Raw genomic sequence first — 62,580 nt, 5'->3', positions numbered from 1 at the left:
CATGTTATTCGAGTGATCAAAACTATCAAAATAGTGCATGTTGTGAGATTTTTCTTTCCCTTTGTGTGAGGTCATGATTCAAATCTTTTCCATTGCGATCCTTCTCATGTGGTGGTACGCAAATGTATTTTATTTCATAACTTCTTATCGTTGTAAGAAAAATAATTATTTGTAGTACTCAATCCAATGGATGTCACCACAACTTAATAAATGAGTCAATAGTTACTCGAACTATGAACTTTGAATCCTTATAAGGTGAAGAAGAAACTTGGATTGTCAATTCTATAAATTAGTGAATCATGCTAATAAATCCAAATTTCATGTGTTCTATCGCATGTGAAATTGGTAACAAATTGATTTTAAAGATTACTAGTTTGTATCATTAAACATCGAGTAAGTATAGAGGGTGGCAATTAACTATTCATATCATTTGGTGATTTTGAATTTAAATAAGAAATATAGTAAACTTTTTAACCCTAAGTGTAAATCACCTCAGTAAATAGGAAAAATTTATCATCATATGTGAAACATAATCCCAAGTAAATGTTAGGTGTGTATGCTTATTTGATATTAATACCATTTACATAAATTTTACATAACTTATGCATAGCACATGGATAAATTGATAATTCTACATTAATATTTTATTTAACTTTCATTATAAAATTATAAATTTTAGTTTGCATCTAGTGTTATAATTTTTTTTATGATGTGATATAAAGAACTACTTTACTACAAATCATCGTCATTGACTATACCTTGTCCAATTATCGAGATTGGCATAAATCATATTTCATCATTTTACATTTTCAAACTATATATCAAGATGACCTGTTTTTTCTTATATTTTATTACTACATCTATCTATTCCATTTGCAATTCTCCTAATTCCCTTTTCAAATCTTTATATTACACCAAAGCATTTATTCTCAACAATGTTTTTATTAACATTCACCATGAATAGTAGTAGCACTATCAATATTTGAGATAATGACAATAATCATTTCATACATAAATTACACCTCACAAATAAATCGTCGAAGATGTCAGAAACTTAACATTTAATTGAAAAGTGATTATTAATAGTGTAAGTTGACAATCCAGTATATTATCTTTAGATTATGTATGAATTATAGTTGTGCGTCATTCTACATAGAAGCTTATAAACAAACGATAATATATTCATTTTAACGTGAAAATAGAGAAACTAACTATTCATTTTAAGTTTATGCATCCATTATCTTACGTTAATTTTAATATAAAGATATGATATCATTACAATGATTGGGTAGGGTATCAATTTCTTCTAGCATGAGTTAATCTAAGGATTCAAAGTATTGGTATTATAAATTATTAATGCTTTTACGAACAGACCAATATATTATTTAAAATATGTTATTTTTATGATCTAAGAGTTATTAAAAAATATGACCATGAATCTCAGAAAAACAACATGTCGTACTTTTTTTTAATCCAATATAGACATTTTATTTTGTATTTGACTTGTTAACTAATCATTTCTAATTTAATGTATCTCCAATGATAAGTAAGGTTTCTCTCGATATTGTTGTACTCTTTTTTAATCTAATATATACATTACATTTTGGACTTTATTTGTTAATTTATATTTTCAATTTGTTGCATCTCTAATGATAAGTAGAGTTTCTCACAATATTTGAAGTATTTTTATAAACAAATAATTCAATGTATCTAAAACTACATCATAAATATATTTTCTTATAATTCATGTCTTCTACTGTTTTTGTTTGTTATTCATGACACATGGTTAATCAGTTAAGATTTGCATTGGTTGAACAATTTAGACATGCAATGGTTGATTTGATAATGTTATGGTATGCTAAAAAAAATTATCATTTTTTTTTATTATTTCTATTTGTTGTTCATTGTATATGACTATTGTAAAATATTTTATTATATATCTCTTATTTTTTATTGATTTTATTTGTTATCTGTATACACCCCATTTTACACTCGTCTAATTTAACAACTTGTCATACGTTTGTAATTAATTCTCAATGAAGTAAAGTTCTATTACTCTTTTCCAATTTTCGTAGACCGTTAAACTCTCATTATATGCTTAAATAATATTTATAGATGTAAAAATTATGCATCTAGATCTAAAATATACAATTTCCTTAAAAATAAAAAATAAAAATTCAAATACCATAAAATGACTGCCTTTAGAGACCACGTTACATATAGGATTTTTTTTGTTTAAATATAGAAAGCATCAATCTATAAAAAAAATTAATCATTTTGCCAAAAATCTTAAATTTTCAAAAATGACCAAAATACCCCCATAGGGATCACATTTATTTTTAAACCAACACATCTAAAAATTCAAACTCCTTGTAAAAAAATCTAATTAATCACAAATCCCAATAACCATTTCCTAATAAGAAATCTTATCCAATGATAAAATAATCATTTCCCTCGAAATTGATAAATTCTTTCATTAAGGATGAACATACCCTTAACAAGATTGTCAATATTTATCAACACTTTGATATTCACAAAAATATAAAAAAATTTGTCCCAAATTAAGAATTTTTTATAACAAAAAACCTAAATTTTGACCAAGGCAAGTCAACTTTCAAACAACTATCAAATTGACTAAAGAAAAAACCACTAAATAACACAAATGTCCTAAGCTTCTAGAATCTTCAATATGTTAAGATAATTTTAAAAAATACAGATTCCTGCAAAATCTAAATAAAATATTTTCAATGAAATCAAAAAAATCAAACAAATAAGGAAAAAAATCTTTATCTTTAACTAACAAAAATAAATCAAATCAACAATCAAACAAATCTTTTTAAAATCAACCAAGCAAATCTAAAAATGAAATAAATAAAATCTAATTATGTTAAGAAAATATAATCACATTAAAAAAATTGGATAAGCTTTGGATAAAGTTTGAGCATTCATATAGAGGTGCTCATAAATGAACCTATTGTATGGTGGGTCAAATTTTAGATCTATCAAACAAATAAGGAAAGAAATCTTTATCTTTAACTAACAAAAATAAATCAAATCAACAATCAAACAAAGCTTTTTAAAATCAACCAAGCAAATCTAAAAAGGAAATAAATAAAATCTAACTATGCTAAGAAAATATAATCACATTAAAAAAAAATGGATAAGCTTTAGATAGAATTTGAACATTCATATAGAGGTGCACATAGATGAACCTATTGTATGGTGGGCCAAATTCTAAATCTATCATCTTCATTAAGTGAAATGCCCTTTTGAAAATTACTTAGAAATAACTTTATGTAGGGATAACTTGGTTATGACAAAAAATATCAATATAAAAAATATATATATATTCTGAATAACATAGATACAATTAGAAAATCATCATAAAAATTATCTTTTTGAACCATGGACAAGATTCATAGTTATGGTGAATAACATAAAAAATAAAATTGTCAATCAATTGTGTTATTAGTAAGTTGTCAGTCAATATTAGCATCTCTATTTGAATGATAGTTTAAATTAATCTAGATAAGCTTCAAAATAAGTTGATAAAAAAATGGCGAGAGTGACTATACCACATGGCCGGCCTACTTAAAAGACCCCTAGGAGAAAAAATATATAACAGCAATCTTGAAACGGGCCCCAAGAAGAAAGAGGGTAAAAATGAAGAAAGAAAAAGAATGAGATAGACTTTGGTATGGAAGCCTCGAGTTCGAAAACGAATACATAAGAAAAAGTCAAATCATTAAGTTCAGAGCTAGCGCCTGTGAGAGAGAAGACATTTTCTACCCATTACAAATTTAAGTCAACAACCCGGGGAACATATAAGATGGAGTGAAGACAATTAGAAGATAAAAAACTCGTATCTTGAAAAAAAAAGTTTTAATTTTGAAAACTTCGAGTTTTTACTGTGATTTGAAGTATAGACTTTGATTTACAAACTTTTGAGAAAAATCGACATCATAATTAGATTTAAAAAATTGAAACAAAAAATACTTTAGCTTGTAAGCACGCCTTAATTAAAAGTCGAATGAAAATATTACATAATCCTTGAATTTCGTATCAAAGTTGTACCCAAAGGAGGGATATTTCGATGGACCTAGAATTTTAGAAAGTCAATTACACCATTAGATCTGTATTGGAAAATCTTTCAAAATAGACTATAAGTTCATTTAAATCGAAATTCGGAACATAAATTTAAAAAAAAAATAAAATAAATTTAATAATAATCATTATATCCTTAGGACTCTATAAATACCAAACTTAAGAGAAAATTTATAGGTTTTTCCCAACTCTCACGTTCTTTTCTTCTAAAAAGAAATTTTAATCTACTTTTATTTTTCATCTAGGTTACCATATAAATAAAGTTTCCTTTATACTTCGATGTAAAAGAGAAAATTATTCGATTTGTCGTAAGCTTTGAGGGGAATCAAAGAAGTAACATTTTTTACCACGTTAAAAAGAGAACTTCAGACCTAACTCAAGATTTTTCATTCTTCGTGAATTTTCTTAGTATAGATCTGATGTAGAAAACTTTTAGATCTTCTTAATAATCATATATTTCTATGTATCTAGTTTTTGAATAAAAACCTAAATACTTTTATGTTAAATTAGGTAAAAATAATATATTTCTTCAAAATCCGTGTTTAACAAAATCATTTCAATATTTTTATTGTGTAACAGTTCAAGGTCTTCTCAATTTTTTCATTTTCTATCGATCAAAATTATTTTCACAAAAATAAAAATAAACCAACTCATTACAATCGAGGAATAATCAGAAACTCTCAGGTGTCAACTCTCAAGGTTGACCACGACCCTAATGAAATTTAGACTTTTATGATTTTAGTGAATTTTTGAATTGTCATGTAATCCAATAAATTGTAGAGTCACGGTCTGTTTTTTTTTTTTTTTTGAAAACATACCCTAGTTTGCCTAAGATATTTCGAAAAGTCCAATTTTTCATACTTTCTGTTAGCATGAAATTTTGTGTTGAAAACTCTAAATATTTTATCTCCATTGAAGATAATCTAAGACTTTCCAGAAAATCGCACCCCTTTTGGTGATAAATTCACCGCAACGTGGTATGGGCTTCATATTATACAATGAAAGTGTCACCTTGAATAGTGAGTTTTGATTTTTCACTTATTTTGATCTTATGTGTTTCAAAACAAACTAGAACGAGTATTTTTGTTGTATAATAAATGATTTTAATGAAAAATAAAAAAATATCCTTTTAATCTTGTGAAAAACCATTGAAGATATTGAAATTTTTGAAGAATTACATTACGATATCCTTAGTTTATAAACAAAAGTATAGACTCTTTTTGTTTGCATGTAGAAGTGAGTGGATTTTCGAAGGTTAATGTTTTCGTTATGTTATCACAGGACGATGTGTATGTTTATTTAATTTATATTATCACTGTAGACACCCCAATTTGAACGGGCCCCCACTCGAAATGTCCAAAAAACAATAATCTTTCAATAAAATTGGCCAACGGGCCTCAAAAGCCCAAATCACTCAAATATGACATTTTGATCGAACCAAAGCCCCTGAGATCTCCTAGTGGTCTAGTGGGCCCACCAAAAGGACTTGACCTACCCTACACCTCTCCAACCTCCACTGTTCCACTCCCAAAGTAAAAAATACTCAATTTTTTGATAAACTTACCAACGGGCCTAAAAAGCCCGATTTGCCAACACGTGGCGTTTTGATCAATCCAATGATCCCCAAAATCCCTAAAAGGATAAATTATACAAAATGAGACTTGAGATACTCACCACTTTCCACAACCTTCATCGCTCCGCTCTCAAACCAAAAATACCCCAAGTCCATCTATGGCCCACCAACCTTCAACTCTCTAAAATCAATCTCTCACCTCCCATCCCCTAACCTAAGTTCAACCCCATTTTACCTAAACCCTAAAACTTAACCACCATCAAAAATCCAATCTAAAATGACTCTCAACAAATTCCTATAATCCCAAAAATCCTCATAAAACCTAAGTCCAACACTATTTAAGCCCAAACCCATATCCAATGCATATCCAACCTATATCCATAACCCACAAACCACAAACCACAACCCACATCAAATCAATCATCACTTTTTCATCAAAAATGACACATGTCATCACCCATCTCACCTCCCTCATCCCCAACCTATCCCATCACCTTTTCTCTAAACATCATCTACCCACACCCCTGACCTACACCTCCCCCTAATCTACCCACATCAACCCATCACCTCTTTTGTTTTTAAAAATCTAATCTACCCACACCCCTAACCTATACCTCCCCCTAATCTACCCTCATCATTTCCTACCAAACCCACATCTACAATCTAAACCCACACCCCTCCTCTCAAATCAAACACTCACACTCTCCCATCAATTCATCTCAACCATTCATTTCCACCCATTTTAACACATGGCATCATCTCTCACACTTTCTCAAAATATCATCAACCACCCTCTTACACCCCTCATTCTCTCAAATCTAAACACCACTCCCAAACACTCAACCCATCCATCACTCTCTTACACCCCATCCTCGTAATTTATTATCCTTCACCTAACATTCAACCCAAATGGGTTGAAAGATCCAACCCATTTGGATTGTAAAACAACCCATTTAACATTCTTACACAAATACCTTCAAAACCCTTCTAGTATATTCCTACCTTTCTTTTAAATCCCACACCATTATATCATTCCTCCTCATTTCACCCAACTTTACCCTTAAAAACAACTCACAAACTCTATAAAACCCCTTTATCATCAACTCTAACTACCTAATTAAAATTTGAAAAAAATACTCTCTAAAAAAACTCTCTACTCACCTCACTACTCTCAACTCTCAAAATCTCAACTCTCAACTCACTTTCATTACCTTCAACTCTCAACTTCTTCTCAAGTAAATCCAAGAAGGTCAAAGGGATTCATCAAGAAAAGTCAAAGAAAGTCAACAAATGAGCAAGGTGGGTTTGGACAAAAGAACACCCCCTCCAACTCCCCTCTTCTACTCATCCCTTTCTACACACCTTCACACACACCACCATGGTTTGAACCATCAAAGGGCCCCTTTTTCAATAAGGGTGCCCTCAATGAGTTGAACCAAGATCAAAGTCCCTCATACTTGAGGGCACATATCGAATTTTTTGATTCTTTTTCTTATTTTATTCTTATTTTTAAAATGGACTGAATCCGAGGTTACCACCATGGTGGATGGAGTAGGGTGCCTAATACCTTTCCTACTCCATAAAATGAGCCCCCTTACCTAAAATCAAAAGTTAAATCAAATGAGTCATATCCGTACGAGAGTTACCACAATGCCAAAATTAACATATTTTTTAAAAAAATGTAATCCGGATGACCATTCACACCCATTTCAAATATGAATGGTGGCGACTCCAAAATCCTCCAAAATGGATGATATATTCAAAATTGGATAAATCACGTGTCCATAATCGCAAAGTGATGTGTATTTTTATTTATGTTTGTCGTGTTAGCAATTGCATGGTAGGAATTTAGATGTCCATTCCATAAACTTGTATGTTAATTCCTCCAGTTTCCTTTGAAAAAGAAAAATATACATATGTAATAATTTTGAGATCCGTTAAAGAGTATACGAATGCATATAAGGATAGTCTGTCATGTTATTCTCGGAGTGATATGTTATCCTAAAATTATAGTTAAGATGGTAAATTCGTATATAGTATGGGATTCATAGGAGAGTATCATCACAATTGAGATTCGAAAGATTTTGTCTTATATTTATTGGTGAAAATGGCTAATCAATAATTATTAATAATTTAGAGCAGTTGAACATATTGACGCTTTGTGAAAGAATCTAAACCTTATGGTCATAGTCAACTGCTTACCTAGACTAAATAAATGGTCACTCAATTATGGTAAGTGTAGTGACTAACCAAAAAATCAAGAAATAACAATGGCGTTCCACATTGATGAAGTATGAAATAATTCAGATCCTGACTAGGAGGTATCTAGTTATAATTCTCACACTATTATCAAGTACACTACCACTGTTTGTATTTAATACTATTAATAATATCATTTGAATTTGAAATTAAAATTTTATAAATTGATAAAATGATCTATTTATATTTTCAGTATTTGTTGCATTATGTCACAAAATATTTTATGATTTGTTAAGGATGATATTTTTTTTGATAGTAAAACTAGTAAATAGATAACTTTTGCAAATAATTATTATTTTTTGATTATTCTTTATTTTAAGAGTTATTTTATGACAAATCCTGTAATTATTTATATTTTCAGTATGGTTATCATTTTTCTATTATTTACGCTAAAAAACTTATATATGTTTTAAATGTTTTAAAATGATTTTACCCTCGTATTTATGAGATTATTAATTTAAGATAATTGTTTACCTGTTGAGTAACTCTTTTGTTACTTACCTTATCATTTACCATTTCAAATGCCAACTATTGAGGAGTCAAATTTTGATAATATACTTGAGGTTCTTTATAATGATTAGTTGTAGCCCCCGTTTGCTTTAGGAATAATCTTATGGTTTAGTTGTTTGTATTATTTTATGGAGATTGTGTATTTGAAGTATTGTAAGTAGATCATAGGTTATAATCGATGTTTAGTTTCCACACTATGATATTTTTTAGTTATTAGTTATATTTTTTCGTTGTAATATTATTACTTTATTACGTGTCAAATATATATGTTATTATTATATTTGTGTAATGTTATTTACTGTTTTGAATTCTAACATAAAATCATAGGGATTGGTATTAGAATTTGGGGGCGCTATAGTAACTTGGGGTGCAATTTGGTTTGGATCAAATTAAAAATCGAAGCAAACCGATAGTTTTTGGATGGTTTGGAACAAGTTGCGAATCATTTCCGGGTTATGAAAATGGTGAACCGATCAATTTGATTTGAATATCAGATCAAACTTGTATAGAACCAAACCCCTATGCAATAAATAAATATAATAATTATTATAAATTAATTTAGGAGTTAGGACATATATTAGTGATCTTTTATAAATAAACTAATAACTTTTTATGGATAGATTTGTAATTTATTGTATGAAATTTTATGTTTATTTGTGTTTATTTTTTCATTAGAAAATATTACTTACAATTTATAGAATATTGGTAATTCACAATGTAGACATGAGGTGTTCGTCACGGAACCTCAATGCTACGTTATTTGGAGTCACCACCATTAGGCACCTCATCCTCTCCACCATAGGTGGTTACCTTGCTTGGCCATTCTTTTTTGTAAAAAACTTAAGAACATGAATAAAAATGCATGTGAATACATGTTAGATGTTGTATGTGCATTGAGTGAAATATTCTCTTAGACAGGGAGTTTTGATTTCAATGTGACATTAGGTGTATCCTATGAAAAAGGATGACCCATATAGCCACATTATTTTTATGAACAGGAGTGTTGGTTTTGAGCTATTAGAGAGACTCCATGATGAAGTTCCCTTAAGACTACAACTTTGATGCATGTATGCATAGCTAGAAACTTAGTGTTTCACCCCATAAAAAGATGACACATTTATTTATCATTGTCCGGCATATGTGAGTGTGTGCATTGTGTACAACATAACGCATGAGACTAAGGAAAAGATGGCATCAACCCCCACCTTTTCGATCAAATCTTAGTCCAATTTACTGGAGGTAGGAGAGGATGTATATTACATCTTAAGTTTTATAAAAAGAATAGAACATAGAGGGATAGAAGAAGAAAATAAAAGTTTTAAAAATAAACTACATCCTAACCTACCTTGTCCCTTGATAGTCTTAAATGAACTTGATCTTTGAGAAGTGAACTTGAGAGTTGAGTAATATGATTGAGGGTTGAGTGAGTTGAATGTTAAAAAATATGAGAGGATAAGTAGGATTTTGATAGAGTTTTAAGTTGAAAGATGAGACTTGAGAGAATAAATTGTTTATAAAAAATGAGGGTATTTATAGAGTTTTTGAAGGACTTTTGAGGAGAAAGTGGTCCAACCTTAAAAATAAAGATAATGTACATGAAGCTTATGTAATTTCTTTTTGGATTTTTCATCTTTATAAGGGTAAATGTGAAATTTGTGAAGAAACTTAAAAAATATTATTTGATCTTTGATTTTTTAATAAATAGAGATGAAAAAATGAAAAACACTTTTGAAATAGTGAATAAGAGAGTGACATGTGTAAAAGTGAAGAAGAAGGTGAAAAGTAGATTTTGATTCATTTGTAAATAACTCATAAAATAAGGGTGTATGTATATTTTTAAAATAGACTAATGGGATAACAAAAGTACTTTTGGGAGGGTGAGTAGGGGAGCGACACGTGTAAAGGTGAAAAGTAGACCTTGATTCATTTGTGAATAACTTGTAAAATAAAAGTGGATGTATATTTTTGAAATTAACTAATATGAGAACTCCAAGTATGTACTTGAAGATTCCCATCTTTTAAGGATATGATTGGAAGTTCTCTCAACTTTATGAATTTTTACCAAAGATCAAATAATCTTTTTTGTTTGACTATATTTTTTGTGAATGGTACTCTTGAATTTTCACAATGAGAAGTTGACTCTCCAATTAGATTAAAGCATTAAGTGTTGAGGGCTTATGGGAGATCAACATATGTCACCCTTTGAGAGGGTGTGAGAATGGACTTATGATAGGCTTGGTATTGGGCTTAGAACATGGACTTTGGCTATGGACTTTGGATTAGGAGATGGACTTGGTTTTGAACTTTGAGTATGAATTTAGGTTATAGACTTTGTTTTGGACTTGGGTTAGGGTATGGGTGATGGATCGATTAATGGATAATAGAGATAGATTTGGATTGGATATGGGATAAGGTAAGGGCATGCAAAACAGTATGACATGATGCATGTATGCATGAAAATGATGTCAAATGGCAATATGGGCCCGTTGAAAGGCTTAAGCTCTTAATTGAACTCAATTAGAGAAAATTTGATTTTTCCTAACAGATTTGTACAAATTGGGATGTATACACATAGAACCGAACTGAACCGAACCAAACCGACTTTAATTCAATTTGAGTTGGTTTGGTTTGGTTCCAATGGAATTTGGTTCGGTTCTAGTTCTTATTTAGTGAAATCGACCTATGTCGGTTCGGTTTCAATTTGACCTCAAACCGAACCAAGTTGCACCTCTAATAGTGACACACTGTATTATTATTAGAGATACTTATATTACTAGTTTATTGTGGTAAAAGTGACACCTAATAAAGTATACTCGACTAAAAAAGTGAAATTAACCTTACTTATCTTGTCAAATGTTGAAGTTGTCCGTATGTGAATATAATATGACGTACTTTTTACAAAAGAAAATAGGTGTTATGTTATCAATGTGCAATTGGCTATGGAAGATAGTATTCAAAGATGTACTTCGTTAGGGCCACGGTCAATTTGTATTTCTAATAAGAATTGCAAACAAGTCGAATATTATTTAACTAATAGGGCTTTATTTTCTATTTCATTTGTGTTGTGGTTGGACAATGCACTATTGGACCCTATATGGAGCAATTCCTCTTCCAATACTTCTATTGAATCACTTTTTATAAGAATTGTGTTTGCAATATTGATCATTTGATACCAATATTCAAGAAGTGATTTAATCTTCAAAAATAAAATAAAACCAAGAAATGCTTTGGGGGATGTCTATAAATACTACTAAAAGTTGTGAGACAATTGATAAAATAAACTAAAAAATAACATCTAGATGTGTAGAAAAACGAGATGGAAGATATAATCATAAAAATAATACAAGACATTTTCATTGTTAACTTAAAAATTCGGAACATTTTTGTACTCAAATCTTATTTCGACTTGACTTCTTACAAATGCAATACTGCAAAAGTGGGTCTAAGCACCTTTGACTTTCAACTCCTTTCTAACCTTAGAAAGTGATTTTTATGTGAAGAAAGCTAAAAATCCCTAAATGTCCCATCAAATGCAACATTTGTGTTAGGATATAAATCAAACGTAATATTTATGTTATTATTTTTAAATTTGAAAAATTACGAGATCATTTCATAACAATAATTGATTATGAGCTCGACAATAAATAAATAAATAATTATTTGAAAACAAAAAACTTATTTACATAATGATCAAGTAAAAAATTCTTCATTTTTTTTTATCTTCTCCTTTTCACACCAACTTTCATCCTAATAGCTAGGATTGTCGATGGATTGTATTATACCATAATTCAATCTGACGTAATCTGATAATATAATATTTGCAGATATTGTTAAGAAACAAATTGAAGCAACGAAGAACAAGATCAATAAGGAATTACACAGAAACACAATAATTTATGTGGTTCCCTCAAAATTGAGTACATACATAATCCATATCGATTCCATTATGAAGATATATATATGGGTCCCGTTCAGCACCAAACATTTTGGCCAACATTTTAACCAACCATTGTTGTCCTACATGGGTTAGTTTTGGAATGGGCTGATTTTTGGTGAAGATGATCTCTACGGTGAGGAGATCATCCTCACCAAAAACCACCCCATTCCAAAACTTCTAGCCCCATGTTTACAAGTTGAAAAATCGTGGACCGTCCATTTTTTGTAAATCATTTTTTTATGGGGTTAGAGGTTTTGGAATGGGTTGATTTTTAGTGATGATGATCTCCTCACCGTAGAGATCATCCTCACCAAAAATCAGCCCATTCCAAAACTTCTAACCCATGTTTTGAAAAATGTTTTGCCAAAATGTTTGGTGCTGAACATTTCCCTATATATATATATATAAAAGATTTTATATAATACTAGTGAAATTATAAAAATAACCTTAAGAAATTCCTTTTGGGTGCTCCGCGCTTGAAACTCCTTCTAGGTAGGGGAGTCATTGACCCCTTATGATTCCCCAACAAACTTAATAGATAAAAAGTTGTGAAAAGACAAATAATACTTATTGCTGACTAGTACCATTAGACTCCACAGACAATAATAGATTTAAGATCTGTTAAGTTTCCAAACTTATATATCATCATATTTTTATGTACTAAAATGTATATCATCAAATTGAAATGTGATATGTTCCAAAGCCAATACAATTGTTTTCGTATTGGATTTGAATCGAGCATTGAAATTTGATGAGTAACCAAGTTAGTTTCGATAAATTTTTCTAGATTGTAATGTTATCACATCAATTTTGGATCAAAATATTGATATCCAATATAAACCCCAACCAATAAAGACCCAAACCAATAATGATACATCGATGGTATTATATGCATATGCAATATGACTTATGATAAATATTCAATCAGATTTGGGGCCATAATATTAATATACGATGAGGATTCAATTCGATAAAGACCTCACATTGGGTATGAATCCAACCAATAAGTATCATATGACCAAATGAATATATGTTCTCTCTGTTAATATGTTTAATATTGAATTGCTTATTAGACCATATTAATCAAGGATTTGATCCAATAAGGTATTGAATCCTAACGTCATTAGGTATTGGATTAGATATAGATACAATTTGTTTGAAAAAGAACATAATCTAATAAGTTATACAATCATAATTAACTTTATTCTTATTTGGTCAGTTCTAAAATGATACCAATCTTGGTCTCTTCAAGTAATTGTTATATTAATATTTTTGTACATAACACCATCTTCATCGTTATTATCATCCGATCCTGATAAAAGTCATATCCCACTATCATTAAGAATCATTGTCAAAATGTCATTGAAAATAGATCCTCTCTCTCATTGCATGTCCATGTCATCTCATTATTACTTATGACAATATTTGGCAGGTGGGGGTTGGTATTTTCACTATCTTACCTCTCTATCTTCTTTGCTAAAACATAATTTACTTTGATTAGTATTGTTTTTTTTAAAAATTGGTTATATGCAACATTGATAATGATTTTAAAACTCACCCAATATTGATATGACTTTCCCAAGTCACCATGACAATGATAGAGAATGTTAAAGGTGACGCCTGACTTCTTTACTCTAGATCATATTGAAAGAAAATATTGTCTTTTCCAAAAGAATGAGACAAGACAATAGTCAAATTTAAAATCATGATAAATATTTTTGTCAAAATCAAATATATAAAATAAAATCATTATGAAAGAATGGTATGCAAACTCTTGTACATTGTCAAAGAAAAAAAATGGTGACTCAAACATGCCTCTCCATGTTTAGGTGAATATTTGATATAAATCCGTGTTTTCAAATTGATGACATACTTCTTTTGATATCATTTTTTATCCTTATCTTCAACATCTAGTAATTTTTTTTAAACCAATCATCTTCATCATTTTCAGTATTATTTTTTCCCCTCATTTTTAACCTCAAGATTATATCTAGTTCAACTTTCAAACCTTAAGGCAATATTAAATTTATAAGAAACTAGAGTTAGTCATGCCTACCGGCACGAGCATCTTATCAAGGGTTAAGGGGGTAGGAGGGGAAATGCAATAAATTATGAAGGTATTATTATTGAAAAAGAGAGGAGAAGAGGAAAAATAATAAAGTTGTAGGGTAATTCTTGGGATAATAAAATCAAAAGTTATCTTGAAATTTGTAGCATAATAATCCTAACCCTCTTTATGCACTATAAAGAGAGTGTTGAGCACTTTTGTGTTTTGTTATATAAAATAAAAAAAATTAGAATTTTGATAAAAAAAATTTAAAATTTTCTACAAAAATTTAAGACTAGGTTGAAAACGAGATTGAATAGATTAAAACTAATATACACAGAGGCTAAAGCGCTTGTAGATGATAGATTGGTTATGGGGAAAAAAAATCAGGGCTTTAGAATAGAGGTTGAAGATGAGGGCATTTGAGTTTTATTAGTATATACGAGAGAGAAGACTGAGGTCAAGGGCTATATCATCAATATGTCCTGAAGTAAACTCCAAAAAAGAGCCGTAGCATAATTACCGAACTGTAGAGACTCTTGTTTTAATTTACGAATTTAATAAGGACTTACATGTAATAAAAAACTATAGAGGATCTTATTTTAATTCACGAGTTGAATAGGGACTTACATACAATAAACTCTTTAGGTCAACTATATAAATACGAAGATATGGCAAGATGTTACCTTACCCAAACCCTAGTTCTTCAGATAATCGGCTCCTGCAAATTAGGGTTTCTAGTTCTTCTTCAATCATGGTGAGTTCGAAGCCGTTTCAGCAAATCTGCACATAGAGCTTTGATTTTTCTTTCTGCCTTTGTCATCATCACCATTGAATTCTCTTGTTTCTTTGATTTCAGGCGGATCCCGAAATAGATGTCGCTGCAGGGCAGCCGAAGAGGAGAACTTTCAGGAAATTTAGCTTCAGAGGGGTTGATTTGGATGCTCTGCTCGACATGTCTACTGATGAACTTGTCAAGCTTTTCCCTGCTAGGGCTCGCAGAAGGTAAGACTCGCTAACATCACTATAATCTGTTTCACATGGAGGCGTGGGTGGGATTTTCTGATAGAGTTTGATTTTGATGGATTTGGCTAGGTTTCAACGAGGTCTGAAGCGGAAACCGATGGCTTTAATCAAGAAACTACGCAAGGCGGTAATGGATAATTTTTTTTTTATTTGAATCTGTTTTTGTTTATTTTATGTTGAAGTTTAGATCTCTTTCATTGTTATCAAAGAATATTAGAAGAGTAAATAACTGGATAAATTTTAGTTTTCATACCTAATAATAGTATAATATAGAACAAAATCCATTTTGCATCATATCTAAGGGATTCCTTGGTTCGGACCGAAGAAGCAATGTCACTCGATCATTATCAAACTGACTGCAATCTTTTTCTGTCCGTGAGGATCCCACCAGAACGCCTTCTACTTCTAATAGGCCATGAACTAGATCAGAATCATTCTCAACGAATCTGTAAGAATTTGCGTATTCTTGTGGTGAAGTCAGAGAGGCCAATTGGGAAATTAGTGGATCTAATTCGTGGACTGTGTAGACACCCAAAATCACACAACCTGCGGATTCCAAATTCCGAAGAGTTCAAGAAACAGCCAAGTGTTGATCAGATAAGAAGAGAGAAATTAAGGTGAAAACAGATTATTTTGAGACATGATAATTTGGAGTGAGAGAGTTGACCTAATGTCACCGAATTTTGACCAATCTTTAAAAGTCACTTTCGGGAAACCAACTTTAAATATGGACTCAGCTTACAAATGCTAGGAATTCTTGGAAGCATGCCTCTAAACTCCAAATAACTCAAATTTACCCAAATTGACCTTAATTTTGTAAATTACGATCCCGAATTTGACTTTCAAACATTTCACTCATATTCATAATAAATAATTTATCCCCTCTTTATGCATTCTCTCATTCTAACCAACATCCCTACATCCATAGCCATCATCTCTACATCTCATAGCCATCATTCCTACACCTCATAGTCATCATGCCTACACATATAGCCTTTTCTATACCTACAACTACCCTCACCCCCCTTTCTCTTTATAAAATGAAACTCATATTGGAAAGGGGAAGGATCAGGAGGAAAAGGAGGGGAGGAGGGGGGGGGGGTGTTGAAAACTTAGAGAGAACTTATAGCCTGGTTAGAGATTTCCAAAATTTGATAAACAAGAAAAATCCTACCTCTCTCTCTCTCTCACCTTTTTTTCTTTAAAAAGAAAATAGAGAAAAGAACAAAATGGATAAAAGGAAGGAGAAAGATCAAATTCATTGGATTTTGGATCTTAGGAGGGAATGCGTTTTTTTTTTCTACACATTTGTTCCCACAGGTAAGTCAAGAAATGTTAATTATTTGCAATGGCTTCGATTTGAGAGGAAGGGGGGCAACGAGATGTGGATTTGATGTGCAAGGTTTGATACAAAATGAGGGAGGGTATGGGATTAAGATTGGAGAGATAGAAAGTGAGATCATGACCTTATACCATTGTGAGGGTAAAATATTGTCTTGGGACATGTAAAAAAAAGTTTAAGGTTTGAGTTTGTAAATGGGAACAATTTTGGTGTTTTGTCTCCAAAGAAGAATATCCTTTTAGTGCATTAAGTTACAATTTTGAGAAGAAATGTATGGGTCACTAGCTTGGTGGTCGTGTATAGAGAATGCATATGATTAAGAGGGTGCACGAAGAGCATGTATTTGGAGAAAGCCGTGAAAGGGGGGACATTGATTTTTGAATTTGTTATGGCGTATGATATTACTATAGCAAACACATTTTGAATTTGTGGTTTTAGAAGGAACTTATTAGGTTTTATCATGGTATGGTGGTGAGTTGAACTTGTTTTTTATTCATAAAAAAAGTGGATGAGAGAGGGAATGAAAATAGTAGATAGCAATGTACTAATGGATTGGAATCCAAAAGGTGAAAAACCAATATATTTTGTAGATATATTGATTGACAAACTTTGTAGTAATATGTTTGGTATGGAGTAACCAAATGTATTAAATGACTAGCAAAAGAGGTTCTTGGAGAATCATAGGTGGAAATTTGAAGGGACCTTTGAACTCAATGAGAACTTATTACCTTTAGGTTCTTATTCATAAGATATTTATGAAAAGTGCATGCTTTGAGCATCTCTTGATACTCTCTAATGCAAGGAGTTGGTATAGTTTCTGATCCTTGTGCTGTCGGCTAGTGATTCTTTGTCAATATTATTTATGCTTTTATGAAAATATGTCCGAGCATTTAATGAGTGTTTTGGTGACTTGAAACAGAAACAGGAAGCTCCGGCTGGTGAAAAGCCAGAACCAGTTAGGACTCATCTTCGCAACATGATCATAGTACCTGAAATGATTGGAAGCATCATTGGTGTTTACAATGGTAAGACTTTCAACCAAGTTGAAATCAAGCCTGAAATGATTAGTCATTATCTGGCAGAGTTCTCCATCTCTTACAAGCCAGTCAAGCACGGAAGGCCTGGTATTGGTGCCACACATTCATCGAGGTTCATTCCTCTCAAGTGAGATGGACAATTTTATATTCTCAAGAGAGGATCTGATGGTTGCGTTGCATTTGTTTTCCATTTAGAATTTTTATCGATCTCTTTTTCGAACACTTGTACTTTTGTTCTTCTAGTTGTTGGATTCTTTCTGCAGAACTCTTATCACTTTAAAGTTTGAAAGCCTCCGCTTTGCTTTGCTTAATTAGAAAACTTGGTTTTGGGTATTATTTCTGATTGTTTCTGGTACCCCTTTTGCTAAAATGGTTTTTCATGGAAACCTTATGAATGAATGGCTATAAGGAGGTGATACGATTACAGAGACGAGATGTTTGAAATATCCTTTTGTCTGGAATGTCCTTTACTTGAAATTATTATAATATACAAAAGCTAGTCAGTAATATTAAAGTTACTTGTTTGGTTACCCAACATTGGATCAGATTGGGTGTTATGGTGAGCTAGATGGGTTTAGGGAACTCACATTCTCACCTTTCAATGTTTCCATGGAGAATGGAAATGTGAAGGGCATTATTATCATCGAAAAGAGAGTGAGATCAGTTCAGAGAGGAGGATATTGTGGTATTTCCTTGCAAGTTTCAGATGCTATCAAGTTTGCTAGTTGTATGGTATACAATTGCATATTGCTTTTTAATTTTTTTGCCATTACTTGATAAATCTCTCTACATACCAAAAATTAGCCATTTGTGTTTTTTGGTAGTGGTTTCTTGTTATTTCTTCCCACGATTAGTGGCAAGAAATTATAATCATCATCATCAAAACAGGATTCGTTCTAGGTGATGAGAACAGGCTTCTGATCGTCTGTGGATCTGTAGACACTTGACACTGTTTTTATGACAATAAACCTAGACAATCTCATCCACATATCAATCTGAGTTTGCTCTTGACGAATAAGAGTAAAGATGTGTTCTACAAACTTAATGGGACAACTTGAGGTTACTTCCACTCAATAAGTAGGTACAGTTGGTTTAGATGTGAAAGAACCATTCAACATAAATCTTTTAAGTAGAATTCAATTCTATCACGACACGAGTTTTTTGTATAAGGATTTCATGACCCAACAATGTAGCTTTTGAAGAAAATTGACTTGTAATAAATTTGATTGACCAAAAATAGCACTGCACCGCCAGAAATATATTCAGCCTTAAAACATGTTTTTTCGTTAGATTGAATATTTAATGGGGGCTAATATAGTGGCTGTGTTTTGTAACAAATGGTCCAAAAAAATAAATAAATTGTACGAGCTGATTATACAGTGGGCCATGTATTTTATTCACGAACAAACAATTTGGATTTAGCAGGCCATATAATAGGCTACCTTCAAGCCCCAATCATGCCATGAAGTAGGAAAAAAATGCTCAATTTTTCTAGGATTCTTAAAGCAAGAATGTCTGTTTTGGTTTCTTAATCTTTTAATCCCATGTTTCTGAAAAACTCAAATCTAACATTTAAAATGGCAGGAACAAAAGCAAAAACAATCTTAATAAACATTATTCAAAGAGATCAGATAAATTCAGAAGCACTGTTTTGAAAAACATAATTTCATGGACGACGCCATTCTTACATATTGTTTTTGTAGAGTTTGTATAGGTTTGGTGTTTATAATATATGCCTGCCTCAGGAAGCTCAAAGACCTGGAAAGCTTACTCTCCTTATTGTAGAATCCCTTAATGATTCATATTTCTAGTCATTCATGCCCAATCAGAAACTAGTAAGGGTATAAAGAGCACAAGACAACACAGCACAGCTACAAATAATAGTTGGATAATGAAGCTCTTCATGATATCTGAGTAATGGCAGATTGAGACGTCAACCTTGAGTGGTTATGTTCACCTTCATAGGTCACGATAAGCATTGAGGGTTCTTCCAAGCTCCTCTCGACTTGCTTCCTTGCTGGGCATCCTCTCATGCTGCTGCATTTATAGTAACCCCTGTATAAAAATTCATTCAACAACGCCTTCTTAATCATCAATTAGAAGAAAAAAAAAATATTGGGTGTCAATGAGATCTAAAATGCACCAACAACAAGCATCATTGTGATAATGTTCATCCATCAAGAAATTTGCAAATATATGTTGAATGTGTTCTTCATAAGATAAGGAGGAGAATAGAAATAAGTTCCCATCTTCCATCCCAATGAGGAGGCACTTCTCAGCATATAAAGGCCAACTACTAGGTAGGAAAATCATTAAATCAAGAAGGAAGGTGAGTGGTCGCAAGGCCAACTCCTTCAAGTTCACTCCCCACGTGTGGTATGAAATTCGGTATTATAATCTTAAATCCACTTCATACATGAACGCTAAGTTTTTACCCCATGTTTCTTAAGACTTCCATGGTCTATATAATTAGGCAACTTGGTCAACCAAATGAAACAGGATGTTATTGTTAACGAAAATTTGCCAGTAATTCGAAAATGTCCAATGGAATTGACATCGAGAAGCCCTAAAAATGTGAACAAGTTTGGCTTTCCCCAAATTTAGCAACCATTTACAGTTATTTAGGAACAAATTCTGACATTTTCTTTTAAAATGAAGATGAACAAACATTCCTAATGTTCTTCCAATAAGAGATATCTACAGTAGCAAATGAACAAATAACTTGATAATTCATTGAAGAAAATAATTTCTTAAAGGAAAAAAAAAAACTGAAAAAATATCCATCCATCAAACTTTAATCCATAGCTGATCTTTAGAACCATATCAAATAAAAAACGTACGTTAAATCTAGATTTATGGGTTTTTAAAAAAAAAAAAAAAAAAACGTAGTAATGAATGTCAAAATAAGGGTAGATATACCTAGGGTGTGGAGAACCCTTGATTGGCTTCTGCCCATACTTTCTCCATAAATACTCATCAGAAGGGATATCTGAAATCTTGTCACTAATTGCAGGTACTTTGATGGTTCTCTTCACCCTCAATTTCCTATAAAACAGAAACATTGTTAGTGAATGATCGAAAAAACCAATTGGGCATAACAAACTAAAACATAGAAGTACCGAAATCTAACCTCCTCCTTGAACAATGGCATTTACCACTACTACTCCCCCCTTTCACACTCTCATCACCTCCTCCCCTAGCAGAGCACCCACGCTGGTGAGTAGTAGGGTGTGAGTTCTGATCAAACGATTGCGAAGCATCGATCAAATGGACCGATTTCCCATCCAAGTTAGCCCCACCCACACTTCCATCCTTGCTCAGAGATGAGATGAGAGATCTAGTAGATGACATGGTAGGTGTACAACTGGTGAGGCTATCAAACTTGAGGTTTAAGTCATTGTCATTTCTCCTCTGATGCATCATATCAGCTTCGAATTTCAATTTCATCATCATCATCTGCTGACACTGAAATCTCTGTTGCTGCAGTAGATGATGATGAAGTTGTTGTTGGAAGAATTGATAATGTGAAGTTGATGGTGTTTGTTGGGAAAGTTGGAGAGGATGATTCTTCGAAACAGAACCCATTTCTAATGCTGAGTTTTCTAAGGATATTTTCTTCTTAGAAGTTGAATCCATTATCTCTACATTTGGGTTTCCAAGAGAATTAATTTGGAGAGGTTTGGCTGAAGAATCTGATAAGGAGGTGTATGGGTTGTCCAAGAAGATGTTTTTGTGAGAAGGAGATGGAAATTGAGGGTTCTCCATTTTTCTGACTCTCCCATGACCCAAACTAGAATTGAGAAGAGAAACAACTCTCTTGAATTTGAACAAAGTCACCCTAGTTTCCACCATTAAGTTTCTATACTGTTGTATATGACGTTGAGGCTTACATAAGAGATTTAGGACTCCATGACAGCTCTTCACAGCTGCTTTGTTAGCTTCTTCAATCTCCTCCATTATTCTCCCAAACCCTATTTCTCAAAAACCCTAGAAAAACCCAGATAGTAAGAAATCACACAAAAACTCCAAAAACTAGTTCAACTCACAGATCATCAAAAACCCATTTTAGAAAAACAAAAATATCATATTTTGAGTTGGACCCAGATTGAAATGTATCACCAAAACTCCAAATCTAGCTCTATAACACCAATCATCAACAACCCATTATAGAAAAAAAAAACACAGATGGTTTTGATCAAAATTTCATCTTTTGAGATTCATCTGTAGCTATGGGTTTCTCTCATTTCAAAGTGAAACAGACAGAGATAAAGAGAAAAGTTTACCATTTAAATAGCTAGTTGATTACAGAAACAAAAAAACAAAGAAAGAAAAAGAAAATCAAGTTGGATTTAGAGGCTGTGAAACCCTAGATTCTGCTTCCATGACTGAAAGAGATGACTTGATCTGTCAAGAATCTACAAACCCAAAATTAAAAAAAACAAATTGAAATAAAGTTAAAAACTTTAAAGAAGAGAAAGATAGATTTGAGACAAAAGGGCGAGCAGGACTGAGGCTCATTTAAATAGCTCAATAAACGTAACTGCCGTCTCTATCACAGATCAGATTGGGCCCACCAAATTCCTCGTTATTCCTTTTTTTTTTTAATTATTAGTGGAGTACAGTCATACCAAGGTGTACTTTACTTACATTATCGAGATTAGTATTGCAAATCTCTAAGAAATCTAACGATAGTCTATCACCATATCTTCTAATCTTCTTTTTTTCTCCTCAAAATGTCCGCCAAAGGTGGGCCCACAGATAAATATTTGGAGTACCCGAAGTAGTTGTCATTAATTAACAACTAATTGAAAATTGACACGTGGAACTTGACAGAGAGAATCTGACCTGTACACTGTGGGTTTTTGACAAGTGGAGCAACGTGAAAACTGTGTAAGAACAAAGTGGGCCCACATATGATTCTAAAGTGATTCCCCACTCACGCTGCTACGGTGTTGTACGAAAACTATTCGGCGTATTACAAATATTTGTGATAATTGGCTGTTTCGTTGCGTTTTGGCATACATCCGTAAACTTTTGTCGGATGTTTGGTTGTAAATAAATACAAAATTTTGCTTGCCCCTACGGTCTAATTTTTCTAAGAAATAAAGTAAACTTTTGGGGATGTTATATTCCCACGCCAATAAACTACAAATATACATCATCACTTTATAAAAGCTCCAATTAAATAAGATTTGTATGGTTGGATAACCCCGAAGGGTTGGCTCAATGGCAATTTCAGACCGATGAGCGGTTAATGTCCGTAGGCCGTGAGTTCAATTCCCAGCCCTGGGACTAATCCTTGGACAAGACCATGGTCTATGAATTGAGCAAAGCCCACCTACGAAGTCAACCCCATGTCTATAGGGATATCCGATTATATATAATAAAAAAAACGGGGTGAAAAAATGTTTTTCTTGAAATATGCACTTTGGTGTATGATTGTGCATTTTACATAAAATTCATTTTCCTATCCAAAGCGATTTTGACATTTTTGCCGAACCCACCACCCCTAGGAAAGGGTTTTTCAACTTCCAAATATCATTCTTACTTAATTATCACCCCAAAATTTAAAACAACTCTCTTTTTAACATTTTTCAAGGTGCAATCCAATGATAGAATTTATTTTATAATAAAATTTATTTTTCATGACTTTTTTTTTTTTTTAAAGGGATAGATATTCCCTTAAAGATCCTCTAAAGTTAAAGTCAGAATGACCTTAAATGATAATTTTTGGGTACCCTCTCTGTCTGTTTACCATTATAATGAGAGAAGGTGGAGCAGAAGTGGAATGCCCCCACATTTATATTTAAAATTAATGTAATTAGGGTCATTTTGATAAATAAAAAATTTAAGAAAATTACAACTCACAAGTCTAGAAAATAATCCTGATTAATTTTTAAAATTATAAAAATATCCTTTTAACCATGCCGTTAAGATAATCCTTTTAATACATGTGTGTTTGCACATGCCATCTTCTAGTTGGAGATAATTAGAGATACATTTTATGTTTTCATAACTTCAGTCTTACCTGAAAGACTAACATAAAATGACCGGTATTCCCATCTTCAACCACATGACAGTATGGTTATAAAACTCTCGTTTTGACGTCTCATCTCATCCATGAACGAGATTGAGTCATCTCGAATGAGTTTTTCGATAAATTTGAGTTGTCTCGTTTTGTCTCGTTCAACAATGAGAAAGATGAACCATGGTTTTAAATCTCGTCCAATGTGTTTGACTTGTTTATTTGTTTCGTTGGTGGACGATATTGAGACATATCGAACAAGTCATCTTGGACGAGATTTAAAACCATTCATGACAGAAACCCATTTTTTCAAGGTATAATATTTATTTATGTTATAAATTATAAATATACCAATGATCGAGACAAAAATATAGAAAAGTTACCAAGTTAACCTTCCAACTTAAAAAATATAACCCTCACAATGGTTATCATTAGATTGTGGACCTATTAATTCTTCGATTGTATCGAAAATTTGAATGTTTCTCTCCTTCCATATACCCTGACAAAATGCATAAGTGGATGCCAAAAGAATCTTCTCTCCCTAAGACCCCATAATGCCAACTCTCAAAAAGGACCAAAATTGAATGAGTAAAACAGGATAGATGGAATATGAACATAAGATGAGAGACCACACGACATATGGTACATCACATTGGTTAATCATATGATTTGTAAATTCCCTTGATGCCTTGCATATTGAACAAAAGTGAGCAGAAATAAAGCTACAACTCATATGGTCACACTTTATACCCCTATAAAAAAAGGACACATTCAAATAGATATTTTTTTTTACTGCAATTGACCATTAACGTGCATTTGTAATTTATAGAAGACTAGAGTTTGCTCGTGCAGCCAGGCACGACTCTTTGAGGTTAAAGGAGTAACAGAGGAAAGATAATACAATTGGAGGGATATTATTGACAGGGGGAGGGGAAAAAGAGGAAAAATAGTAATTTCGAAGGGATATTATTGAAGGGGAGGGGGAGGAGGGGGAGGACAATAAAATTAAAAAGGATAAAGAGAAAAGACAATAAAATAGGATAATGTGAACCCTACTCTAGTGTAAGGGGGGGAGATAAAGGACAATAAAGTCGATGGAGGTGAAGAAGAAAAGCAATAAAGTGGAGTAATGTGAATCCTACTCCATTATAATTCAGAAGCTGGTAAAAGAAGAAATATAATAAAATTGGAGGGATATTATTGAAGAGTGGGTGAGTAGGAGAGGAAAGACAATGAAGTTGAATGTGGTGAAGAGGGAAGGGAATAAAGTAGGGTAGTACTCCATTGTACTTGGAATGACACATACCCCCACAAAATTATAGATAAAGTGGGATCTACTGTTGTGTTTTATTATATAGACTAAAGAAGGGGAAAGACAATGAAATTGAATGGGGTGAAGAGGGAAGGAAATAAAGTGGGGTAGTATGAACCTCACTCCATTATAATTGGAATGACGCATACCCTCACAAAATTATAGACGGAGTGGGGCCAACTGTTGTGTTTTATTACATAGACTAGAGAAGAGGAAAGACAATGAAATTGAATGGGGATGAAAATGGAAGATAATAAAATGGGGTAATGTGGACCCCACTCCATTGTAGTTGTAATGACACATACCACACAAAATTATAGCTGGAGTAGGGCCCACCATTGTATTTTATTATATAGACTAGATGAGAGAAAAGACAATGAAGTTGAATGGGATGGAAAGAAGGGAATAAAGTGGGGTAATGTGGACTCCACCCCACTGGAGCTGGAATGACGCATACCCCATACAATTATAACTGGAGTGGGGTCCACCATTATGTTTTCTTATATAGACTAGAGTTTGCCCATGCCTATGACACAAACATCTTCTTTGGGGTTAAAAGGATAAAAGAGAAAAGATAATAAATTTAAAGAGGTATTATTTAAAAATGAGGTTTGGGGTTAAAAGGATAAAAGAGAAAAGATAATAAATTTAAAGAGGTATTATTTAAAAATGAGGTAAAAGAATAAATATAATAAAATTTGAGTGATATCATTAAAAGGGGGAAGGGAGAAGAAAGACAATAAAATTCAAGGGGATGAAAATGAACAATAAAGTGAGGTAGTGTGGAGCCTAATCCGTTGTAGTTAGAGTAGGACGTTTATACCCCACAATTGTCCCATCCCTATTGTTAGCCCATGACGCTAGATCCTCCTCACTTGGAGATATGTTTATCGGATAATTACTCCATGAAACTAGCAACATAAAGTGTTTCCTAGTCCTTAAAATTTCTAGTAAGTGTTTTCAACCTGTAAAGTAAATCATTTTAATATGTTGAACCTCTTCAAGCTTGTCTTCAACCCATCATTTCAATCTCTTGGCAAAACCCTTAATCTTTGCAAAATCCTATCATTTGCAACCTCCATGAAACCCTATCTTGTTCTTTGAGGTATGATGGTTCAAGGACTGTCAATGATAACAGATTGTGGTCCCACAAATATGTTTATATAGGACCTAAAATTCTGTAGTAAATTTATGGATGGATTAATTGTTCATATTTAAGAAGAGATTCCATTACGTAGATCATTAACATATGAGACAATGAACTTATTAAACTGAACTTACTTCGAAATTAAAATTATGGAACAATGACTTGTTAGTTAAGATTGATGGCCCAGAAATAACCCAAAATAACCATTATCCATAAAGATGAGAGGCAATAATGAGGATGTTACCCATAAAATAAGTGTTGGTTGGTTCAAAATGGGCACTTTTGGAGTCTTTACAATAGACAACAATGAAGCAGCTATACTTTCCAAAAACAACAATATTGTGGAAATGAGTATATACTCAAGTGAATCTAGTAATGAACCTAAATGAGATAATATGAAGAAAAAAAATCAATTGATATGATTTTGGAAAACATAATGAAGACCAAGTAGAGGATCTAAAAGGAAATGATGAACGCCAAAATGAAGTTTATATAACTAGAAAAAATTGGAAGACATGCCTCAATTGAAGATATAGGTTCTAGATAGATGGTTGACAGATTCATGATGAGTAATAAGTTTATCTGTTTCCATGGCTTCTGCATTTCTCTTAAGGTTTTGTGACACAGTTTTTGCTAGATTTTTTCCTCCTAGAAGTGTTTAATCGTCTATTTTACAAGCATAATTTTTTCCTCTGAAAACGTTAGTCTCAAAAAAAAGGCATAGATCCAAGTGTAATGCAAAATCAAGCATCGCGAATCATAGTACAATAAAGAGAGATGGATCATCTGTTTCTTTTACAATTCTCCATTGGAATGTTTCGTAAATAAAAAATCCCTGAAAATAATGGAGTTGTCACTTGTGAAAATTTCTTCAATCAAAAGAAATGGCTCAATAGAAAAAACTTCAGTCATCCCTCACTAACCTACTATTTTGTTCAAGCCTAGTTTCCTTCCTTGTATTAAAACTTATTATTGCTTCCTTCCCCTTCCTTTCTTTGATGGTTGTGCTTCTGCCTGTTCTTTTCCTGATACTTCTGTAATATCCGCTGCACAAAGATTTGATTTTAGAGCATATTCTGTAGACATCAAGATTTACAACTTGATATACACCATACACACACACACAAAAAAAGGAAGAAGAGAAGAAATGCTTAGTGGTGCCCACAACCATGGTTTAAAATATCGGAATGTACCGATCGATACGTATCATTATCGGCCAAGGTCAATATGAAACAATGAATGTTTCAGGAATGTATCGGGTGTGTACCAAAATGTATCAGTTTGTATTGACCGATACAATATCGATTTTTTCAGAAGCTGAAACATTCAATTGATACGATATTTTAAACCATGCCCACAACAACAATAACATTACTGCTATTGCATGTTATTTCACAGAAAATTAAAACTTTAGCAACAACAATTATTGTCATAGAGAAAAGGATAAGATACGTAAATAATGATCAATGGAAATCTCAAAGAAAGATGAATACCATCAGGACCCCGTGCCATTAGAGTAAAGAAGATGTTGTTAAGCTTCTCCATCTTCTTGGCATCTTGTGCCTGGTCTGTCTTAAACTTGAGACACTGGCAAGAAACATAGAACTAATCAACCATAACAGCACACTCTAAGCATGTTATGGGGAAAGTTTAATAAAATATGCTCATCGTAATGAGATTCTTCTAACACACATCAAAGCAATCAAAGCAACCAATTCAAAAAACATGAGAACTTCATTTCAGCAACTGTAAACATTAATGCAGGAAACGTAACAACAAACTGTCATTCCACCAAAATTGGATCAGTTATGTCCCCAGAGTTAAGAAGTGAAAGAAACTTGGGGTAGGCCAGCTGGTATTCCAATAAAAGTTGGACGTGCGTGAGAAAATTTGGTTTGTGCTAGTAAACTAAGTAATTCAACAGTTTTGGATACTAGAAAATCCTATATTGACCCGATAAAAATTGATCAGAAGTAAACTTTGGGCATTTATCTCCTTTTTCATAATATTCTTGATCATCAAATCATTCAACTTTCTAACATTCTTTTCGACCTTTCTCTTTTCTGTTATCCTTTTTTTTCTCTTAGCAAAGCAGGAGGCGACAAGTAGCCCGATCCATATCATATATGTACATAAATATACATTTGATAGGTGTATCATAATTTTCTGTAACCATATTCTTTAATACTACTCCACAAGTTAACGAGTGATGCAAGCTTGAAACCTACATTTCTATGTCATTATCACAATTTTCATTAGGCAATGATTTGTAAAAGAAAAATCTACAAGTTGCCCCTCTGTGAATCTTGCACTTGTTAGCCTCTTCCCAACAAAACTGAAGTTGACACAATGTGCTTAGGGAGGGAATCGAACATGGGTTTATAATTATGTGACTTGAGATGGAATTATCACAGTGGAGATAGGGAGGACCACAGGTAAAACATCAAGTTCAAAGCCAAATAAATATAGCTTTTGATCATATCCCCAACATGGCATTTCACAAGAAGTAACAATGCTATAGCTATAGCAATAGCGGGTCTGAACTTCTGTGGAATAAAAACTATTTGTGCAAGCTAACAAAAGCAGTGCAAAAAACTCAAACAGGTACCGAGAATGTAGTTTTAAAGAGTAAGCCATTCTCTCCTAATTGTTGGGTTCACAAACAGTTAAGCAAACTTGTCCATTTTCTGGTAATGAATTTTCTCAATGAGCCTATTGGATGATATAAATATGCTTAGAGAACCTGGAAAAAAAAAAGGTACGTAATTGTATTATTTGTATCCTACCTAAATAGAGGAAGACATTGCATCATAGCATTTCCCTGGAAGCAAGAACTTCAATCCTAGAATATAAAGGAATAATCTCACACAACAACATACACTCAATCCTAGAATATAAAGGAATAATCTCACACAACAACATACACTCAATCCTAGAAGCAAGAACTTCCACCCAGCACATTGTTCCCACTCACACTTATGTAGGGATGTACATTTGGGTAAACCCAAACCGGATCAAACCGAATTTTTGGGTTCGGTCCAGGTTCAAGTTCCAAAGGTCAAAACCAAACCCAGACTGAACCAAAAGTTTCAGATATTTTTCAGGTTCGGGTAGAATCAAAATTTAAATAGTTGAATTTGAAATATTTTCAAACAAAAGTGGGTTCTAGGGGAGTTGAACCAAGGTTGTGACAGAGCCACCACGTCTTACCAACTCGCCAAGATAGCATTTGTGCTTAAACCTATAAAAATAAACATATTATAATAATTCAGTTTTCGGTCCTTATACTGAGTTCGGTCTGGGTTCAATCAGGTTTCGGGAGGGGTCAACCCTAACTCGAACCGAATTTTCTCGTTTCGGTTCTGTCTAAACCGGATCAGGTTCTATCCAGGTTTGATCCACTTTACGATCCGATTTTCGGTACGAGTTTTGGGTAAAATGTACATCCCTATGCTTATGTTCCTAAAACAATTCAAGTTCTAATTTTTTTTTGTGAAACTCCCGCTCCCAACATTGGATGAATTCAATCCCACGCAAAATCAAACAAGACCTTTTTAACATATCCCACCGCTTACCATGGTTTTAAATCTCGTTTGAGCTTGAGATGACTCACCCGAGTCGTCTCGGTCTCATTCAGTTACAATACGGATTTACACAGTGTCTCAACATTCACATCATCTTGTGAGATAAAGGAGATGTCTCGATGATGTTTTGAAAATCTCGGCCAAGTTAGTAAAACTCGTCCGAGTCAACCAGAATTTTGTAGATTTTTATTATAATAATTAATTTTTTTAGAATTTAAATATTTTTTATATGAATAAAACATGATTTTATCACTAAACATTTTCTAATCTATCTTATTTTATTAAAACATTATAATTATTTTAATTTAAATATATATAAATCGATCAATGTAAACCGAGTTAAATGGATTGTCTCGTCCAAGACAACTCAATCTCTTCCATGGACAAGATGAGATATCAAACCGAGTTTTGAAAACATGGCTCTTACTACATAACCATCAAAAGTCTCAAAACCTTAAAAGCGTCTGACCTCTATCTGATGCAAAATCACAATTTTCATCAGTATGGAAGGTCATTGCACCTACAATCCTACTGATCATCACTTTTACGGGAATCGAACTTCTTTGTCTACTCTATCCAAGCAACCACATCCAACTGATCAATGGATCACCATCCATTATTATGCTTTGGTTGAAATTGCCAACTAGCTTTTGATCTCATTAAAAACAGGTTTACCAATCACCCAAAAAAAAAAATGTTTTGGTTGAAGCCAATTGGGTTTTTTAAGTAGTCAAGAATCAAACCAGAATTTCTACATCCATGGCATGAATCGTTGCCTTTGTATTAACCATCCAATAAATATAAGTCTACTAAAGTATGATTTGCTTGCACAATTGAACCTAATTCACGATCAAACCAATTATACAATAAATCTGACTCTTTTAAAGGATCCCAAATCTGTCAGATAAGGCTTTAATGGTGATGATGACATACCTCTCGATTATCAGTGACTTTGAGAACCAATTTCCCATCACAATGTCTGTATTTCATCACATACCGTGTCTGATTTTTCATGAAAACAACAATCATCAAATTTTAACGAGAATTCAATAATAAAGATTTTGAGAAATTGAAGATCAACAACAAGAAGAAAAGAATAAGAAAGAGATTCAAAAGAAAAAATACCGATTGGGGGTCCGCACGAAATAACTGTACGGATCTCTCCATGAATTCGTCCCACGAACTGATGTAAACCATTGATTTGAAGAACAAAAATCGCAACAAAGAGACGAACAGAGAAAAGTTTGACTTCGATCTGGAGAAGGAGCTCAACTACTCCTCTAGGGTTTTGTTTGGAAATTTACTAGTGTTAAAAAAAATATATGATATTAACACACCATTAAGTTATGACTACACCCTAAACTTATAAAACATAGAATTTTTTATTTATAAGTTTATAGATTATAGATTAATGCTGGTGTGACCTCAGTGGGGAATACACCGGGGAGGCATCTTTACGTGGTGGTGCATGCATGCCCGCAGATGCATTTTCTTCGAGATACAAGTAAAATGCATCTACGGATATGTGCCCACAACCACGTTAAAATGTTCCCTACTAAGTCATTCAAGAACAACTCAATTTTATATTACCACACCAATTAATTTAAGGATGGATAATTTTTTATTTTGGAAGAACTTCTCTAACACTATGTTTGGTTGAGAGAAATGGAAAGAAGAGAAGAGAAAATAAATGAATTTATCTTCATTTCTCTTGTTTGGATTGTTAAGTGGGAAGAGAAAAGAAATTGAAAAAGTGAGTTTTCTTTCTCTCCAAAAGTCGAGAGAAGGGGAGAGAAACCATTTAAAAATATTTTAGAATTCCAACTCTGCCCATAGATCTCTTTTAAGACATTTTAAAATTTCAAAGTTGTCTTAGTTTCTCTCATGTCAATCCAAACATGTTAGAGAGAAATTTAATTTCCCTTCTCATCTCTATAATGGATTTCTCTTCTCTCATTCCAAACAAAGTGTAAGTTTTAATAAAATTTTGATACACCCCCTTCATTTTCAAATTGAAGACACATCCTTTGGCTCTGGCATTCCATTGGAGACTAGCAAATTTTTTTTGAAATGCCCTCATCTTCAATCTTTACCAACACACACACACATCAAAAACCCTTTGGGCTTGTTTGATGACACGGCAAACTCTAAGGAAAATAGTTTACCGTGAAAAACTTAATTTTAACGATGTCTGATTGCAAAATAATTAGAAAAGACGGGAAAAATGATTTTTCACAGCCATGGAGCGGGAAATCTTTTCTCCCCCCCTCTCCTCTAAGAAAATGATTTGCCAGACGACAACCAAATTTGGATTTTTTTTAATTGCCATTTAAACTTAATATAAGCAAAAGAAAATCATAAATTGCAAACCAATAACCCTATAATCAAGTTGGTTAGTTTTAAAAACTAAAAGAAAATATCATTTTTTAATTATATAATCTTTAAAAATCTATTAATCAGTATTTTAAATTATAAACAAATCCATACATGTTCTTTCCTCATACCATCTCCTAATTTAAAATAGTTAGAATCCCTTGACTCCTAAAAATTACTCATGAGAAAAACACATACTCCCAACCCTTTAAAATGTAAAATCTAATGATTAAGATTTATCCTCAGGATAGGTATCTTCGAGATTTGTGTTATCAAGATATTCATAAATCTCAACCATTGAATTTGGTATTTAAAAGGTGAGATCATGTGTTTTTCTTTTCATGAGTCATTCTTAGGAGTCAACATATCCCTACCCTTAATTAAAAAAGAAACACTTCCCTTACAAATTTAGTAGGATTTCAAAATTTACCAAGGGTGTCGAGCTCAAATGGATTACCAAATTGGCAAATCCAACACCATAGCCATATGGATTTCATGGGAAAACTCTGATCCTAAAAAGAAAAAAAAAAAAAAAAAATTTGGATTTGATCCATGGTTTTGAAAATGGACGGCTATCGGACTTCTAAATTTAAAATTAAAATTTAATGATGAAAAATATTTTTTTAAGGTTTTTTTCTTTTTAAAGTTCATAGAATTTTGTCCTCTACATCCATGTGGCATCGATCATATTTTTTGGATGCCACGAGGTGAGATCAATGACCAAGGGTAGAGTCAAGATTTCCCCCTAGTGGGGCAAAGCATAGTTAATGATAACGTTCAAGAGTTTGAAGAACATCAGTTTTAGAAGGAAAATTGAAGAACTTGTAGTTAGAGGTTGAAGAAAAGGACATTTAGATCATTTCTAACTAATCTATGAGAGAAAACCCAAGTCAAGTGGGCAATGCCATCAACTTAAAAATTCGGGGCAGCTATTTGCACACACTAAAATGGCTCAATGCAGCCACTTAAGTGACATTTATAAAAATAAAAATTATCATTTCACCCTTTCGTTTTGGCTTATTGCACCCACCACCACCTATCGAACAAAAACCCAAAATCCACTTTCTTCTTCTTCCTTCCTCCTGTTCTCTTTTTCTTTCTTTTATTCTTCTTCTTTTTCATATCCATCTCCTTTTAAGTTTTGTGAGAGGTTGAATCAATGGAGATTAAGTTTTAATTTTTTTTTTCAAGATATCTTATTTATTTGAAATGTCTTTTATTTTTTAGCATTTAATCATCAAGGACAATGGAAAACCGCTATTAAAACCTTACAACGATGATTTTGAATTGAAGAACTCAAAGATTTTTTTGGAAGTTATGTTCGGTAGGTTTAGATCGAATTTGTTGTAGCAAATTTGGTAGGTACCTAATATTACTAAACAAATTCGGTAAGTACCTATCGAACAGAACTTTCTCATGTAAATGACTTCGACTCGATTGGAAGCATTTAAGGTAAGAAAAATAAGTAACATCAAAGCTTAAAACCCTCATTGAAACCTTTTTAGATTCAAAGAAGAAGTGATCAAAAAGAGAGAAGGAAGAAGAAGAAATGGTTAGATACCTTTAGGAGGGTGAAATTAGCAATTTAGGTTAAAATATATTTAATAGTTTTGTGTAGATAGTTATTTTAAAGTTAAGGTGGGTATCGCAAGATAGTGGGTGAAATGAGCCATTTTGATGTATACAAATAGTTGCCCCCTAAAAATATAGGGTGTCTCAAACATTCGCCTAAATGCTCTTGAATAGACAGATGCAAAATGACCACATGACCCTCGTCTTAAACCTGAAATAAAAAACCCTTTGAGTTCTTTTCCCAATATCAAGTGATAGAAATTTCTTAGGTATAATTCAAGGAATTAAGGTATTATTCAAAAAGATGGATTGAAGATGAAATTGATTAGATTAAAATTAATTTTTTATAGAGGTGCAAGTCCTTGAAGATGAATGATTTTATGAAGAAAAATTAAGGTTTTTTGTTACAGGTTGAGAATGAGGGTTTTTTTTTTTTGGTTAGTCTACAAAAAAAAAACAAAATTTCCAAAAGAGAATGTCATCGGCTTGAAAACACATTATACCCAAATTTGATAGAGTGGTGTCCAAATCATAAAAAAAAAAAAAAAAAATTTAGGGAGGCAATTAGGTCAAAGAGAATTGAACGACGAAGGGGAGGGAGAGAGAGAGAGAGAGAGGGAGGGGCAATCAACCCGAAAGAGGGGGCATGTAAACAGTTAAAAACACAGGGGGCTATTTCAACTTATAACCAAAATAGAAAGTGTATTAAATAAACTAAAGAGGCCCCCTTTGGATCTGCCCCTATCAACAACCCATATAACATTTGAAATATTACTAAGCTAGTAAGGCTAGACTTACTATAATTTTTAAATAAAAAAAAACCTATATAACCCAATTTAAATGAAAGAGCACATAGAACTTGTTTATCTTAGTTTTCATGATGTAGTCAAACAATGGAAAGGGGTGTGCCTAGATATCAATTGCCTGGTAAATGATTTGTCAGGTAAATGTTTTTTTTTTTTGTCAAATTTCGAAGGCAACATTTTTTATTCTCCATCAACTTAAAGATTTTATTTCCATGAAAAATAAAATCTCAAAAATAAAATAGGGGTTTAGGGAAGGAAGGAGTATAGGTTTCGAGAAGAAAAACTAAAGATTTTTTTCAAGATGTCTCTCAGACGAAGATTGGATGATGAGTCAAAGACAAGCTTGAATTGGTTAAAAAAAAAGTACCTAGTTGGTGAGATGTGAATTGTTAACCTCACTCTAGTTTGAAAGGGGCAAAGGAAGCTATGAGTAAGGTGAATCATTCAGTGGGAACATATCTCAACGATTCGAGCAAGTTAATTCATTTCTATGAACCTTTCTCTAAATTATTCGTTAAATTTCCAATGATTCACCTCACTTTTTTACTTTCAAAGGCCCTTTTAAAACATGTGTGAAGGAAGGGGTTCTCTCTTGGTATTTTTAAAGGATTAAGGCTCGTTGCTTCTACAGTTGAATCCTATTCTTGTGTCTAGATTAGTATGGATAAAGAGGTCTTTATGTCATCGCTTTTCTTAAAGATTGTAGAGAAGAAGAATTTATGTTCTCATTATGCTTTATTAATGCGAATGAGTGACCATGTATGTAAAGACATGGGCGAATTTAGAGTGGGGGCAATGGGGGCACTTGCCCCCATAAGTATTTTCAAACATACCAGGAAGTAATGGGCTATTGCGACTTATAATAGCGGTGGATAAAGAAATTTGTCGCTATTGCCCCCATAAAACAAAATTGCACTCTTAATTGCCCCCACAAAAACTTTTCCACTTTTACATTGCCCTCACAAAATTCTTTTACACTCTTAGTTGCCCCTAAAAAACATTGTCCACTCTTATGATGCCCCCACAAGGGTAAAATCCTGGCTCCGCCCTTGTGTAAAGAGTTTGGTAATACTAAGATGGCAAAGGAGGAACCTTGGGGGGTTGGCTGAATGGCAATTTCGGACCGATAAGCAATTAATGCTCATAGGTTATGAGTTCGATACCTAGTATGAGCATTAATTCCTTTGGGGACACACGCGATGGCGCACCCCCACTTACCTGGTGCGTGTGGTGTGCCTTGGGACTAATCCTTAGACAAAATCATGATCTATAGATTGGGAAAAACCTAGACATGAGCCCAATCCACTGTCTACGAAGATACCCAATTATCAAAAAAACATAGCAAAAGAAGACACTTCTATCTTTGATTTATGAATCATGATAAAAATACAAATACGCGATTGATGTGGTAATGGTAAGTGCACACAACCATAGATCTTTTACTTCATGATACATAAGGAAAAAGATCTTTGATCATGTGCACTTGCCACGTGAAACAAGTATAGACTGCATGTGTCAACACATCTTTTTATCATTAGTCTTGATTTATACCTTTCAATTTCATGTGTTAGGCATTGAAAGGAGCAAGACCACGAGGGTTTTTTTATAATTTAAAAAAAATAAAAAAAAAAATGGGTTGTAATGTGTTTGAAATGAGAGTGTTGTGGTCATTTTATATTAGTCTTTCATTCAAGACCAAAGTCAAGGCGTATGCCATGGTATCTCCAATTTTCACTTAAAAAAGTCGGCCTTTATGTAAAGTTTGAAAAAGTTGATGCTCGATGGATCATGGGTGCAACGAAACGGCCAAATTCCATGAATGCCTTTCCATTATTGGAAAGCAAACCGTTAGCCGTTAGGTTACTTCCGTAATTAATGATAGATTCAAGGGCATTTACATATAAAGCCTCTTCCTCGAAAAAGAGGGAAAATATCTCAACTGTCGCGCGTCTTCTCAGGCTCGCGCTTTCGTTAACAAAGCAAACCAGAAATCCTTCTCTCTCTCTCTCTCTCTCTCTAGGGTTTTTTCTTCATCTGTTCTCCGCTAAATTCAATCTTAAAGATTCGGATTTATAGGTAAGACCAGAGAGAGATTAGGGTTTGTTCTTCGATGTCGAAGACGACCTCTCAAAAGGGTTACGGAACTCTTCCTACCGAAGTTTCTTCGACTTCGACTTCTGGGATCGAATTCTTCTCTCAAGCGAAACAGAGAGGGAAATCGATCATTGCGACTCGTCGTCCATGGCGAGAACTTGCGGATCCATCAACTTTTATCCGACCGTACAGTTTTGGTGAAGCAATGGTTCGTATCAAGAAAAATCTCACTTTTTTCCGAGTTAATTACGCCATTATTGTCTTATTGATACTGTTTTTAAGTCTTTTATGGCATCCAATATCGATGATCGTGTTCTTGGTCGTGTTTGTTGGTTGGTTTTTTCTATACTTCTTCCGCGATGAACCTCTCATGGTGTTTAATCGAACATTAGATGATCGCGTGGTTCTGATTGTGCTGAGTGTGATTACGATTGTTGCCCTAGTTTTTACTCACGTGTGGTTGAATGTTCTGGTTTCGCTTATAATTGGGGCTGTAATTGTTGGCTTACACGCGGCATTTAGGATTACTGATGATCAGTTTCTCAATGAACAAGAAGGTATTGATGGAGGATTGCTTTCGGTTGTGGGGCCGAGTTATAGTCATGTGTGAATCTGATGATCTTAATTTTGGTTTTGGAGTGGTTTTGAGTAAGGATTTTGGTTATCTGGACTTTGATTTGAATCAAGTGCAGTTCAGCCTTGTTCGTTCAATCTGACATCGGGGTTCTTCAATTGTTCTGTAATGGATCTGGTTTGAAGAGGTGGAAATTTCTGCTTACATTTCTTTTATATTTGCTTTATGGAAAGTTTAACATTTCTAAAGTTTGATTTGATTGTCATTGTTTATAATAGCTTTTCAATAGAGGTGCTCAGATTACATCGAGTCTAGATTGTTTATGCTTATCTTTATTATATTTTTGTTGATTTGTTTACTTGAATCGATTTGTAATTGTTATTACTGCAAATTGACCCTATTTTTGCCCTTCTAGATTAAAATGGTTGTACATCTGGTTTTCAGCTTAATAGCAATGTAAATTTAGGAGGGACATTCATGTAACTTTTGTGTGGAAACTATGAATTAGGGAACATTCATTTGAAGACGTCTTAGTTTCTGCTATATGATATAGTATGATAAATATCATCTTTTTTTCTTTTGAGCATAATTGGTTTTAAGATATATTGCTATAAATCTTTTATTGGTGTGGTTGGATTCTGAAGCTTGTTTGAGAATGCATACCCAATTGCTCATGCGAAATTGCATTTACGGGGCCAACTATTTTGACTTAATGGTTGTCATTTGTTATTGAAATAGTTCACTTTATAAAAAGAATAATGAAAAAGATTGCAAAAACAAATCCAATTCTCTTATTTGAATTGAGGGAAGTATATGAATCGAGTTAAAAATCAAAATGGAAAAAATTCTATAACTATAATAAGTAATCAGATGGTGATACTTCATTTTTATTTGAAGTCTATGTAAGTGATTAGTTGTTCCTCAGAACTCTTTCATTGCCTTGAGTAGAAAAGGGTTAGGCTAGTTTATATAGGACATGCAGTTGATAGGTTCGTTTTGAGGTGAATGGGTCAAGGATGAAAGTTGGTTTCTTGTTCAATTTTATGAGACAGACACTTCTAGGAAAGGGGAATTGAAGAGCCAACCGGCGCTGGGGGAACTGTTAGTTACCGAACACTACCTTCTTCTTTGGAATGAACAAAGACCATACGCCTAGATTAGCGACTTCTGGTTTAGGGAGATGAGCCCTTCTCCGCATAGGGAAATTGGCCTAGATCCGGATACACCCATCCATCTCTTTGTCCCGCCACCCCACTCCCCGCCCCAGCTTCTTTTTCTCGCATGCCCCATAGAGAGTCACCCATTCCTTCTCTCTTTCCGCTAACACCAGATTCGTAGGTCTTATATCCGAGACAAGGCGACAGTATTCTCATTAAAAAGAATAGTCCGTATTGTCAGGAATCGGTTTTGACATAGCTACCCTAAAGATTGGTTAACAATGCTCTGCACCTAGGACAGCCACCAAGCTATTTCAGCTTCTTTGGATTTGAAGGTCTTCTTCTAGTGGCACATGCTCCTTTAAACTTGTCAGTCCATCCCCCCACCTTTTCGACTTTCCTTTTCTATTTTGTTTGTTTTTTGAACCAGTTCTTATTTACATTTTAAATGCTTCAAAATGATATTTTGTTGCTTTTCATAATTTATTTATTTTTTGCTCATTATACATCTGTCCCGGTAAAGGGTGCACTTTAAAACAAACATTAATAGAGAACCTCCAAAACACAATGAATGTCGAAACAAGCAATATATATATATAAGTTGAAACAAGTAATTTTTACAGAATCGGATCTCTCTCTTAACCCTCGAGAGGGGAGTGCTATGTTTTCATTTTTATTTTATTTTTTGCTTCTTATTTCCATGTCACATTTCACTTTTAGAACATTAAATAGCATGATATCTATCACCCACAAAAGCAGAATGCAATATTAGGGTAAGGATGAGGTAAATTATAGGAGCCTGGGCTGTACTGATGAATGTGACCGTCTCCTTTTTAAAGAAAATAGCTGATGATGCTTAGGCACTTGATTTCCCAATACATAGTGGATGATATAATGAGAAAGTAACTATTTGCCTTCTGGTTGCATTAGCTTTTACTGAATTATTAAGAGTAATGCATCTCAAGTTATTTAAACAATTATTAAGTTCTAGTATATTTAAACAATTATTTAAAAGATTCGGGAGGCTTGCCAATGGACGGGAATTCAGACATCCTTACTCGAGGCTGTAAGAATCGATGGATGTGTGGAGCATAAAGAGTTTTGGTGGTGTGGATCCCTTTCCCTGAGTAGCTGCACATGCATTAGTCGGCTATGCTTATGCGGAATGATCTGTCCACGAATCCTGCTATCTGGAAGGCGTTGGTGACTCGTGTGTAGCGGTTCTAGAAAAGTACGGGATGTGGGCTGCAGTTTTGATAATTTCTGGACTGTTTTGGTGATTTTAGTCCATCATATGGCCTGGAGAGATGCCGAGTCTAAATTGTGCTTTTAGTGGCATGGCTGAATTGGTTTTGGGGTCTCATGTTGAGCACAAGATTCGTATAGGGACTGGTAGATATGCTTCTTACCTTTTAGTACTGGTTGGACACTGGACAGATGCTATGCATCCAAATAAAAATATCTTTCTAACTGAAATTAGGACGCTAAGATGGGTGAATGAAAGAACTAAGAAATTTCTAATAAGAAATAATGCTTCGTGAAAATGTAAGATTAGCCCCATTGGTGATGAACTAGGTGAAGTCAATTGGGATGATTAAGTATCGTGTAATGAGGGCGAATTAGAGCATTGTTTAGGATTTTACAAGTTGAAGATTACAAAGAGCGAGAGGCAGGTAAAAAGAACACAGATTGAAGTAGCAAGAGCGGATGTGAACACACTTATATTAACAGGTAGAAATTTCATCAAGGAGGTCGAGGAGACCAACCAATGATACAAGAACAAAAGAACACAAGACATGCTAAAACTTCTCCATGGCATTATTACAAACCCAATCCCATGATTGTACTTCCTTTTCCAATCTTTGCAGTGATCCCTTTTTATGTTGAGTTGGTTGGACTCATAGTTTTTTGCCCTATTGTTTATGAGGATCCTAAAAATCATAGAGATGATCTCAAATGGAACAATTTGATCGGTGGTTCGTTTGGTGTTTCCTTGTTTGTTATCAAGCTTCAACTGTTGTAATTCGTGAAAAAATATCAGGGAAACAAACGCAATCTGAGTTAGAGTCGGTTATCAAAGATAGACACTGTGTCTGTATGTGTATGCTCTAGTTATGGAAGAAGTAATTGCTTGTATTCGAGAATAGATCCCTTGGTGTATGCTATATGTGAATGAATGAGACTAAAGAATTGCAAGCTATAACTCTGAAAGCTTCCTTTTGGAGTCCAAGACCATTAGAATAAGTAGAACCAAGGGATAAAGGGATTGGAGATGGTGCAAAACTAGAACCTTGGAGGGCTATACTGTATTGCAACCTTTTTTTTTTTTTATCAGTAAAGATGAATGTATTGCAACCTTTCTAAACAACACAAATGAAGAGGAAGGGCTAATAAAAATGATGACTTGGAAATAACCCGAAGCAATCATTTTTGTTATCTCGGTTCCATTAAGGATGGAGAGATTGAGAAGGATTTGATGATTAGGAAATAACCTGAAGAAATCATTTTCATTAACTTAGTTCTATTAAGGATGGAGATGTTGAGAAGGATGTTGTCCATTGAGTTAGAAATGGATAAGTAAAGATGCGGTGCGTTTATGGAATGTTATGTGACCAATGCATCCCAATCAAATTAGAAGGAAAATTTTATTAGACTGCAGTGAGACATGCTATCCTTTATGGAGCTGATGTTGGGCAATAAGAAACTATACATAGATGATGATGGTAAGACGGATAAGCAGTAACACTTAAAGAAGATGAAACTAGAAATGAATGCTTTCGTTAATATTAGGAGTAATTACAATAGGTGATAAACTACGGGAAAGTCAATTGAGATGATTTGGTCATGTGAAACAAAGGCTGATTATAGCCTCAATTAGAAGAAATGTGCAAGTTGAAGGTTTTAGAAGATTTGGAGAAAGACAAAAATAATGTAGGTTGAGGTAGAGAGCAACTATGGACACATCTTTGATATTACAAGTTTATAATGAGAGAAGGTGGAGTAGCAGTGGTTCGACACCAAAATTTGGATTCCAAAAATGCACCCCACCTCAAAAACCAAGAAAATTGCCATAACACGTCCTAAAATCACAAAAAATATCCTTTTTAGTATGTAATCTTCAAATCTACCCTTTAATTAATATTTTAAATTTCAAATAAGCCCTTCATATACATGTGTGTTTGCCCATGCCACCTTCTAGTTTATATTAACAAAAGAAAGACAGATTGGATTGAGGAACATAGTTCGTGCAGCTGACCCCAAATTTCTGGGATTAGGTTTTGATGATGATCTTCTCATAACAAAAATAACTAATTGAAATATTGTTTTTAATGTTTTTTATAACAAGTATGTTGTATTTTAGTTTCACTAAGCATTACAAATAGTTTAGAGTGATGTATTGTGTTTCTTTGCATATCAAAGTGTATTGCTATTCCTCCAGTGTGTCATTCAGCTGTCTTGTTCAAGACATCTTGCTGTATCAGCTTACCAAGTATCAACGTGTACTGTTTTTCCTCTAGTGTGTCGTTCTGTCTCATTCAAGGTGCATCGTTGTATAAGCTTACTAATAAGTTAGAGATTTTAAACCATGTTTATTATCTCTTGATTTGTTACTGCAGTCTCGTGGACTGTACAAGTTATGTTAGAAATTCAAAAAAGGAAAAGAGAGCATCATAATCATCATCATATACCTTAAGTCAAATATTGGGGTCGGCAACGTGAATTCCATTTTTTTCCATATCAAATATTGGGTTTTCCATTCATAAAGTCCTTTTGCTAGTAGAGATGAGAGGACGAGAAAATTGATGGTTGAAATAGTAGGAAAGACAACTAGCAATGAAAGCATTCGGGAAAATGTAAGCAGTAGCCCTAATAGGTGATGAACTAATCCAAGTCAAATGAGATGGTTTGATCATGTGCAACAAAGACCGATTACAGATTCAATTAGTAGGAATGATGTGCAAGTTGAAGGTCTGAAAAAGAGGAAAACCAAGAAAACACGGATTGACAAGGTGAGAGCCTATGTGAACATACTTGAACCAATAGATGACATGAATCTATACAGATACGAATGGAGGAACTGATGAGCAACAAAAGAAAATCACATAATTTGGATATGCTCGGAGCCATTTGTATTAGTTGATGCTGCAGTTGCAATCCTCCTATTAATTCCCTGATATAAGCTTGTTTGTTATGGTGTTTATATTCATCATCTCGTATTGCAATAGTAATAGACTTTGAGCTTGTGGGTCCAAAGCCCAGCTTACCTCTAAAAATAAAATAAAAACAGAAACATGGTGATGGTAAAAGTTCACCAGTTTATAAAGGTAGTGTGATAATACTTAATTGTTTCATTTTCTAAGCGCAGCTATAATCACTGGTGGTTTTCATGAGGACATTATTGGTGAATTTTTTGTCTCCAAGGTTTATGTGTAAAGGAGGTTTTACACACCATGACACCAAGGTGGCACTTATATTAGGGGTGAGGTTGTGCACTAACATTTTATAGCTGTTATTTAAAATTCATGTCTACATTTATTATTACATGAAGCTTAAGCATATATGAACCTACTCTCATAAGCAAGTATTATTTTGAATTGATACTGTTTCTACTAAAATATTTTTTTGACAAATTGATGGATGAGTCCCACTTTTTCACTTGCTTTTTAATTCATATTTAGTTACTATATTAATTAGTGGAAATGGATACGAACACACTTGAATTAATAGAAAACGTACTTCAAACAGAATTGAATGGAGGAACATGATTTATTTCTCATCCATTTTTTATGACTGATGATGATGATAAGCATGCATATCCATTTTCACATTTTGTAATCCTTCTTGGATCCCACCCACCAACCATCTTGTTTTGAGTCAAATCATTTCAAACCTGATCGACATTAGATGATATGCCCCTCCCGGTTGTCTTAATTAGTATCCCCTCCATAACTAAAGTATCTTCGAGGTTAATTTTGTTGTCCTTTCTCTTCTCCCACCTTCTAAAAATACCCTTTTAATTTTATTTTTTATTTATCTTTTAATTTTTCTCTTATAGAATCCCCACTTCCACTTTATATAGTCTTTTCTCTTCTACATCTTTTTCAATAATACCCTCATAACTGTATTTTTTTTCCTTTTTTATTACCTCCTTTAACCGCAAAGAGGATGTTTGTGCCTGGGGCAAACTCTAATACATCTATATAATAAAAGAAAATGATTATCTTCTCTCCCCTTCCCTTGTCTCAAACTTTATCCCCATAAAAAGAGATTTGAGTTTTAATCTTAGCATAAATCTTAAGAAAAACTTTCAATTTTATGTTAGTTAATAAGATTTTGATCGTTAAGAATAATTTAACTACAAAAGAGATTAAATGAAAACCAATTCAAACTGGTTGACTTGGTCAAGGGTTTTTTTTTTTTTTTTTTTTTTTAATATATATTGAAATGGGTTTCGGAGCCGAGACATACGTCAAATGCGTCTCAATTGGGTCCCTTCTCATTCCCCTTCTGAATCGTCTACCACTCAACTCAAGGTAAAAGCCTTTTTTGAGTATATAATTTTAAGAGCCTCAAATATATTAATTTAGTCCACCACGTGATGCCATCAATTGGATGAGAAATTAGGTCTTCTGTAGTCTCTCTCCTCTTCCCCCCCCCCCCCCTCTCTCTCTCTCTCTCTCTCTCTCTCTCTCTCTCTTAAGGCTTGGTTCATTAGCCATCAAGAAATGAATGTTGCACATGCACTGGAGATAGAGTGAGGTGATTCTTGTATTCTGGTTCCTGGACTTCTTTTGAAGACCCAATTTAAACTCCTTTGGAGGGCCTATGCTTCTGAGCTGATGTGCCAAAGATTGTTCCGTTCCTTAGGCTTAGGGGCCTCCACTTGCTGGATAAACTGCTTAGAGTTGTTTTGGCAGGCATGTCCCATATCGATGTAATGGTTTTCTTCTTCCTGTAGTCAAGTATGCTACACTGATAAGAGATGTACAGATTCTTGAAAACGATGGAGCCATGTTTACCAACTACTGACTATGGTCCAATGTTGTGGGGCACATATAGGGAACATTTTAGCCATCCTTGGCAAGTTATCTTCCTCATCACGAAATATCAGTCCATTATAATATTATTAACTACATAACAAATTAACAACTTACACGAACAATCTAGATTCTTCATATTCAAGACACCTATGTCAAAATCAGGTGAAGATTTTGAGGAGTCTTGAGGGATGAACAAATTAGCATATGATACATCAGTTGTACAAACAAGAGTACAAATATAGTAACAGGGAGTACAGGTTTTATTCCAATTTATCAAGTTAAATACCTCTTTGACGCCTAAGTGAATGTAAATCAAACTGGCAAGACAAGGTAAACCCAAGGATTTTCATTTCCCTTGAAGAGAAATTTAGGTTACCTAGGCGACCAGTTCCCCCTTTTCCCCTCATTTTCGAAAAGGGAAATTGATTTTCTAGTTAACCTGTACATGTCACTATCTCATTTGTTCATTGGACACTAGAATTTTCCAAAACAAAAAAAGGGTGGTTTCAAGACTGCAAAAATATATAATAATTAAGCATAATTGAAGGTCGAAAGAACATCCTAATTCTTAATAGTAGTTACTTTCACTGAACATCACCATCAATGCAAACCCGATCAGTGTATTGGGTTACCAAAAGCCGAACCTTATAACAGAGAAGGTATAGTTTCACTCAACAAAAAACCTGCATCCCGTGTCACATGCCCCTTGGAAAGCGGACCTGCCACGTAAGTTATCATCTGAGAGGATTCCTCCATAAGCATTCACCACCAAGTTTCCAGGATAGCATCCTGCCTAAAAAGTGCATAGCCCATAAGAAGTTGTGTTGAGCATAGAAAGAAATTGTAGAACTAAACCCAGCTAAGGCAAACATAAGGTTTCAATGAAACCTTGAAAAAAAAAAGGAAAGAAAAAGGGGCGCATAAATCCAGAAGTTTAGAACCCTTTGTCACAGTAAATATTGTTAATGCTGATTAAATTATAGTGCATGGCTTTTTGTGAAAATGCACCAGCCCCAATTGTTTATTATACAAAGTGGTGCTGCAGTATGTTTGTCCCAACTATGTCGTTTGCACAAAAGCACGAGTCCGACACAGGAAAGCCAAGACATGCCTGTGGTTACACAACAGAAGTATTCTAACACACCTATTGGGTGTGTGAGACCATGGGTGTATGACTTGATTATATCAATACAAATACAAATCTTGTGAAGTGTGGTAGAGCTTCACAATCCAGTGCAAACTATCTTTTTATTCAAGATCTTGAAACCCAGCCCCTAAAGTTGGGCAAGGAGTATTAAATAAATTACTTCTAGTCTTGGCCAGTAAATTATTCTTTAATTTACCTAGTGAATTCTTGTGTTTTCTCCCTAAATATTCTATATTGTATAATTAGCTGTGAAAATACTAATCATTTGGTGGAATCTGATGTTTCCAGTTTGTTACCAACTATGCAACAAACACACAGGTGTCATTGACCAACACCATACAAAGTAACAAATACACTAACTGCACGAATCTGATATGCATTCGTGTCCTAAAGTGTATTTAATATGTGGAAATAGTTAATTCAAGAGTACAATATGAAAGAAAAAAAATATTTAGATTCATATAATATATATAAATAATAGCTAAAAACAAAATATTTGAATATATTGAATTTCTTTTTAAATGCATTACTATGTGCACATGACATGGACAACATGGAAATTCTTAGAAAATTGAGTTCAGTTACATATGTGACAAAATTATTGACTAGAGCTGAAAGTTGGGAGGTATTTAATGAGACATTGAGAGATTTTAGGGAAATGATTAAAACAGAAATTCAATTTATTGCAAGTTACCAAAATTTCGTTTTCTTATGACAATATGTGGTACCTAACATTAATACCTAAGAAGGAAATATGGTTCATTTCTATTTTTTCCACTTTAACATTTTTTTGGATGAAAGAGGAGAAGATCTTGTAATTTTATACTTAGCTAATTTTCTTGTCGATGAAAATCATGAGGACAACCCAAGAATTTCAACAGCTCATTCAGTTCTTTCTAAAAAGAGGTGTCCTAAGAAGTACAACGATGTTAACCAGATTATAAATCAACAGTAATATGAGGGTGTTTCTGGAAGGGTGGACTCAAAATGTCTTCTCCAATAGAAAAAAGTGACCTTTGGACTATCCTTCCCTATGCCATCTCTTGGGATCTTTGGAAGGAGAGGAATAAAAGAGGCTTTCAAGGAATGGAAAATTCTTCTCAAGCTGTTATCCTGGAGATTTTGGGCCCACTCTACTTTTGGACCAAATTAAGTAAGGACTCTGAGGGTGTTTCTTTCAAGGATTTTGTATTTAAGTGGGATTCTTTATGTGCTTTGCAGTCGGTCACGGGTTTGTGGCTTGGCCTTGGGCCTTTATTTTTCTTTTCCCTTTTTTTTTTTCTGTTCTTTCTCTTCTTGTATTGGGGCTAGCTCAGCCACCCTTTTTCTTCTTTCTGGTTCTAATAAATTCTTTATATTAATCAAAAAAGAATAAATCAACAGTAACATGATTACAAATTCATCACTATATGTGGTGCCTCATTTCTCTAGGAACTATGCAGCAGATTTGACTTACCTCATGAGCTTAAGTCCTAAACCCCTGCCGTGGCTTTGAACTCAACATCAGCCAATCCCTGCGTAACATTTTAAACAGAGAAACAAAGAATTCAATAAATACAATCTATGAACAAGGAATGTTAATAATTTGAGGAAGTTTAAATGCGGCAGGTTATACAGATAAGAAAGTGTTAATAAACGAAACAAATTCACCAATCATTATAAATGCCATACTGGTTCTCCACGTTCAATGGCAAATATCATAGCAATAAACATATAAAATTTAAATATAAAAAAAACCCGAAAGAAAATGACTCTGAACTCTAGACAAACCTCAGATGGAGGGGTCTTTCGGATCTTCCTTGTTGGAGTTCTCATTGTAACAAATTCCTCTGCTGCTGTAGGGTGAATACCCACTGTGGAATCCAAGTCTGCCTTGGTCAGTCCAGCTTTAACAGCAACTGCAAACCCCTGAAATTTACGAGATATACCTCATGAACTGCAGATAACATAAAACTAAATTCAGAAAGCACTAAATTAGCTAAATTCATAAAGGACTACATTAGTTAGAACTTAGAAGGAAATTGCAGAAACCTGCACAATCTCTGGTGAATCTTCCCCACACATATGCAACCCAAGAATTTTGTTCGTCTTTGCGCATACTATAAGTTTCATGAAGACTCGGTCTGGCAGTCCAGAAAGAGTAGCCTTCAAGGGCCTGAAGTTGCTTGTGAAGACATCAATGTCACCGTATTCTTGGATAGCCTGCAAATATTTTCAAAACATTATGGCAAAGGGAAAAGCTCTCTTGTTGCAGATGTGGAGTACAATTTAAGGCACCTGTTCTTCAGAAAGACCAACTTGTCCAATAGGTGGCTGGGAAAACACAGCAGATGGTACAGCTCTGTAAAAATAAAAATCCAAGAAAAAAAGGTACATAATTACCCATTAAAAAATTCTTCCAACTACAAGATTTTTTTTTAATCGCTATAATAGACTAGGTCTTGATCACCTAATCAACTATCTCAAAGGTTTCAACAAGCAGAGAAACATAGTAGACTACTGTTTAGTTATTTAAAAATTGCTCCAACACTGGTTGTTATTCATTTTGAACCCTATAAGAACATCTCCGTATGACTTTTCAACATGTGTTGGTGCTATATTTCAATGGTAAATATTACAAAAAGCTTCTTTGTTTCTGTTGGATATCCAATGACCATTGCTTGAGAAAACATGGATTGTACCTATAATCTGGTTTGGTGGGTTCATTTGCAAACGCAGTTTTTGCAAATGCCACTCCCTCCATCAATGCAACCGGAGTCAAATTCAACCTGTCAGTTGCATCACCAACAGCCCAAATGGAAGGAACTGATGAACGAGAGTACTCATCAACCTGAGGAAGTCATCAACAGTGAAACAAGATAATTTGTAAAATTATCCCACATAATAGAGAACATGGTCTTAAATCTCGTCTGAGACTGAGATGAATCAAGTCATCTCAGTATCATCCATGAATGAGACAGCCATGGTATCTCACATGGGCAAAATCTCATGAGACAAACGAGGTGACTTGGACGATATTTTGAAAATCTTGGACAAGTCGGTAAAACTTGTCCAAGTCAACTGGGATTTTGTATATTTTAATCAAAATAATTCTTTTTTAAATTTATTATCTAAATAAAATATGATTTTATTACTAAACATCTTCTAATCTACCTTATTTTCTTAAAAAACTTGTAATTATTCTCATATAAATATTTATGATAAATAATGTAAATCGAGTTAAATGACTTATCTCGTCCGAGACAACTATGTCTCGTCCATGAATGATACAAGACGTCGAAACGAGTTTCGAAACCATGATAGAGAAAGGAAATGTTGAAGCCCTTAAATCACAAATTACCTCTATTGCTCCATTCTTTCCCATTTTCACCCCAATTGTCTCCAGTCCTAGGTTCTGGATTGCAGAAGAAGAAAAAATTCAAGTTCATCAAAGTAGTATCACACTATCACTTTCCAAAACCACTTTATACATCAAAATTTTCAAGCATGAAATTTAAAATCTCACAACAGAGCATCAAACCTTAGTGTTTGGTCTACGCCCTGTTGCAAACATGACATGAGAGAAACCATCAACAGTTCCTTTATTAGTCTTCAGAGAGAACGATCCATCTGGTGATTTTAGGATTGCCTCAGGTGTTTCCTCAGTGTGGAACTCAATTCCTCTTAGAGATATTTGTTCGGCAACAAAATCTCTAATCTGCATAAATTAATGAAGTCAGTGAAGAAACATTCTGATCCCAGAACACATATGTGAAAAACCAATGTTTCCTAGAAATTCTCACCTAGGGCTTAAAATGGATCGTGTTCGGGCCGGATCTGAGTATATCCATATTCAGATCCAAATGTAATATATAGATCCATATCTGTATCCAACTTGGATCCTATGAGCTAAAACCATATCCGAATCATTTTGCTTTCACTAAATCCTGATCCGAATCCAACCCGACCAAAATACTTGATTCAGGTCGGTCGAGTCGGATAATTCTGGACCGCACAACATTTTTTTAATAATCTTTTATTTTATAAGACTTCAAGTTATATTAAAGTAGTAGGAAAAATATATTTTGAAATCTCACCTCCTCGTCAAAGCCTCTCAAGACCTTCTTTTGCCGGATAAATACATGAACTTCACTTGACAACCCATTAAAAATGCCCGCAAACTCCAAAGCAATATAGCCCCCACCTATTATTGCAATCTTTTTGGGTTTTGAAGGTAAATCAAGGGCAGCATCAGAGTCTATAGCATACTCACTTCCAGGAATATTCAGAATGGAAGGACGTCCTCCAACTGAAATCAGAATGTGTCTTGCAGAGTAGAGTTTCCCATCCACATCAACAGTGTGCGGATCCACAACCTGTGGTGGTCATCATTAAGAACCACAAGAAAAATATTGTAATGCATAATTCAATATATGCTATCTATCTTTGAATTTTAACCTGGTCTAAGATCATCAACCCACCTTTCCACGACCTTCGATTAATGCTACGTTAGCATTTTTCAGAATGTTCTTGTAGATTCCGGTGAGACGTTGTAACTCGGCATTCTTATTAGCCATCAAGGTGCTCCAATCATGCGTAGGATCAGTTTCATATTTCCATCCAAAGCCACAACTTTCTTCAAAATCGTGAGAATATTTGGATGCATACACAAGTAGTTTCTTTGGAACACATCCCCGGAGTACACATCTAGATTAGAGGAACAAATCAGATGCATATGGAGAAAAAAAATATAGATCACAATTCTAAAACTACTTACAATTTAAAAGAAAAGTAGCAATAAATCTCCCCAATACAATAAAATAAATGGTTTGGATTGGTAACAATTGAGTAGTAGACATGATCAAATTTCAGGCAACTAAGCGACCGAAATGGTAAACAGTTTCAGATGTGTACTCCAAATGGTTATATTTGCAATATGATACGTTAATAGTGTGTTTTTATGCTAATTTAACATTTGCTAAAATAAAAGTTTCACAGACTTGTGTTTTTATGTTATCAAGCAAAATGAGGCATCTACCTCAAATGTGGTAGTGTGGCACATTTGAAGCAACTTATTTGGGACAAGGAGAGGCGAGGCCAGTGAGACACATGGCTTACACCATGTGCATCTCACTTAAAGCGGAAGGCACACTAAGCACGCACCTCAATGAATTACCCAAATAGGTGAATTTTTCAAGTTGTCTGCAACATATTAATATACAGCATCTCGTATACCAATACAAACTTTAGTTAACGTGGAGGGGCACCTAAGAACCTGACTAAAAGTTAATGTAAAACTAGAACTGTGGAAAAGGAATCCTTAGGAACCAAGATCTAACATAAATAAGACCAGCATAAAATATAGGTAGCGCAACTTCAGTAAGGACACACAATGGATAGGAGGGTAATTATAATTTATCTACAAGAAACACCTCCAAAGAGACCACTTTCAGTGTTCAAGACTTCAAGTCATCCAATAAGATAAGGATATTGGTGAGCACATGACTATTGAATTGGCATTGATTGGTGAAAGGGGATACAAATGCTAATCAATTAAGGAGCAAAAGTTACAAGACAACAATAAGAATAACTATGATTTACAAACTGAATGTTGGGCATTCAAGAAACATGTTAATAAAAAGAGTGTAGTAGACTTGAGGATGTTGAAACCAACAAATGATAAGATTAAGAAAGATTAGAAAAAAAAGTACAATTAACAAAATCTAGTAACAGTCTCAATAGCATATAAAATAAAGGTGAGTCAATTGAGATAGTTTAGGCACGTGCAAGGAAGACCTCACTTTAATAAGGATACAAAATACTCTCAATTTTATGAAAAATTCTATCAACCGAAATTGACTTCTTTTATAGTCTACTGGTTGGTCGTGACCCCAAGACAGGAATAAGGGTGGATAATTGAGCTCCTCTCCCACAGCCTCTATCATGTCAAATGGAGGATTGAAAGCTTAAGGGAGTAGATGAATGATGGTACTAGTGAGAAGGAATGCTTTGATGCATATTAAAGACTCTAAAAAGAGAATACAAAGGCCAATACATTGAGCATGCTTCACTTGGGCACATGCCTCATCTCATCACCTTGAGCCACAAGCGCCAAGAGGCCTCAACACCTCGAGTGCACATTGCTACCTATACTACTTTGATCATTGCATGGTCTCCATAACATACGCATAATTTCCAAAACAAATATTATAATTGGTTTGACATTGATGAGCATTTCCATTTTGAATTTGACAAACATATACACTGGACTCTAGATTCATAAAAATAAAAATAAAAAACTAATAGGATCCCATATAGTGAAAACCGGGTTTTCTTGGTTTTGAACAGACCCACTATTTATAGTCTAAAAAATCTTTATCTCTTGATACTGTAACTCATACAATTCTCAGCTAAACTGCATCAAAAAACACTACCTCTAAAGAGAAAAAGAAAACCTTTTTTTCTCTAGAAAACCTAAAAAAAAGCGTGAGAAACCCAGATAGATTCTCTTCAAATTCCCCACTTCGAGCACACAAGAAGCCAGAAATCAAAAGCCCCAAAAGCAATTAAACCAAAACCCCATATTACATCAAATTAAATTAAAAAAATATCATCTAAATAAATCCAAATTACTTACGTTCCACCAACCCCACCAGCTCTCTCAGAAGCAATTGTTGCAAAGGGAAGTTCACAGATAGCAACCGAAGCACCGTAATTTGATGCAAAACGCGACGCTCGAACGCCACCACTCCCTGCACCAATCGTGAAAAGGTCGAAATCGAAGTGTCGAGGCTCTGCTCCATCTTCTAATTCTGCTCGAGCTGTGTTTAACCGTCGATATGGATTAAAGAAACGACGACAACCATGAGAGAGAGGTTTTAGGGTCTTGAATTTAAAAGAAGAAGAAGAATCAAAGGAGAGAGATGTTGGAGGAAGAAAATTAGGGATATTTTTGCAGAGGTTTTGAAGGGTTGAAGAAGAAAAGGTGGTCTTTGGAGCCCCAAGAGAGGTCGCCATATCTCACTCTCTCTCTCTATTCAAAGCTCGCTAATTAAAGAACGCTAATAGATTATCTGTAAATCTCCAATATTTTGTCATGGATATTTTTATTCCCCTAAATGCCCCTGGTTGACAACTGAAATGACAAATGCACATTCCAATAATATCTCCCCCCAAAAGATTATCGAAGAGCATTTCTTTAAAAATAATTTTTTAATAAAACGAGGTTGAAAACTTGAAATCCATAATTTGAATGAGAAGGTGAGGGGTAGGGTTGTCACTGATCTGAAATATACCAAATGCCCGAATCGATCTAATCCGGATAAACATTAAATTTTGGATTTTGAGATCGGATTCGAATCTACCCCAATCTGATCCAAACATATTTCAATATTTTTTTTTTTTTATTATTCTTAATTTCGTAAAAAAGCATATATAGATAAAATATTTTAGTCTTTTTTATTCCCCTTGATATTTGTAGTAGGAAAGTAGATTTTTTTTTTTTTTTTTTTTTTTTTTAAACATTGATAATTTGAAAATAAGGCATTTGGATCATATTAGGTCGATTTTGGATTAAGGATGAAATGAAATGGAACAGATTCAGTTCACATATTCATTAATCTGTTCGGATCGAATTGGGTACATCTTTAAAAAAAATTGGATCAAAGTGACACTGATCCGATACCGAACCGAACCATTACCAGCCTTAGTTAGGGGTTCAATTCTCTGTGACAATTTGTTAACCGTAGTTAGTACCTAGTGGTAAGAACTAAGAATTCTACATTGTGGCCACGGAGAGTCAAAGACCTAGACTTGAATCCTTGGTAATTGCAATTTACCTTGTCACACATGGAGAAATATTTGTGGGATTTTTTCTTTGAGGACTTTATTGTTAGATGAAAGTGATAATATGAGTTTGTAGTGATTTTCTTATAATAACTGTTTAATGTTCTGGCAATATATTTTTCATTGTAGATTTAAATAGACCAAAGTTTGTCCATGTTGTAATCCTCTTTAGAATTAAGGGAGTAAAGGTGAAAGAAAAAAAAATTGAGAGGTATTATTAAAAAAAAAAAATTAGGTTAAAGGATAAAAGATGAAAACAATAAAATGAATTAAAACTTAAAAGAGTGAAATAGGGGATATAGTAAAGTTATAATGAGTGAAAAGGAAAGACAATAAAGTAAACTCCACAAAAACTATTTTTATACACACAAATATACGTATTAAACAAGTAATAAAGTAACGAGAAAGTATCGTTCCCACGGAGACTAAATACCAATCAATTGCTAATTACCAATCTATCTCACTCTAATATTATCCAAACAATAGTAAAAATAGGATTTAAAAATAAACAAGGAAAATAACAAAGATAATAACTTTGAAGATTTAAATCAATGAGTGATAAAACCTAGACTTATAATTTTCTCTAAACAATTCACTTGATTGAATTCTTCTTCCCTTTATGATAAATTAATTCACTATGATTGTCACCCAAGAGTACTAAATTTTTTACATGCCTATATTGATGGTTATGTAAAAATATTCTCATAGATTAACTTCTTATATATCTATAAGAATTAAATCAATAAGAATTCATTGAGAATAAATTCTCATAAGGATGCACATGCAACCTGAGTACATATCTATCTCAAATTAACATATGTTATTCTATCTAGGTCATGAACATAAAACAACTCTATCGATATTATTAAGGTTCATCAATCCAATTCAATCAATGGTCAATTAGTTAAATCGTATTAAACATAGGATAAAATAAACAATCACATGTAGAAATAATCATAGAAAAAATAAATAAAATTAATCAAGTATCATTAATGGGTTCCATTATAACCCTATAATGAAAATTAATTCATCATTGAAAACAAAACGTAATCACACAAGTATTAAGTCATTTATAGAGATTACAACGATCAAGAAAAGAAATAAAAATTCAGGAAAATAAAACTCAAAAGTCGATCTCCAATTCTAATCCTCCTTCTCAACCTTATGCCTCCAAGAAAATCAAAAAATTACGAATCCTCTAAAAGTCTTAATATTTTTTATTTATAGGTACGGAGTTACTAGGGTTAAGTGTTCCAAAATTCGTCTTTAATTTGGCCCAAAAAATCAATGAATAATGTTGAATACGTAATTGGGTTGCGACTTCAAAACATGCCATGTTGCGCCCCGTGTTTCATCTCCATGCAGTACAATTCTAGAACTCGCGTTGCAGCCTCGCTTGCTATCAAGATGCGGCTTGAAATTTTTTTAGCTTGTATGCATATTTTTCTTCTTCCGAGAGTGAACCAATTTGAAGTCAGAATTTCTTCTAAATGTTAGCAATTATCTTAATGTTTCATAATGCTCCTGAATTGCAAAATGAGCATAAAAATAAAAATACAAAATACAAAATACAAAATCACACAAAAATATAGAATAAACTATATTTAAATAAAAACAACTAAAAGACTCTAAAATTAATAAAATATTATAACTAAAAGTGATTGATTCGCAGGTATAAAACCCACTCATCAATAGATGTGGTGTTGTTTTCAGCAATCCTCGCATATGGAGATATATTTGGTGTGATCAATTCATTATTCTTTTTCATCTCCTGCATTGATGCTTGTTAAGGAATCAAGACTTATAAAGGGTTAGCCAATGTAATCCAATAGGCCTAAACAAATTATTCTCACATTTTTTATAAACTCTCATCTTTACCTTCAATTTAGGAAGTTTCCATATTAGTTTCCAGTTTCCACTCAATAACACCTCTCATTATATTTGAGGAATTTGATCATCCTCATTCCCAAAATTACGTGACTCTGCCATGATAATTTGTTTCCTCGTAAGCTTTTTCTCACAGGCTCTCTACTACGTGACATGTGTTGCCTAATGAGGATAGTTTTATAAATTTGGAGATGCCATCAATACATGTGAGCTAATGTGATTAGTTGATTCCAGATCATATGAGTACTGTGAGGAAAAAGTCATTAAGCAAAAAAAAAATCATTTGATATGGGACTAGCCCCCGATCGTATACATTTTCTTGATCCCTTCACAAGATCTCTTTTAGTACTTGGTTTGAATGTCAAGGGTGATGGATGATTCGTACCACTATCTGGTAATCTCAATAGGCGATGTATTTGAGTTGGGCAAATATAGGTTTCTCATCTTCCCCTTCCCAACCTTGGGATATCATTGCACCCAAGGCTCGTTCTAAGCTCTAATGCTAATGCACTCAAGGCAAGTTAATAATTTTACCCAAACAATTTTCATTCCCATCCATAACCTAATCAACCATTTTTTTGCCCATGGATTGATTCATAAAGTTCTCGATTGTAAAATTTTCCTTGAGAAAATGCCTTATAATACAACAAACTTTTAATGGCGCTAGTTCTATGTGGGTTGATTTGGTTGTTTACAGTTTGGTAGAATACCCATTTTATAAAATATAGGTAAAAATGAAATTATTGCCCGACCCCCTTCCTAACTTGCACCCCGAGAATGATCTCTCCCATGTTCCCTTAAAAAAAACTCGGTTCCAGATCAATACCCTCTAACAATCAAGTTAGCATGAAATCAATAAAGACTGAGTTAGAGTGCAAGTCAAAAGTTCCTTACTTGTGTGTCTGTCTCTTTATGTATAGGCTTCAAAACTCCTCATACTAGTAACTTTCTTCTTGAAAAACTTACAAATATTTCAATAGCCTACATGAATGAGGATTTTTTTTTTATCCTTATCTTATTAATTAGCCTAAAAATCTTATGCTGGTCTCTTCCTAGTTTGATATGAAAGTTTGACTTTAATTAAAATCATGACGATCCCAAGAAATCTTTTATTGAGATTCACTATGATTCTCTGGTTAATTCTTTGACAAACTAACTACTCAACCGAGTGATTTGGGTTCTGACACGCTCCACTTAGGTTGAATCCTCTCTAGGAGTCAACTGAACTGACACATGGATGCCTCAACTAAACAACTCACCAGTCAAGTGTGCTTACTGACTTCAAGGATGCGACACATGTCTCTCATGACTCAACCTTGATATGTTTTTTAGTGGACACATGGAAACGTTTTATTGGTCCACATTATCAAACATAATTACATCTATATAAAAGTAGACACCTTGATGGTTTATTATCTCTTTAAAACACAATGATCCAAAAGATGTTGTAAGATTGTCATTAGTATATCTATTTAAAAACTTCATTTCCACATGGGGTGGCTATCACATGATTATCCATTGTTTCCATCGATAAAAAATCAATCATATCATCATGGCTAATCATCGTCAAACATTTATCTGCATTCTTCCGTGGATAATACCAAAAAAAAAAAAAAAAAAATTCCTCTGAAAATACCATTACATTTCCATTAAATATCCTCATAAATAAAATCTCTACAATTGTCCCATGTCTAGATCATAATGACTAAAATCTAATTTCATAAGTAGCATATAGTGGGAAAAAGAAAAAGAAAAAGAAAAATGATATTCTACTCATACATTTGTAACCTCGAGATTCATGTGTTGAGAAAAAGAGGAACAATCGAATCAAGACCAGACATTGGACTACCAATATCTTTCAAAAGTGAAATTGATGTTGTGATGAGAGAAAAGCCAAAAAATCATCCCACCAATCGTAATAGGTCTCACGAGAAGATAGTGCAAGAATCCACCCCACTCACTCCATAGACGGCATGGTTGTAGAAAAGGATCAAAATATCCCCTAGGGTCAAGGGATTATTAATGGCATGATAGTTATACAAGGGAACTTCTTGAAAATTAAGAGAGCGAAAATGATGAAAAAAGAGTAAGATTTATTTTTTGTTCATTTGACTACAATCATCTTTATATAGACTCTATTGATGGATACCACCTCGATTATCGTCGATGAACAAGAAGGATAGAGTTAATTGCTCGTACAACAGATCTCGATCAGACGATTTTGATTACTTTTACAACTTGAGTTGTTTATTTCTCCCGGGGGAACATCAAACAATGTTGTGTAGTTCATATTCTTAGGGGCCTTGATTCTTATTTGGAAAATTTACTTAATGCACTCAATTAGAAGGATTTATTTCTGAATCCCCCATAAGTTTTCTGTGGTAATTTGATTGTCCATTTAATATACGTTTTCTTTCTTAATGACCCTTGAATCCCTTTCAATTGGTGAGATTGATGATTCAAATTGTCGAGATTGATGATTCAAATCATCGATATCGACCATTGTTCCAATCCTTGAGATCACTTTTTACAGTCGTTGTGATTAAATATTGTAAAATGCCAATCTCAACAATTTGAATGTTGATCAACATTCAAATCATTGAGATCAACCTTGTTTCATTCATTGATTTCAATATTTCAACATGAATCATCGAGATCAACATTTGAATTATCTTGGTGGTTCGAGTTCCTCATTTTATCAGGGGAGGGGCGTTAAAAGAAAGGAAGATTTTACTTGGGGTGCATTTAAAAATACGTCCCTCCTGCAGGGTTTATTAATTAATTTTCTTTTAATCTCCTCACTCCTCATGTTATTCACGTTTTAATACTTTCGACATTGACCACAAAGTCTAGTCAAAGTAATCGAGGACGAATTCTTTGGAATTCCAACTTCTTTTCTAGCCCACGTTCAAGAATTCTTCGAGTTGACTCGGAATTTGATGGAATTGACTCATGGATAAAACTCGTACAAAACAACTTGTTGAGCCATCTCAAAAACTTGTCCCAGACAGAAAAAAAAACTCGGTTAATATATATGGTGTACGTTATTTATTAAGAAAATAAAAATGAATATAATTATAGTTTTAAATATTAAAAATATTTAATAAATATGACACATTTATATGATTTATCCAAGTCAACCCATGAATTATCAAGTTGACTCAGAGTCAAACTCTAAGTATAAGTTAGAACGAATGAGAAACAAATATATTTGTCAAATTCTGAAAGCCTTTTCTGTTAAAGTATCCAAGTTGTTTCCGAGAAAGCAACTTATTGATGATAATTCAGAACTTTGGATATATAGTCATGATAAAATGAAGCGCTAACACATACGTGGTTGATGTGGCAATCGCATAGAATCATAGATCTTTTTCTTCGGGATACACGAGGAAAAAGATATACGGTTCTATGCATTTGCCACATCTACCTCACATATGTGTTGGCTCATCATTTTATCATTAGTCTTCGATATAATGTAATAATTTGGACAACTAATGATTTTTTGGTTCAAAAAGACTCACTCGGTCTATACACGACTGACGTGACAAGGACACAAAATCGTTGATCTTTTTTCCTTGTGTATCATAAAGAAAAATATCTATGGTTATGTGCCATTGCCACGTCAGTTGTTTATAGAGTGACTATTTTTGAGTTAGAATATCACGACCCTAATTTGAAATCATTTTGTCTCATCATTGAGTTATTGATCTCATTAAAAGTGTGTTTATGGGGGGTGTGTGTGTGAGAGAGAGATAGAGAGGAGGATCGTAATAAAATGTTTTTTTTAAGCTTTCATTTCATATATGTAAGAGTCGTGATAATATGACTACCTCACATGGCAAACTCAAACAACTACCTTGACGTGACAAGTTAGAGAACTATAGATCTACATTCATCAGGATACACAACTACAGTTCCCCATAAAATGTATCTCGAGGGAATTTTGTAACTTGAGGATTGCAGATCTATGATTTCCGAACTTGTCACGTTAGGTAGTCGATTGAGTTTACCACATGGGGTAGTTAGATTATCACGACTCTATATGTAAACAACGAGTATATATTTTCAGTCGCTGCTTGACACCACTAGACAAGCTCATATCCCATGCCAAAACACACTTACCACCCTCAAGGACAAGAAAAAAGGCATCTGTTCACAAATCGCACCACGACCTAAAGAGAGTCCTCAACCAATATATAGACTACTCGGTGTACTCTCTTTTCATTCTATCGGGGGTATAAAAGAGTCGTGTTGGAGTGACTTGAGAATTTACATTGATTCACACTTTGCTGACATGGAGGTGCGTAGATAGATGTTTTTCACTCGTATCTCAATGAAAAACATCCATATGAGCTAAAGACCTTATCGGTAAGATGAGCTAAAGACCTTATCCACATCATCTTCAACTGGCTTCACCCATAAAACAATGTTATATCACTTTCTTTGATACTTCCAAAGATATTTAATTGGTGGTCCAAAAAATCACATACAGCTCTCAATCCTTAAACTGAGACGCAAATTAATATGAGAAAGGCATAACCACCCTTTCTCAAATGGAAATTTCTCTTATAGGATTGTATATGATATGCAAACTTATCCTGTTTAACTCAAAGGTACGACTGATTATATGGAGCTCACTTTCAAGGAATGTGAATTCTATGGGAAATGAATTTCATAGTTTGATCACACATAGAAAAAGGTCAAAAAGAGTTTTTTTTTTTTTTTTTGAAAAATCATTTTCCTATGGGGGAGCTGGGAACCCATATTCCCTCCTAAGGTGGAAAATTGCTTTGGGAAGGAAAATGAATTTCAGGGAAATTAAGCAATCATACACTCATGGAATAAGTGTGGGGAATTATTTTTTTTTTTTTTAAATTGAGTAAAGGTAAAAGGATCTCTATCTTTCTACATTTAGGGATGGAGAGTTATTCTCACCTTCGAGGAAGACTATTCCCAATCCCATGGGGTAATTAGGGCTATTAATGAGTAGGACTGATGTACTTGGTGGGCTTGAACTTTAGTTACATTTAATTTCAAGGCACGGAAGTCTTAGATTAACAAAGAAAAAAGGGGATGATATAGACGAGTCGTGATAAATTGACTCGAAATTCACTCACTAACGTGCCATGTGCACAAATCATAGATCTTTTTCTTGGGGGTGCACAAGGAAAAAAGATCTATGGCTCTGTACACACATCCATGCTAGTGAGTAAACTTCGAGTGACTTTTTTTCAATCAGATTATCATCAGTTTATAGACAACTCCTTATGTTTTTCAAACTGATGGCATACCCCTTAATCTTATTCTTCTCTTGTAGACTAATAAATTTTTTGACCTAAATGCCTTCATCTTCAAACTCTGGCAAAAAATCCTCCATTTTTCTCAAATAAAAAAAAATAAAAAATCTATCATCTTTGCTTTCAACAACTTCTATGAAAATTATTTCTAATCTATCCAATCCCATCTTCAATCCATTGTTTTCAACCTCACATTAATCCCTTGTAGAAAATTCTTGACTTTTCTACACAAAATTCAATCCTCTTCTACTTACCTGAATATCCAATATTATTTTTGAGGTTTGAAGTAGATGGAATCTAAAGGTTGAAGACTGTCAAGTGTATATTTTCCTCCACTCTCGGTTGTGTCCTACCCTAGTTAATCCCCATTAACCCTCTTACCCTCTTACATTCACAGTTCTTTCCCCTTTCCAACATATCAATCTTTTGGAATAGTTGGTTAGTTAACATGGTATCAGAGCACTATATTTGTATAGGTCACGGGTTCGATTATTTCTATCTTTACTCGGGTGTGTCATATCCCATTAAGACCTGTGACTCTTTTATATTCATAATTCTTACTCTTCGACAGATCGATCTTTTGGAGTAGTTAATTGGTTAACAAAGACGAATCCTCGTCCATGACACATGAACATGCATGCGCCGATTCGAGTCAGGTCGGGTAGACAGTGTGTTTTTACTAATAAATTATTTATTTTAGATCCAATCATTGGAATATAGACCAATACCCAATTTTATTATTTTCTTTAAATGTAATATCTAATCGTTGGATTTCCTTCTATATCGTTTTCTCTTCTAAGAGAAGAGATACACGAAAAACAATTACAACAAGCTTTTCATTATAGAAGCACCGACTATTCCATAGTGCTTATTTTTTCTCACACCATATGATCTATGTGAACATACTAGTAGTTTCTTTGTTCCTGTTTTTTTTTTTTTTTTTCTAGGCAAAACAAAGTACTGTGAATCTATTGATTTTTGTCTTCGTGCAAAAGGTAGACGAACACAAATTGAGATTGAACTATTGTATCCTCGGGGTGGTGTGGCATAAAATTTGCTTGTACAAATTTTAGATTATACGATCTTCTACTATTATAAAAAATAGTCACCTTTGTAAGATTTTCTTACCAAGCAAAAGGTTACCCCTTGTCTCTACAAATCCTCCACAAAGAGTAGTGTGGGCTTAAGGTGCAAAAATTATTCCCAAGTGACTATTAAAACAATTGATTTTCGAAAGAAAAATCTAGGATATTGTAAAGATGATTGATTTTTGAAAAGAAAGTCAAGTAGGTTAAAATCTAATAAGTTGCTTGTTATCTATTTTCTGCGAAAAAACACAAATGTGATGCATTGTAATGGATCTATTGTACTGTCGAAGGAGTTATCGAGGCAGCTAATGAACGTGGTACTAGAAATATGTGCTCATGCAAAGTCATCTTTACCATTTATGTAAATTTTATTGATCATAATTAATTATTTCATCGGAATCACAAAAAAGGCAGTTGTGGGTCGTAATGGTCGTCGTTAAAAACAAAGTTGCTTTTTAAAAACGACGGACTTGGGCCATTGGAAAAATGTTGCCAAAAAACAATGGTTATACTTAGTGGTAAAAAAATTTATAAATGACAAATTGGTGTAAATCCGGACAATCCCGTGTTCCATATCTTCGGGACAATTTACAACTAGCCAACTCAAAATTCTTAGATGTACTAATACTTGCACTACATAATAGATATATCCAAGTCACACAAATCATGTTTTTGATCGACATGTAGAAGAGATTGTTATTGTGAGTTGGGATGACTAAACCTAATCTATGGTAGATGATCATCTTGATGGCAACCACAATGGTTTGGGTAGGGTTGTCAACGGATTGGATAAGACCTGAAACCGGATCCATTTCAA

The 62,580-nt window shown here is 33.6% G+C and overlaps 4 protein-coding genes and 1 pseudogene across 9 annotated transcripts; 2 read left to right on the top strand and 3 right to left on the bottom strand.

Annotated features, from left to right (window-relative positions):
- Positions 1-15,069: 15,069 nt before the first annotated feature.
- LOC147395651 (small ribosomal subunit protein uS19-like) lies at positions 15,070-18,171 on the top strand. Its single transcript, XM_086450504.1, has 4 exons — positions 15,070-15,187; positions 15,290-15,435; positions 15,526-15,583; positions 17,718-18,171. Exons 1-4 carry the CDS (start codon positions 15,110-15,112, stop codon positions 17,964-17,966), a joined length of 531 nt encoding a protein of 176 aa, XP_086306630.1. The 5' UTR covers positions 15,070-15,109; the 3' UTR covers positions 17,967-18,171.
- Positions 18,172-19,413: 1,242 nt separating this feature from the next.
- Positions 19,414-22,315, bottom strand: LOC147395650 (putative WRKY transcription factor 21). Of its 2 annotated transcripts, XM_086450503.1 has the most exons (4): positions 22,119-22,315; positions 20,966-21,822; positions 20,755-20,880; positions 19,414-19,890 (listed from the first exon to the last, which is right to left on the bottom strand). In XM_086450503.1, exons 2-4 carry the CDS (start codon positions 21,790-21,792, stop codon positions 19,737-19,739), a joined length of 1,107 nt encoding a protein of 368 aa, XP_086306629.1. In that variant the 5' UTR covers positions 21,793-21,822; positions 22,119-22,315; the 3' UTR covers positions 19,414-19,736. The 2 variants fall into 2 exon arrangements, with proteins under 2 accessions (XP_086306629.1, XP_086306628.1); XM_086450502.1 differs by having other exon boundaries at positions 20,966-22,314.
- A 4,737-nt stretch (positions 22,316-27,052) lies between these two features.
- LOC147395649 (Signal recognition particle, SRP9/SRP14 subunit) lies at positions 27,053-31,197 on the bottom strand. Of its 2 annotated transcripts, XM_086451496.1 has the most exons (5): positions 31,029-31,197; positions 30,837-30,905; positions 27,813-27,906; positions 27,243-27,365; positions 27,053-27,154 (listed from the first exon to the last, which is right to left on the bottom strand). In XM_086451496.1, exons 1-4 carry the CDS (start codon positions 31,098-31,100, stop codon positions 27,289-27,291), a joined length of 312 nt encoding a protein of 103 aa, XP_086307622.1. In that variant the 5' UTR covers positions 31,101-31,197; the 3' UTR covers positions 27,053-27,154; positions 27,243-27,288. The 2 variants fall into 2 exon arrangements, with proteins under 2 accessions (XP_086307622.1, XP_086307621.1); XM_086451495.1 differs by having other exon boundaries at positions 27,053-27,365; positions 31,029-31,195.
- Positions 31,198-36,591: 5,394 nt separating this feature from the next.
- LOC147395648 (PRA1 family protein F2 pseudogene) lies at positions 36,592-42,055 on the top strand (annotated as a pseudogene). Its single transcript, XR_015180350.1, has 2 exons — positions 36,592-37,509; positions 41,900-42,055. The product of XR_015180350.1 is annotated as a PRA1 family protein F2 pseudogene (transcript).
- Positions 42,056-45,021: 2,966 nt separating this feature from the next.
- Positions 45,022-52,706, bottom strand: GR (glutathione reductase). 3 transcript variants are annotated; one of them, XM_086449744.1, is made up of 11 exons: positions 52,284-52,705; positions 50,128-50,353; positions 49,744-50,022; positions 49,188-49,364; positions 49,008-49,061; positions 48,349-48,497; positions 47,945-48,008; positions 47,699-47,869; positions 47,438-47,575; positions 47,124-47,181; positions 45,022-45,313 (listed from the first exon to the last, which is right to left on the bottom strand). In XM_086449744.1, the coding sequence occupies exons 1-10, from the start codon at positions 52,661-52,663 to the stop codon at positions 47,140-47,142; spliced, it is 1,680 nt and encodes a 559-aa protein (XP_086305870.1). In that variant the 5' UTR covers positions 52,664-52,705; the 3' UTR covers positions 45,022-45,313; positions 47,124-47,139. The 3 variants fall into 3 exon arrangements, with proteins under 3 accessions (XP_086305870.1, XP_086305872.1, XP_086305871.1); XM_086449746.1 differs by lacking the exons at positions 45,022-45,313; positions 47,124-47,181 and having other exon boundaries at positions 47,467-47,603; positions 52,284-52,706; XM_086449745.1 differs by lacking the exons at positions 45,022-45,313; positions 47,124-47,181 and having other exon boundaries at positions 47,496-47,620; positions 52,284-52,706.
- Between the last annotated feature and the right edge of the window lie 9,874 nt (positions 52,707-62,580).

Source organism: Akebia trifoliata, chromosome 8 (assembly GCF_017979445.1).
Source record: "Akebia trifoliata isolate Shusen 1 chromosome 8, ASM1797944v1, whole genome shotgun sequence".
NCBI lineage: Eukaryota > Viridiplantae > Streptophyta > Magnoliopsida > Ranunculales > Lardizabalaceae > Akebia > Akebia trifoliata.
Note: the sequence above shows the minus strand (reverse complement) of the source record. Positions and strands in the feature narration are given on the sequence as shown.

Coding starts and splice junctions, on each gene's coding strand:
- LOC147395650 (XM_086450503.1), bottom strand. CDS start 21,792: ATGGAGGAGATTGAAGAAGCTAACAAAGCAGCTGTGAAGAGCTGTCAT. Junction 20,881..20,965: donor TGCCATTGTTCAAGGAGGAG/GTTAGATTTCGG, acceptor TCTGTTTTATAG/GAAATTGAGGGTGAAGAGAA. Junction 19,891..20,754: donor AAGGGTTCTCCACACCCTAG/GTATATCTACCC, acceptor ATTTTTATACAG/GGGTTACTATAAATGCAGCA.
- GR (XM_086449744.1), bottom strand. CDS start 52,663: ATGGCGACCTCTCTTGGGGCTCCAAAGACCACCTTTTCTTCTTCAACC. Junction 50,023..50,127: donor TAATCGAAGGTCGTGGAAAG/GTGGGTTGATGA, acceptor TGACCACCACAG/GTTGTGGATCCGCACACTGT. Junction 47,870..47,944: donor TTGGTCTTTCTGAAGAACAG/GTGCCTTAAATT, acceptor AAATATTTGCAG/GCTATCCAAGAATACGGTGA.
- LOC147395649 (XM_086451496.1), bottom strand. CDS start 31,100: ATGGTTTACATCAGTTCGTGGGACGAATTCATGGAGAGATCCGTACAG. Junction 30,906..31,028: donor TTCGTGCGGACCCCCAATCG/GTATTTTTTCTT, acceptor ATGAAAAATCAG/ACACGGTATGTGATGAAATA. Junction 27,366..27,812: donor AATGGCACGGGGTCCTGATG/GTATTCATCTTT, acceptor ATCTTTGTGCAG/CGGATATTACAGAAGTATCA.
- LOC147395651 (XM_086450504.1), top strand. CDS start 15,110: ATGTTACCTTACCCAAACCCTAGTTCTTCAGATAATCGGCTCCTGCAA. Junction 15,436..15,525: donor CCTGCTAGGGCTCGCAGAAG/GTAAGACTCGCT, acceptor GGATTTGGCTAG/GTTTCAACGAGGTCTGAAGC. Junction 15,584..17,717: donor TCAAGAAACTACGCAAGGCG/GTAATGGATAAT, acceptor GACTTGAAACAG/AAACAGGAAGCTCCGGCTGG.